This window comes from Lissotriton vulgaris, chromosome 4_1, assembly GCF_964263255.1.
Source record: "Lissotriton vulgaris chromosome 4_1, aLisVul1.2, whole genome shotgun sequence".
Classification (NCBI taxonomy): Eukaryota; Metazoa; Chordata; class Amphibia; order Caudata; family Salamandridae; genus Lissotriton; species Lissotriton vulgaris.
The window spans coordinates 824,970,384-825,042,472 of NC_141691.1; positions in this window are offsets into that span (position 1 = coordinate 824,970,384).

Consider the following 72,089-nt stretch of genomic DNA (forward strand, 5'->3'; position numbering starts at 1 on the left):
TTCTTGGATTTCTTAAGGTCATCGTTGAACCAGGGGGCCTTTTTGCTGTCTTGTTTGGTGTGATGGTTTTTCAAGGGTGCTAATTCGTCGGCGCTGTGAGTGATCCATTTTTTGAATTTGATGGCCGCTTGGTTTGGGTCCGAAGAGAGGGCGGGTGGGTTTTGGTTGAGCGATGTGAGGAGTTGGTCGGTGGTGATTTTGTTCCATTTTCTTCGGGGAATCGGTTGTGGGGGGTTGTGGGTCTAGGTGGTTTTGTAGCTGAAGTGAACACAACTGTGGTCCGTCCAATGAAGAGCTGTGGTGTGATCAAAGGAGATGTGTTAGCTGGAGGTGAAGATTGGGTCGAGCGTATGTCCGGCTACAGGGGTTCAGGTGTCAACAAGTTGTTTGAGGCCGAGATTGGCCAGGTTGTCAAGAAGGGTGGTGGTGTTGCTGTCGTTTTTCTTTTCCAGGTGGAAGTTGAGGTCTCCTAATAGAATGTAGTTCTCGGAGGTGAGGGCATGTGGACTGATGAAGTCAGTGATGTCTTCGCTGAATTGTTTACGGGTTCCTGCAGGCCTGTAGATGAGGGTGCCTCTGAGCGTGGTCCTAGGGTCGGTGTGGATCTGGAAGTGGGAGGTGTTCGGCGGTTTTAAGGATATCGTCGGAGCTGGTCGTGATTTTGATGGTGTTCTTATGAACGATGGCGATGGCTCCTCCTGTTTGGACGGTGCGGTCTTTTCGGATGATCTTATAGTTTTCCGGGATGGCTATGCGATGTCGGGTGTTGATGATGCGTTCATCCATGTTTCAGTAAGGAAGGCGACGTCCGGTGATGTAGTGTCCAGTAGATCCCAGAGTTCAGAGGCGTGTCTGTGGACCGAGCGGGTGTTTAGCAGGATGCACTTCAGGTGGTTGGAGTCGGAGCTGTTTTTGGGGTTAGTGGATTTAGTATGGGTCTAGATGCTGGTAAATTTGCAGGAGTGGCAGGTGAAGGGACCGTGGGTACGTTCTGGGGCAGCTTCGTAGCATTGCGGTGTGCGTCCGGGGTTAAGGGCTAGAAGGGTGGCGGCGTCATACGTTATGCGGGTGGAGTGGGATTTGCGTGGACCAGGGGATCTGGCGCTGGGCGCGGGCCAGGCGCGACGGGCGCAGACGGGCTTACCTTTGGCCCACCTTCGGCACGCATGGGGCGCTCCCGCTGCGCGTGAACGCTGTGCGGAAAGGCATCTGTCATATGCGGATAGTGGAGGGGAGGGGCGAGGGAGGAGCAGCTGGGAGGCGGGTGCGTGGAGGATATCCGGCCAGGGGGGCACAACAACAAGAACAAAAATGGCTGCAAGCCAAACACCGAAGCAGGATTGGGGTAAAGACCCAGTGGGCGCAATGCAAGTGGCACAGGCACAGACGATCTAAACAGGACTATGCAATTCAAATATTCTAAAATCGCGCTCTATGGCAGTCTAGCGCTATGATTGAAATTCAATTGGCACTAATGAGTCAAATGGGTATTTTAGCGGTATAATGCACTTTAGCAGATATTTAATCTAAACAGTTAGACTAGCGCTGGGATATCTTCTAGTGTTCAGGCAGGCAAGAGCGAGTCAAGCGGTGTAGCGCTACGATACCAGATGGTGGATTGAGTGGAGCTGGGAGCAGCGTGAGGGAGCGGCCGCTTCTGATGGGAATCAGGGCGGTCACAGTTTCGCACAGGGGAGAGCGGCAGTTACAATGTTTGTGGGAGGGAGGAGCAGCTGGGAGGCGGGTGCGTGGAGGATATCCAGCCAGGGGGACACAACAACAACAACAAAAATGGCTGGAAGCCAAACACCGAAGCAGGATTGGGGTAAAGACCCAGTGGGCGCAATGCAGGTGGCACAGCAACAGACGATCTAAACAGGACTATGCAATTAAAATATTCTAAAATCGCGCTCTATGGCAGTCTAGCGCTACGATGGAAATTCAATTGGCACTAATGAGTCAAACGGGTATTTTAGCGGTATAATGCACTTTAGCAGGAGTATCAAAGACATGCTGAACCTAATTTTGAAGGAAGTCCGTGAGATGAAGAGAACCCAGAAAATTGAAATTGCCTCTCTTCACCAATGATTAGGGAAAATCGAAGAGACAATGTCATGTTTTCCTATCAAACTCCAGGAGGCGGAAGCCAGACTCTCAGTTCTTGAGGACCAGATGACCACAGTAATTGGGGAAGTTAAAGAGGTGGCCAAAAATAAGAGCTATTTGGAAAACAAACTTGAGGATATTGAAAACCATTCCCAGAGGTCCAATCTCCAGATAGTTAGAGTCCCTGAAGGCATTGAAGGCTCCCAAAGGAGAAAGGAGTTTGTTAAGACCCTTCATTTATTTAAAGCCAATGGTGCTCAAACGTCTATCGCTCAGCAGTAAAAAAACCCAGGTTAGATGGGAGGGGTAAATGTGGCTAGCGTGGTTGGTAAGGGTCTCTCCACATTTCGGGGAGAGGGGTCACAAGGGTTGGAAAGGGAGCATAAGGAAAAAATGAAATCAATTTTTTCAATTTCATTTATGTATTATGCATCAATTTTCTAGATCGAGGCTCTGTCAGATAATGCGTGGGATGCCGTTCTGGTGGTTACATTTGTTTTGTTTTTTTCTTTATTATGGCTAGTAAGGAGATTCTGAAAGTGGTCTCTTTTAACGTCAATGGTCTCAGTAATAAAAAGAAAATGTGGGCAATTGAATTGTGGATTCAAACTGAAAATCCAGCGGTGATTTTATTGCAAGGAACCCATATACCAGTTGCAAAGCTCCCAGACTTTTCCATGTTTAGATCATGGGCAATCTATAAGGGATTTGCTTCATTGTCAGCTTCCCATCAAGGGACGGCAATATTTTTAAATAAAAGTTTTCAGGCGGAGGTTGTTAATTTTGATAAAGATCAGTATGGTCATTGGTGCTGGGTTACCTGCATTGCTGGACAGAGACCGATAACCTTTGCCAGTATATACGCACCAGTAGATGATATCCCAAAGATATATGAGGACCTCTTTCAATCTCTAATTCAAACACCCGGGGAGCTGATTCTGGGGGGAGATTTTAATGTTCTAATGAATCCTAAAATCGACTCTTCAGTACTGGCTAAAAAACAGCTGAAACCCAAAACTTTAAGAACCATACAACATTATTTGGTAACTCTTGATCTACAGGATCCATGGCGCATGGCTTCTCCAACTAAAATTGCTTACTCTTGTTGGTCAGGTAGATTCCTCACCTCATCACGTATTGATTTTTTTTGGTCTCTCGGAGATTAAGTTTTAGTCAACAGAGATTCCTGCATAACGGATTCTCAGACCATGCTATGCTGGTACTTGACCTACAACTAGGGGATCGTGTTAGGACACCTAAAAGATGGACAGTAAATAGGCGATATTTAATAGAAGAGGACTGGGTGGGCTTTATTGAGATAGAGATTAGGGAATTTATTTTACGAAATCACAATTCCGCACCCATAAATGTGATATGGGATACACTTAAAGCTTTTATCCAGGGACTAATTATCGGAAAAGATGCTGAAAGTATAAAGAAAGTGAAGGAAGATAAGCGAAGCCTGGAGCAGAAGGTACAAAGGTCCTATTCTGTATTTCTTAATAGTCCTACTGTGTTCAACCAGTGCCAGCTGGATCAGGCTAAGCGTGATTTCAGTGCAAGATATTACACTCAAAGTGAAACCTTTTTAGAACATTACAGGCAAAAAATATACGAAGAAAGCAAATTTACTGGTAGGTTCCTTGCTGGCAGGCTAGGGAGCAGGCTTCCTCTAATCAGATTAATGCATTAAAATGCCCCTTAACTGCCTCTTGCATGGGTGACCCAGTACAAATGTGTGATATAACGCTACGGCATTATGGGTCTATATATGGTCAACAACAGACTGTCGATATTACATCTCTGAGAGGCTTTCTTCAGAAAAACAGATTACCTACAATTTCAGATATTGAAAAATCAACCATGGCAAGACCTTTTACAAAGGATGAGTTGGACGGGGTTGGTAGGAATCTACCAAATGGTAAGGCCTGCGGCCCGGCTGGTTTCCCGGCTGAATTTCTAAAAGTTTTTTCTAATTCAGTTTCAGACTTTTTTTTACGGTTAGTAAATTCAATGTTAGAAGGTGAGTCCTTTAGACAAGGCAATATAGTTTGTTTTTTTAAAAAGGGAAAAGATAGTGAGGGTTCGAACTCTTATAGTCCGATTACGTAATTAAACGCAGATTATAAAATTGTTACTAAACTTTTATCGATTCGGTTTATTCGACACGCCTCACATTTGATACATTCGGACCTAAAATGGTTTGATCGCTGGAAGGCAGCTTGGTACAAATACACCTTTTTTAACTGAGGCTTTGGACTACTTTGAGACCCAGAGGATACCCGCACTAGTCCTTCTTTTATATGCCGAGAAGGCGTTTGACCTGTTGTTTGGGAGACCCTGTTTATTATTTTACGAAACTTTGGTATTTCTTCTAAGTTCATGGGGTTGATCCAAAATGTATATCTTAATGCTGAAGCCAATGTAATTATCAACACTTCAGTGGCCGATCAGGTTAAAGTAAAATGGGTGACAAGACAGGAATGCCCTTTATCGCCGCTATTATTTGCCTTTTTTATTGAGCCATTGGCGATTGCAATTAGGATTCATGCTGATATTCATCCCTGAATTCCAATTATGTCAAAATTGAAATTATATGCAAACGATATTAAGTCGGAGATAGCGGCTCAGGCAAAAATCTTTCAGATTTTTGAGGCTTTTTAGGTTTTAGGTGGATATATAATCAATAAAAAGAAATTTTAAGTTATTCTGTGTGGTGGAGCGGGCTTGGATTTGCACCGGGATATTCTCTCTTGTGTAAACACCAAACCCAAGAGATATTTGGGTGTTTATTTCTTAGAAAATATAAGTGATTTATATCATTTGAATTTTGTCCCGCTTTTACGAAAAACTCAGGATTTGTTCTCACGCTGGAACTCTCTTCCACTATCTATCTTGGGCCGTGTTGCATTGATTAAAATATATGTTCTTTCTCTTTTTAACTTTCCGTTCTCAGCCATCCCATGTATTTTATTAGGTTCTTTTTTTACCGAATAGAATCTATGTTTACGACTTTTCTTCAGGCAAAAAAATCCCCGCGAATTGCACTTAGCACTTTATACGAAGAGTTGGAACAGGGAGGTTTAGCTCTTCCGAATCTCACGGACTATTACTTTGCTTACTTTGTACAATATATTTCTAGATTTAAGTCTCAACAATAATCAAACCTTTTTATTAATAGTTTTATGAATCTTATGTGTAAGGAAAGCCAGATCCACTCTCCTTTATCAATTTTTAAATCTCCTAAACTGGTTCGGTATAAGTGCCTACAATGGGTTTTTTTTAAACGCCAGGCTCTTATATATATATATTCCATCCCTGTTATCATTTCTTCTAACTCATTATCTAGAATTCTAGTACTGTTAGGGATTAGACAATCCCTAGAACTTACACTAAAGTGGGCCACTGCTTGATTCCGCAAAGTCTCAGATTTTTTTCAGGAATGGAGGATGGTTGAGTATGACGGAAATGTCACAAATGATTGTTAATGATGTTCTTCAACAGAAGGCAATTGCAAGATGGATGAAACATGAAGAATTAGAAATTTCCGCCAGTATGTGGTCAGTAATTAATAAACTTAATTTCAGTGCGCAAAGAGGTGTGAATTGGTGAAGGATGCTTTTCTTTAGTAAATGGCAACTTTACCGAACCCCTCTTTCCCTTTCTAAAATGTATACCAATCAATCGGCGCACTGCTTTCGCTGTATTAATCATTGTTGGACAGGCCACGTGAAGGGCCGCTCCCCCTCTGCCCGACCAGGCCCGAGCCCGGTCCCTCCAGTGTCACACACCACCACTTCACGCTTTCCATCCCCTCCGGGACCCTTGCCTCTGAACATATCGACCTCGTGGGCCCGATCTCTCACTGGCCCGCGCGCCCAGCCTGGGCGCCATCTTGGACACTCCGCCACGAGGCCGCGTGGCCCCCGAACGACCCCAACCCCGGGCCTGGCCAGGCCTCAGACATCCCGGCACCATCATCCACCCAGGAGGTGAGCGGACCACTTGGCAGGTCAATGGGAGAAAGAGGTGTCGATGGTTCTCCCTCGCCAGGTGCCGCTCGCCCACCATCTCCCCGGGCGCTGGCTCCACTCCCCTGCTGGGTGTCTGGACCCCTTCATCCCGGACCCCCCAACCTCCAAGGGCGAGGGTCCGGACATCAAAGAGGATCAGCCCTATAACTGGGGCAGCTCCAGAGCAGGAAGGCAGTTGTATCCTGGAGTCGAGAGACGCAGTGAAGAACTCATCCTTGACGGACTACTGGCGCTGCCGTAGCCCTGCCTTGCGAACCATCGTCCTGCCTGTTGGCGCTGCCGAAACCTTCGTAATCATCATCGTCGTCGGGACCTGCTGGCGTGGCCGCGGACCGTTTGTAACCACCATCTTCATCGGGACCTGCTGGCTCCGCCGCGGACCGTCGCTTCCTTCATCCATCTCGGGACCTGCTGGCTCCGCCGCGGCCCGATCATCTAGAACGCCGAGCTCGAGGATTGAGAGCTATTTTCATCTATTGGTAACAAGACTGTCCCGCTACCCTTTTCCCAATCCAGAGACCAGAATCGAGGGGACCCCTGAGTCCAGACCTCCTTGTATAATTTTACCGTAACTAAAGAATTGCTGATAAAGTATCGTTGAACCTTATCCTGGTGTGGTGTCCGTCTGTGGGGGGGAAGTTACTTGTCTGTACGATCGCTGGAGACGGCTCTCCCCGGAGACCTCTCCCCTTGTCCTCGGCCGACCCTCCCGGTCCGTCTAACATTGGTGGCCAGCGGCGCGATCCGAATCACCGCATAATCGTACAGAGAGTAGCTCACCCCACGACGAAATCACGATGACAACTAAAGAAAGCGGATCCACCGAGAAATTTCAAATGGAGAAATTGAACGAGTACAGCCATCGTGAACTAAAACAATTCTGCATCGAACTAGGTATCGCTACCACCGGTCTAAGTACCAAAGACGATTTTAAGCAGGCCTTAGAGTCCTGGGCAGAAACCGGGGCCGTGGAAACCACTGACCAAAATATCGCAGCAGTAGAAAAAAACACCACGGCACCCGAGGAGCAAAGAACGGGTCTCTCGCAAGACGAGATCCAGGAACGAGAGAAAACACGACTACACAAACTAGAAATGGCCCGGCTTAAAATGGAGATTGAACTAAAACTGGCCGAACAAAAAATAAGCTTAGAGCACCTGCGTCTCCGAGAAGAAAGAGAGGAAAAACAGAGACAAAGGGAGCTTGAGGAAAAGAGGCTGGCGTATGATCATGAGCGCAAACTAGCGGAGATAGACTTACGCAAGCAGAACAGAGAATTAGGGGTGCCCGAGCAACCCCGCGACCCAGGGGCAACAGAGAAAAAGGTACACATCCCCAAGGATGTCGTCCGAGAATACTTCCGAGAGGACGACATCCAGCAATGGTTCAAGGCCTACGAAATCGCTATGACCGCCCACCGGATCGATCGAAGCGATTGGGGAGCCGGTCTCTGGGGGAGATTCCTCAATGAGGGCCGCGATGCCCTGCTACAGCTCCCGGACCATCAGATGACCTCCTATGACCACATGAAAGCTGCCCTCCTCACCCGCTATGGGCTCACACCCGAGATGTACCGTCAGAGGTTCCGAGACTGCACCCGCATCCCGGGTACAACTTGGGTGGACTACGTGAACTATTTTAGCCGAGCCTTCGAGGGCTGGATCAAAGGAAGCAATGTCACAACGTATGAACAACTCTTCAACCTCATGGTGTGGGAGCATCTATCAAACAATTGCTTCATTGAGCTCCGGCAGCACCTCCTCGACAGCAAATTGACTGATCCACGGCAGCTCGCAGCCGAGGCTGACCGGTGGGAAATCACCAGAGTGGGCCGAAATGGATCCTATGAATAGAACCGGAACAACAACGGTCAGCACCGTCCCCGAGGAGGAGGAGGGGGCCAAGGGCGAGGAAGAGACAACGCTCCGGTCGCCCCCACTACCAGCTCCACCCCCCCGGCCAACCGGGGCAGCACCCCAGCGCGACCGGGATACAGAGCCAATGTCACGTGTCACCGGTGCCAACGAGTTGGCCACTATACAAACGACCCAAATTGCCCGCAGTACCAGAGCCCAAGACCCCGCCAAATGGCCGCTGCTGCCCTAGGGGAAGAACAGATCTCCGAGGAGCAGGAAGAATACGAACAAGAGCATCAAGAATGGGAGCCAGCCGCCATGACTTTAGCATGCTTAGGGGGGAAAGACATGGTCCCGCGGGTCCCCCTACCCGCTAACACCCGGAAGTACAGCCAATGGGTGAGCATCAATGGACGCCGGGCCGAAGCCCTCCGTGACACCGGGGCCAGTGTAACAGCCGTCCGCTGTCACCTGGTGACCCCAGAACAGTTCATACCAAACATTCTCTGCCCTGTCCGTTCAGCCGATAACTCAGAAAGTCTGTGTCGGATGGCCTGCGTCCCTTTCGAATGGGGGGGGGTCTCCGGCATGTTGAAAGTAACGGTCCGAGATGATGCTCCCGTAGACTGTCTCCTGGGAAATGACCTTGAAAGCTCGCCCTGGGCAGCCGTAGAACGAAGAGAACACCTGGGGATGTTGGGCGTCCCGGACTGGGCGTGCGTCACCACCCGGTCCATGGCCGCCCGTGCCAATCCCCGACAAGAGGAACCCGAATGGCCGGCACCTCCTCCCCCGGTCGCCCCAGTCGAAGACACCGACCGTGCCGTCCCCCCAGAACCAGCTCAACCTCCGGACCTCGCTGGCCTCGACCAGTGGCATCAAGAAGGGGGACCCACACAGGAACAGTTTCGCCAAGAGCAAAAGACCTGTCCCTCCCTCGAGGGACTCCGCCAACAAGCCCTCGCCCAGAGCGCAGGGGATACCTCCGGAACACATTGGGTCTACTGGGACAATGATCTGCTATACAGTGAACAAAGGATCGCGGAGTTGGGGGCCAGCCGAGTGCTAGTGGTGCCCCTCCGTTTTAGAGACTTCTTGCTAAACCTAGCCCACGATGTCCCCCTGGCGGGACACCTGGGTCAGGATAAAACCTACAGCCGCCTAGTAACCCACTTCTTCTGGCCCAAAATGAGGAATGATGTTCTCCAGCATTGCCGATCTTGCCCCACGTGCCAAGCCAGTGGAAAGAGCGGCCGCAAACTAAAAGCCCCCCTGCAACCATTTCCCGTGGTCACCACCCCGTTCGAGAGGGTCGGGATAGACATTGTGGGGCCCCTGGACCCCCGTACAAAACAAGGACATCGGTTCATCCTAGTACTAGTGGACCACGCCACCCGCTACCCCGAGGCTATTCCCCTGCGAACTGTGACAGCCCCGGTGGTCGGTCGGGCCCTGATGGGGATCTTCTCCCGTGTGGGCTTCCCCAGAGAAGTCGTCAGCGACAGGGGCACAAACTTTATTTCCAAGTATATGAAGTCCCTCTGGCAACAGTGTGTGGTCACCTACCGATTCACGACCCCCTATCACCCTCAAGGAAACGGACTCGTTGAGCGGTTCAACCGCACGCTCAAAGGAATGATTGGGGGGTTGGAAGAGCCCCTCCGTCGCCAGTGGGATGTGCTGCTGCCGTGCCTCCTCTTCGCATATCGAGAGGTCCCCCAGAAGTCCCTCGGCTTCAGCCCGTTTGAGTTGTTGTATGGACACCCCGTACGGGGGCCTCTCAGTCTAGTCAAGGAAGGCTGGGAATTGCCCCCTCTAAAGAACCCCCCGGATGTCTTCAAATACCTCCTGACCCTCCGCAACCAGACCCGACGGTTCAGAGAACTGGCAAAAGCAAACCTGGAGGCCAGTCAAGAGGACATGAAAAAGTGGTATGACCAAAATGCCTCCTCCATCGAATTTGAACCCGGACAACAGGTATGGGTGATGTCCCCCACCGAGCCCTGCGCCCTGCAAGACAAGTGGACGGGGCCCTTCAAAGTAGTCGAACGTAAGGGTCCTGTCACCTATCTCATCGACATGGAATCTTCACGAAACCCCCTCCGAGTCCTCCACGCTAATAGGCTGAAACCCCACTTTGTGCGTTCAGAACTCAGCCTCCTGATGGCCACAGACAATGGAGCCGAAGAAGACTCTGAACCCCTTCCTGACCTCCTACGGACTCGGGAGAAAGATGGTTCCGTGGATGGGGTCCGACTCTCGGGAGCCCTCACCCTGGACCAACCCCAGGAATGTCGGGACCTTCTGTTGCAGTTCACCGACCTGTTTTCCCTCACCCCAGGTGTCACCTCCTGGTGTGTGCACGATGTGGACACGGGGGACAGCCCCCCTATCCGCCACCGGGCCTACCGCGTACCAGATCGGGTACGGGCTTGCATCCAGGAAGAAGTGACCAAAATGCTCACCCTCGGGGTCATTGAGCCCTCAGACAGCCCAGGGGCCAGCCCAGTAGTACTGGTCCCCAAAGCAGCCGCTCCCGGCACCACACCGGAACTCCGGTTCTGCGTCGACTACCGGGGCTTGAATGCGGTCACTAGAACAGACGCACATCCCATCCCCCGAGCAGATGAACTAATCGACCGCATGGGAGCTGCCCGCTACCTCAGCATTTTCGACCTGACGGCGGGCTACTGGCAGATCGGCCTCACACCCCGGGCCCAAGAACGATCTGCATTTTCCACTCCTGATGGCCATTATCATTTCAAGGTCATGCCCTTCGGCATGAAGAATGCCCCCGCAACATTTCAGCGGCTAGTCAACCAGGTCTTGGCCGGGCTCGAAGGATTCAGCGCCGCCTACCTAGACGACATCGCTGTGTACAGCCACCACTGGTCCGACCACCTCCACCACCTCCGAGCGGTGCTACAGGCCCTTCAGCAAGCCGGCCTCACGATCAAGGCCAGCAAATGCCAAATTGGTCAGGGGTCCGTAACCTACCTCGGACACCAGGTGGGAAGCGGCCTGGTGGCCCCCCTGCAGCTTAAGATTGCCGCCATCCAGTCCTGGCAGCCCCCCATCACCCAGACCGAGGTCCGCGCCTTTTTGGGACTCACGGGCTATTACAGACGGTTCGTGAAAGACTATGGTACCATAGTGGGGCCCCTCACGGAGCTCACGTCCAAAAATCAACCCAAGAAGGTCAACTGGACCCCAGATTGTCAAACAGCCTTCGAACAACTGAAGGCCGCCATGTGCTCCGCCCCTGTGCTCCAGGCCCCCGACTACAGCCGGGAATTCGTCGTACAGACGGATGCCTCCGACCACGGCATTGGGGCGGTCCTGTCTCAATTGAACACCGAAGGCCTTGATCAGCCAGTGGCCTTCATCAGCAGGCGACTCCTGCCTCGAGAACAACGATGGAGCACCATCGAGAGGGAGGCCTTCGCCGTGGTGTGGGCCCTCAAAAAACTCCGGCCCTACCTCTTTGGCACACACTTCCGGGTGCAGACCGACCATCGACCCCTGCAGTGGCTGATGCAGATGCGGGGGGAAAACCCAAAGCTACTACGTTGGTCCATCTCCCTACAAGGGATGGACTTCACTGTTGAACACCGGCCTGGGCCAGACCACGCCAACGCAGATGGCCTGTCCCGGTTTTTCCGCCTCGACGAGGAGAGTCCCCAAGAGGATGGGTGACTCTCCCCGCCTTCAGCTGGGGGGGACGCATGTTGGACAGGCCACGTGAAGGGCCGCTCCCCCTCTGCCCGACCAGGCCCGAGCCCGGTCCCTCCAGTGTCACACACCACCACTTCACGCTTTCCGTCCCCTCCGGGACCCTTGCCTCTGAACATATCGACCTCGTGGGCCCGATCTCTCACTGGCCAGCGCGCCCAGCCTGGGCGCCATCTTGGACACTCCGCCACGAGGCCGCGTGGCCCCCGAACGACCCCAACCCTGGGCCTGGCCAGGCCTCAGACATCCCGGCACCATCATCCACCCAGGAGGTGAGCGGACCACTTGGCAGGTCAATGGGAGAAAGAGGTGTCGATGGTTCTCCCTCGCCAGGTGCCGCTCGCCCACCATCTCCCCGGGCGCTGGCTCCACCCCCCTGCTGGGTGTCTGGACCCCTTCATCCCGGACCCCCCAACCTCCAAGGGCGAGGGTCCGGACATCAAAGAGGATCAGCCCTATAACTGGGGCAGCTCCAGAGCAGGAAGGCAGTTGTATCCTGGAGTCGAGAGACGCAGTGAAGAACTCATCCTTGACGGACTACTGGCGCTGCCGTAGCCCTGCCTTGCGAACCATCGTCCTGCCTGTTGGCGCTGCCGAAACCTTCGTAATCATCATCGTCGTCGGGACCTGCTGGCGTGGCCGCGGACCGTTTGTAACCACCATCTTCATCGGGACCTGCTGGCTCCGCCGCGGACCGTCGCTTCCTTCATCCATCTCGGGACCTGCTGGCTCCGCCGCGGCCCGATCATCTAGAACGCCGAGCTCGAGGATTGAGAGCTATTTTCATCTATTGGTAACAAGACTGTCCCGCTACCCTTTTCCCAATCCAGAGACCAGAATCGAGGGGACCCCTGAGTCCAGACCTCCTTGTATAATTTTACCGTAACTAAAGAATTGCTGATAAAGTATCATTGAACCTTATCCTGGTGTGGTGTCCGTCTGTTGGGGGGAAGTTACTTGTCTGTACGATCGCTGGAGACGGCTCTCCCCGGAGACCTCTCCCCTTGTCCTCGGCCGACCCTCCCGGTCCGTCTAACATTCATCCTACAGCCAATTGGTCCCACATTATGTTGCATTGTCCTAGGATTCAGAGGTTCTGGGAGGATATTTTTTGCCACTTGGAATCTGAATGCAGTATTCTATTAGAAGTGAATAATGCGTTAATAATTATAGGTTTTGATCCAGATCTTCTTTTGCCTGATAAGCTTGTTAAATATTTATACATTGCAATGGCAATGGCCAGATCACTTTTGTTGCAAACATGGCGTACTGATCTTATACCCTCTGTACATGAATGGGCTCACGAGATGAAAGTGGTTAAAAAAGGCGAACACACTTACACTTTACGAGCAGGGGGTCTTAAGAAGTTTGAAAAAATTTGGGCAACATACTTTGATTAGGATTTTCTTTTTTTGTGCAGGCTAAGTCCAGGTTTGGGAGTGGCTACTGTTTTATGCTTGTTGTAAAAAGACTTAAATTGTTTCTGTCTGCCATTTTCATTGTTCATGAATTCTCAGTATTCTGTGCTATTTATTGATTGTGTATTTCCAAGATTTTGCCTAAAAAAAATTCTTTTTACGGATGTATGGGTTTTAATGTATTTGTAATTTGGACTTCAATAAAAAAAATAATAATAAAAAAAGGAATTACCACTGAAACAATTATCAGGGAATCCCCAATGAACACTCAAGGTACATGTCCTACCTTTTACCTATAATGCACCCTGCCTATAGGGTTAGCTAGGGTATAACGTAGGGGTGACTGACATGCAGTAAAAGGGGGGTCACAGACGTGGCAACCACTTTCCGTGCCACGTCACAGCGACAGTAAACTGTGCGCACAGTCCCTGCAATGGCAGATGTCTGAGACAGGTTTGAAAGGCTACTTTGGTGGGTGGCGCAAGCAGCACTGCAAGCCCACCAGTAGCATTTAATTTACTGGCCCTGGGTATCTGAGATACCACTTTACAAGGGACTGACAGGTAAATTAAATACACCAAACAGGTGTAGACCAATCTTACCATGTTTACCACAGAGAGCACAATCACTTTACACTGGACAGCAGTGCTAAAGTGCCCAGAGTCTTAAAAGCACCAACACCAGGTAAGAAAAATGTCTAGGAGGATGGCAAAAAGTTTAGGGATGACCCTGCACAAAGAGCCAAGTCCAACACAAACTACATTGGAACTATACCCTAGCACAAATGACAACATGGAAGGTCTCTTCCTGTTACGGTAACTGTTGAGAGCCTTATACAATGACCCATCTCCCGTGGCTGTGCCCCAAACTTAAAAGGTATTGGCAGGAGGTAATCCCTGACATCCACAAAACTTCAACACACATGTAGCGCAAATCCCTGCCTACATGCTCCTAAATAAATATGCCTTTTTTCCAGCATAGGTATAGGTTTATCGCCCTCACACTGTGTGCAGCCAGACAGGTTATCACTGCCAAATGAGGTACAGATTCTGCACCGCCCACTCAAACACATTGCAGACATTCAGAATATTTAATTGAATCCAACTTTCTGTCACTTTAGTTAAAGGGACAGTGGCCCCCTGCCATCTCCCATATTAAGATCAAATACCCAGAGTTTCAATCATGCGCAATGCCCATCTATCAGCCACCTCACTCTTGTGTTACCCCCCCATCCCCATATGTTATTCCTTTTGGTCACATTGAGTGTGAGTGGGGGTAGGTGTTAATTGTTTCTTTTTTTCAGTAAACAGTTTTGAAAAATGCAATATTTCCCATTGGGTGTAGATATTCCATTGCTTACTCCAATGGGTCAGTATCATTGCCATATTGGTTAGTAGAATAATTGTTTCTTTCCTTGCAGTGCTAGGGCTACGCACTTCCAACACAGAGGAAACTAAGAAGTTCCATAAAAAGTCCCGAATCAGAATTGGCAATATCTGAAAAATCAAGCAAGTGTGCTGAGTAGTGCTGTACCGTGGAGATTCTTTATTGTGTGAGCCTGACTCGTGCTGGCTGAAAGCTAGAATCCCACTTTTCAATGCATTTCCTAGACTACTTCCAATTATCCAAGCTCAGTCATCACGTTTACTGTACATTGTCCATGTACCCTTTTGGCCCCATTCACAATGTTATTGCTACTTACTTTTGTAGTGGCCCTGGTTTACTCTTGAATATATGGGGTAATCTTGAGGAGTTTTCTAGGAATACTATTCTCCTCGCAGCACAGTTGTAATGAGTTGGTCCGGCCCATTCATTATTACCATATTGAGTATAAAACATAAAAATGTTTCTCTGACTTATTATTGTAGTACTCTGACTTACTAATAAACTGTAAGACTAAAGGGCATATTTGTTAACGCCACACTCTGACTGTTTCAAAACACAGGGATGCGCTGTATTTACAAGAATGTGTTGCACCCCTGGTTTCCCCTAGCACTGGTGCTACATTTAGCTCCCTAGCGCCAACGCAGGCACCCTTGCACCATGGCACACGGGTGCCAGTGCTGCAGAGAATGATGGTTCATGTTCAGGAAGGTGTCCCTTCCTGCACATAAACAATCAATAATGGAGATGTGTAGCTTCTATGTAGCTTCTATGTGTGCTGCAGAATGCAGCACATATAGAAGTTGCAACTCTTCATTTTCTATTGATTGTTTATATGCAGGGACAACTTCCTGCACATGAACAATTTGCTCTTTCTATATGTGCTGCATAATGCAGCACACATAGAAACAGCAAAAACACGGAGAAATTAATAATTTCTTCTTGGTGCGCCAGGTTAAGAGCAGGTTTCTCCTGGTTTTATTTTTGGCGCTGCCCCATATTTACGCCACCCTTGTAAATAGAAGGCAGCGTCAAAAAGCAATGGGTTTTGAGGCTGAACACCCACTGCAATACCCATTACTTACTACTGTTAACTCAGGAGTAAACCAGGTGTAAAACAATAGGTAGTCAACTCAACCAAATCATTGGGAATTAGTCCCTTATTTTTAGTACACGTTTTATAATTCGTCAGTTTCACATTTTCCTTCTTATACCACTAGTTCAATCTCCCACAATCTCCCACACTAACAGATTTATTTGGCACTAGGCACGTCTATTGCTGGCTTCTGAGGTGCATCCGAGCATGACAGTTTCGTCTGTACATTTCATATATAATTATATTAATTTCCCTTCTTTGTTCTGTGGTTCTCTGCGTTCACAGTGCTCCTGTATTATAAATAAGTGTCATATCTTCATTAAATATTGATCGCAGCGCCTTGCAGCTCTAGCTAATGCATTGTTTGAAAGCTGCTGATTGTCATTTAAAGGCTGATATGTGACATTTGAAACACAGAGGTCTTGCCTGTCATGTCATGTCCCCTTCCTACCCTGACCCCAGGTCTGCCCAGCATCAAGCTATTTTCCCTGCACCAAGGGAAGCTCCTCCATTGCAAGCCTTTGAACTATGTTCACTTAAATTGTGTTCAATATAATATAGATTTTTTTTTCCTTTTGGAGAAACAACATAAAGGCTATATTTGGAATATCTTCTGTGAAGATTGAGGGGAGATCTAAATGGCCACGGGGCACCCCGATCCAACTGGTCTGCTTTGAGGCATTCCAACGTATTATATTTCATGCACTTTGAAAAGACAAAATATTAATTTGCAGTCGATTGTTTTTCACATTATGAGTAATAAATGGAGGTTTGTTGCCAAGCATACACAATCCAAAAAATGCAGCGGTTTGGTTTCTAGAAACCTGCAACAAGGGGGTATTTAAGGCAACTGACATAAAGAGCAAATTTACAGTAATGATTCCCTAGTGAAGTGCTCAATTCTTATAAAAAATAATAGGCGCTTTATTTAGGCTGCATTGCCACGAAGATAACAGCTCACTGAGGAGAATTATTCTGAAAAACTGAGGTAATATTGAGCGAAATACAGAGAGCTAATTTTCTGACAAAATAATTCTGAAAAAGCTAGAACCTCTTAGCTAATATTTTTCGTTTTGCTTTTTCCATAGGCATGGATGTCTGTTTTCATAACTAATGGGTTCCGGCATTTAAAAATTACTCAATAAGGATGTTTATTAATGCATAATGCTGTGCGAAAAATTGGCACATGTAAAATACTAGAATGGTGTGAAGAAATGTATCAGCAGAGGGGAAAGTGAACTCCTAAACCAATCTGTATTTTAAAAAAGTGCATTTATCTTAATTGAAAAGAAGGACTTAATGACCATCAACTTACTTTGCCATCTTTGCAAACCAATTTTGCAGAGAGGATTATTTTGAATATTTTTGAGGGAGATGTTCTAATTGCTTTGATTTCTTGGCACTAATTACATTTTTGACACAAGACAGCAGAGCAAGTGAAGTTTCTGTGCTGTGTTGCATGAAAGAGAGAGAGCAGAACAGCGCCATATTTTCAAAGATATGGTGCAGTTCTAATCACTCCTGGCGCTGGGTCACTTGTGGCTGCTTAGTGCCAACGCAGTTACTTTTCTGTCAGAACGTAAGGGTGCCTGCGCTGCGGACAAGGGGGCATATTACCTACAACTAGCGATAATTTTTGTCTCTAACTTGTTTAGAGACAAAAATTATCGCCGCACATCGGCGATTTTTATCGCAGATAAACCTTGCTATTAACAAGGTTTATCGCAAATGCGATATAAAACGGCCGAAATGCATGAATATCGCTGAAAAGTCAGCGATATTCATGCATTATCGAGCAAATGCTCTTAGCCATGTTATCCACCTCCCATTGGATAACATGGCTAAGAACTGCTCAGGGCAGGTGTTAGCTTTTGGAGATATTCCCGCTTAGCGCGAATATCTCCAAAAGTTGGTAATAGGAGATAGCGATGTTAGCGACTGTTTTCAGTCTCTAACATCTTGGCACGCCCACTTTGCATCTCATTAGTGATAAATATCACTGACATGCAAAGTGGGGCCCAGGATGGTCGCTATCTCCTACTAGCTGTCGCTAACTGGTGTTAGCGACAGCTTGGTAATAGGGAGATAATTTTATCTCCGCTTTCTTGGCTTTTAAAGCCAAAAAAGCAGAGATAAAACCCCTTGATAATATGCCCCAAGATTTTTTTTTTGCAGGAAAGGATACCTTACTGCATAAAAACTATCCTTTGAGGCAGAATGCAGCACACATGCAAAGAAGAAGAAATGAGGAGAAATAATAATATGTTTGCTTGTTTTGCCAGCCTATTGGCGCAAACCCATGTTTACAATTCTTTTGGTTTGTATCAAAATGCATGGGTGAAGGTATTGGAACACTCCATCACCTCCCATGTAACGCCTTCTTGACATAAAGGTAACGCAAGGCAGCACTATATTGCATTACTTATTTTTTTTATTTTATAAAGCCATGCACATTATGATTTGCATAGCATTCTAAATCCCAAAAGGGATTTTACTTCAAGACTGCACAAAATAAGTGATGCAACCCTGGTCCAAAAACTTTGTAAATCTGGGTCCAAGTGTGCACTGAGCACTTCATTTGAGTAGAGAGACAGTCTTAAGTACACTTCAGAGAAGATAAGAAGTACTGAGAATGCCACATTTATGTGCCAACCTGCGGGTTGGGTAAAACCCTGACCACTCTCTAGCCAAAGGAGTAAATGTTTCCATGGTTGACACTACCCATTTTTGCACACGTCCTGCATGTTGTGTGGTGAACTATCCACAGTACTACTCTTTCCCTAAATCTACCATGGCAGAACTTTCCTTTTTCTGGTCAGAGCTCCCATAGTCCATCCATAAGTGTGGCTATGATAACGGGAAAACCTTCTGTTATGGTCACAACAAACCCATTCTGTGGTAGCTTCCCTCCCACTGGGTGTGAGGCCAAGTTCTCTGGCAAGGCAAATGGGATGGAAGGCTAGGTGTGAGCTGCATCAGTCAGTGAAAGATGAGGCATTATATGAAGCTCAGGAAGGGGCTGGGACATCCCTCAGACCGTCCTGCTCAAGGAAGAAAAAACTTCCCCACACCCAAGCCCTTTGTCTACTGTCGGGTAGCAACCCTTATCTCACTACAGGGGAGCCATCCGCAGTCTGATGACACTGGACATTGGCAGCCGCGGCCCGTGGAGGGAGTTCCTTGGGGCAGAGAGGCAGAGTGGGGGAGGGGCAGGGCGGGGGTTGCTAAAAACCAGAATATGGATAATTGGAGGTAAGTAAACAATTTAATAAATAAAATTAATTTCGTAGCGCACCCAGTATTGCAAAATGCGATGCAGGGACCACCCAGAATTCGTGAGCAAAATAACGATGGATTAAACCCAGATCTGTGACTGGGGTGAATGTTTTGCCATTGTGCACACACCGTCCATCAATTGTTGTTTTTGCATTTGTCACCCCGAGTGGGACGGGTATGCTCAGACGTGAGTCCCGTGCTCTCCATGCCACTGGAATCAAGCTGTCCTGGCTGATGATGGCTGATAGCCAGAAACCAGTCCTAGGATGCTTGATCCCGGTCTAGGGAAGACATGCCTTGGCAGTTCGGGCTGGACTGTTCCCATGAGGCACAGGGTCAAGACTGATTTGTTTATGGCCATGTCTTAACTGGGGTGGTGTGGTGAGCAAAATAACGATGGATTAAACCCAGATCTGTGACTGGGGGTGAATGTTTTGCCATTGTGCAACATTCCGTCCATCAATTGTTGTTTTTGCATTTGTCACCCCGAGTGGGACGGGTATGCTCAGATGTGAGTCCCGTGCTCTCCATCCCTCTGGAATCAAGCTGTCCTGGCTGATGATGGCTGATAGCCAGAAACCGGTCCTAGGATGCTTGATTCCGGTCCAGGGAAGACATGGCTTGGCAGTTCGGGCTGGACTGTTCCCATGAGGCACAGGGTCAAGACTGATTTGCATATGGCCATGTCTGAACTGGGGTGGTAAGGTGAGCAAAATAAAGATTGATTAAACCCGGATCTGTGAATGGGGGTGAATGTTTTGCCATTGTGCAACATTCTGTCCATCAATTGTTGTTTTTGCATTTGTCACTCTGAGTGGGATGGGTATGCTCAGACGGGAGCCCTGTGCTCTCTATGCCACTGGAATCAAGCTATCCTGACTGATGACATCTGATAGCCAGAAACCGGTCCTAGGATCCTTGATTCCGGTCCAGGGAAGACATGGCTTGGCAGTTCGGGGTGGACTGTTCCCATGAGGGGTACAGGGTCAAGACTGATTTTCATATGGCCATGTCTGAAATGGGGTGTTATGGTGAGCAAAATAACGATGGATTAAACCCAGATCTGTGACTGGGGGTCAATGTTTTGCCATTGTGCACCATTCCGTCCATCAATTGTTGTTTTTTGAATTTGTCACCCCAAGTGGGACGGGTATGCTCAGATGTGAGTCCCGTGCTCTCGATGCCACTGGAATCAAGCTATCCTGGCTGATGACGGCTGATAGCCATAAACCGGTCCTAGGATGCTTGATTCCAGTCCAGGGAAGACATGGCTTTGCAGTTCCAGCTGGACTGTTCCCATGAAGCACAGAGTCAAGACTGATTTGCATATTTCCATGTCTGAACTGGGGTGGTGTGGTGAGCAAAACACCAATGGATTAAACCCATATCTGTGACTGAGGTGAATGTTTTGCCATTGTGCAACATTCCATCCATAAATTGTTGTTTTTGCATTGGTCACCCTGAGTGGGATGGGTATGCGCAGACGTGAGTCCCGTGCTCTCCATGCCACTCGAATCAATCTATCCTGGCTGATGACGTCTGATAGCCAGAAACCGGTCCTAGGATGCTTGATTCCGGTCCAGGGAAGACATGGCTTGGCAGTTCGGGCTGGACTGTTCCCATGAGGCACAGGGTCAAGACTGATTTGCATATGGCCATGTCTGAACTGGGGTGGTGTGGTGACCAAAATAATGATGGATTAAACCCATATCTGTGACTGGGGGTGAATGTTTTGTCATTATGCAACATTCAGTCCATCAATTGTTGTTTTTGCAAACTAAAATTAAGCTCTACATGTTTGCAGTGCAACCTAGTGTTTTCCTGTAAGATAGCCAGCCTTCCCACAGTAAACAATGATGTTGGAGTGTTTTCACTGACAGGACATGTTAAGTATACATGCCCTACTTTTTAAGTACCGTGCAAACTTCCCTATGAGTATTTAGGGGTTGTCTCAAGGTTGACCTAGACGTATTAAAAGGGTTCATTTTGCCAGGTTAAAATGGTATTTTAACACTCCACAACAGTGCTAATTTAGTGGGTGGCACAATAAGTGCTGAAGCCCACAATTAGCATTCAATTTACAGGATCTGGGTGTAGGTTACATCATTAGTAGGGACTTAGAAACAAATTGTGCCTATTAGGTGTATTCCAATTCTAACATGTTTAGACAAGCACCTTACCACTGGTTAGCAGGAATCAAGTGAGCAGAGTGCTTTGACCATTAAAAATAGGTTCATCAAATGAAGGCACAAAAATCTAGGGTAATACCAAGCAAAATATGGCAATTCCTAACACCCTGTAACCTTATAACTTCTGATTAAGTTAAGCAAATTATCATCCTATTAGAGCAGGCCTTGAGATTGATTCAGTTGTCTCGCCAGCTTCATTAAATTAATAAAATCATGAATCAAAACAAAAAAATATACAAAAATAAGGTGGTTTTAGGTCAACCATATACATCCATTGATGAGTTCAGCCGTCATTTTGCTTCTACCGACTATAGCAACATAGCATGGGTCAATGGTTCTATACAATAAAGCCACCCAACCACCACGCCATGAAACTTCCCAGTCTATTTGGAAAAGGATTCTTACTTGATTTAATTGTTCTACTTCCTAATGAAATAAATTCTCAAGAGAAAATATTTCCATCTCCATTGCAATAACCTTTTCTTTGACAAAATCAGTCATTATTGTTGGATCTGAACCCTCCACCACAAATTGATCTTGGCTTTTTTTACTCTTCTTACTAAACAAAGATATTCCCCTTTAAATAGTGATATCTACTTGTATTCGTTTATCGAAACACACTCATTCACTATACATGAGTGTTGCCTTGTTATAATTCTTACTTTTGCAGTCTTTGGTGATTTCTAGTTAGTAGCATTCTTTGCAAAATCTTTACTTCTCTGCTGTGGTTTGCCTTCTAACAACCTTGATAATAAATCCCATAACTTCCAAAATGCGGACTTAACTTAAAACTGACTTTTCAAGAAGAGCAAAATAGTGGGCATTTATTTCTGCAAGATGACTCAAGCTTCTGATATCACTCACAAATCCTCTCTTGCCTGGAAAAGAACTTCCCACATTCCTGAATAAAGCAATGGGTCTCACTAATTGATTTGTGTTCTATCACCAGATTCATATATGGGTAATACTTTACTTGAGTGAAAAATTCTACATCAGGGAGCGTGAAATATTACTTGAAAAGCTTATTACTTCAGGTAAAATCTCGGAGTGGTCTACAGTTAAATTGTCCTTGGGAAATAAAAAAAATGTTGCCAGATTTTGAAAAGAAGTAAAGGATTGTTTGCAAAATTAGTACAAGAGGAGTGTTTTTACTGGTGGAATTCCCCGGGTTGTGCTCTGAAACTTCTTTTACATCTTTACACGAAGATGCAAGGGCAATCACTACTGTATTACGCACAAAATAAGCTTGTATGATGGCTTTAACATTTCCCTCTGTCAGGCCAAATCTTCATCTTTTTGGAAAACATGCCATTTGGCCTGAGTTTCTGAGATTTGAAGTTGAATTAATTGTATTTGTTCTTGTACTTGATTTATTAATAACAATCCTTATGCATCTCAGAACTACCAGAGGGGGAAACATCCTTTACAATGAAACCTTTACAACGCAGTGCTATAACAACGCAGGTTTTACAACGAAAACCAATACAATGCATTGCACTGGGAGACGCTCTAGGATAGGGAATAGATTTAATTTACTATCCAACACCTTCCCTAGTGTCCACGGGGACTGGAGTTGGAATAGTAAATTAAACTATTCACTATCCAGCACCCCAAAGCGCTATGCGTTGTAAAGGTTTGCGTTGTAAAACTGGTGTTGTAACAGCATGCGTGGTAAAAGCATGCGTTGTGACGTCATACATCCACCAGAGGTAAAGAGAGTTTATGAGAATGTAATAAAGAATCTTATCTGAAAGATGAATGGTCACTGGCTTCCGTCTGCCAGCCTACATTCTGTTGGCCGTAAGTAACATGCGTTTCATACTTCATGCTCTGATGTGCTACTAAAATTCGGTATCAACAAATATAGCAGTATAGTAGAGGAGTGACCTATGTATAGTCTGTCAATGTCAAAAAAAGGGCCGGTTACAGATAGAAGGAATCTTTTTCGAAGTCATGTGACTAATATGTTCTTCATATATCAAGACAAATAGAGCTCGTCTTCGTAGTGTCTGCTAACCTGCCAACAAGGTGAGAAAAAACTGCAGGGCTTTCTTTATACAACCTTCACCCACCAGGGTTGCCCCTTGGTGGCATGCTTCATCTTAGGGTTTCACCCATTCCACGGAGCGGGGTGTGCTACTACCTGCGAAATGATCAGATAGTATATTTATCGTAAAGTGACTTCACACACTCTGCATACTCGAAAAATACTTTTCACCTACTTGATGTTATTGTCTGTAATGCATATAGAAAGCAAATGATTTGCTCCATAGGTCCTCTGGTAGCAAAGCGAGCCTGTAGAATGAATGAATGAATGAATGTTGGATTTATAGAGCGCATGGTTACCCTGGAGCCTCCCAGCGCTGTACCACTGGGGAACCCGTCCTGGCTTTCCCTGTGAGATGGTCCCTTTACTGGGCATCTCCAAGGACACACTTGCATGCAGAAATGTTCTCGGCTTATTAACCTCAGAGTACTGCACTAGGGCCTGAATATTCTGACCAGGAGTGGAATCAGGGAGTGGGTTTCTTGGGCCTGAATATAGCCACTGGGAAGGGCGGCTTGAAGCATGTAGATCTGTGGAAAGAAGGGTCATCATACTCATACATTCTACCTTCTTCCCCCTTTTTTAACCATACCGTCAAAAGGACGGAATAAAGCATAGCTTTCTTACCAGGCAGGGATTTTTAAATTCACTTAATAAACCCATCTAACTCCTATTCTGTCACCATCTAGAGCATACTACTCAGTGCTTCCACGAATTTCACAGGCAGTAGCGTCCCCTGCTCCGTAGTGGAACAGTAGGAACCCCATAATGAAGCATGCCACCATCGGGCAACCCTGGTGGGTGAGGGTTACAGAAAGAAGGCCTTCCACTTTCTTCTCACCCTGTAGGAGATATAGTACACTGTGAAGACAGGCTCTATTGTTCTTGAGATATATGGAACTAGGAGGACGAGCCCCTCTGGGAAAATCCTCTTGTCTCCCCCCTTTTTTTATATGTTCTTCAGCCTACCATTAAAGGCCCTAAGCAAAAGCATACTAGGCAGATTGCGGTATCACATTCGGAGGGTATGCAACCTTTACAATGCAACTTTTACCACGCAGTGCTGTTACAACACATGTATTACAACGAAAACCATTACAACGCATTACACTGGGGGGCGCTCTAGGATAAGGAATAGTTTTAATTTACTATCCAACACCTTCCTTAGTGTCCACGGGGACTGGAGTTGGAATAGTAAATTAAACTATTCACTATCCAGCACCCCCAAGTGTAATGCGTTGTAAAGGTTTTCGTTGTAATACTTGCGTTGTAACAGCATGTGTGGTAAAAGCATGCGTTGTAACATCTTACATCCCATTTGAAGTGACAATGTCTGCTGAGTACACACAGCTTTAAGGTTAAAGTATCATGGTAGAGACAGGACTTAAGCATGGGAAGCCAATAGCAAAGGAGGGCAGGATGCAGATTGAAGGGCTCTCCATTGGGGTCCTGTGCTCAGCCTGCTCCTCATACTAGCATAAAAGATGCCAAACAAAAGTGAACTGTGCAGATAGAAGTGTCAAATTCAAATCAGCCAACACTGCACCAGAGTGTGCGTCTTTGAAGAGAGGGATAGGTGCTGTGGAAAGAGGACCTATGGGAGGAAGGCCAAAGTCAGGTAAGTCGAAGCATGAAAGACCCTCTGTAAGCATCCTCTGGCCAGGCAATTATTAACCATACCTTCAAGCCCTCAGACATAGGTGCATTGTATAGACAGCAGCCTGAGATTCACAGTTACATGCACCTCTATTTTAGATCCATTATTCCAGAGGAAAACTTAACTTCATGCAGAAGTAAATAAGAGTCAAGCATTCAATGGTGTTTGCCAGGAACCTTCCTTCACTTATTTTAGATTCTGCTTACCCTTTTCATACATGTAGACAGGGTTTTTATTATATAAAGTGTACAAGCTAGTTTATGTTTACTATGTGAAAAAGCATGCAAATTGCATTTTGTAATTTATGGGAAATCGACACAGTGTGTTTCTACTTACTAGTTTTATTCAGAAAAGAAGACTATTCCTCTCTCTTTCATTAGAAATGAAAGGTAATCATTAGGCGTTTTGCCCTTTATGTTACATACAGTCTTGCAGCCAAGCATTATATAATACCCTTTCAAAGCTGCTTCTATTTGGAATCAGCAGGAGCTGACCCATTTCAAGCAGTGCCGGGACCTGGCACATTTATGTTATATAAACACGTGATTGAGCTGGAAAACAGACACTGAAAGCAAGTTTAAAAGAAAGCGCTTTCACTTTTGTGAGATAGTTTCAGGCAGCAAATAATGTTTTTTTCTTTGGTTTACTACCTGTGTTACATAACCTAAACTAATAGTCCTTATAAAGAAACAAAAAGTTTGTGTAGACACAGGGCTGAAGACTTAGAGGCTGATTTAGAATTTGGCAGGCAGAGCAAAGTCCGTCGATTAGGCGGAGTACTTTACTCCTGCCATACCGAATGTCCTCCACCCCCCAAATTTAGAGTTGTCATCCAAACATCAGTACAACTCTAAACATTGGCAGGAGTCATCGTCATGGCAGTTCCTCTCAATGTACTATACGTTTGATGGACGGTACTGTTAAAATTACAGCACCGTCCGTCAAACTTTTAACATATTTTTGTTCAATCCCAAAGTGCCATAGGGAAAAGTGGAAATTCAACCCACAGACTCTAAATCGGATGGATGGTCGAATGGACAAACCTCTGTTGGCCTTATTCCATCAAGCAGGTGCTTAATTTGAGCCAGTGGTTTCGGGTGCACAGCACCAACACATAATTTGCATTTATAACAGTCTGCCACATGGTGGCACTGTTTGCCTACTTTAGAGATGAGCACAACAACAGTTGTTTATTAATTTAATATACATAAAGAACTACTAATACCTGCCACCCAAACCATTCTTATAGCTGTGGGGCAGAAGAACACTCTGAATGATCAAACTAGAACTGCCGGCACTGGCAGAGGCAATGTGTGGTGCAAGCTGCAATCGCCTTCTGATGAGGGCGCTGGTACTTATTTTGTTACAAATTAAGCACTGCATTAGGCTGTCAGAGGAGTATGTCAGTGATGGAGACTGAGCAGTCTCCGTTGCTGACATACCTAAGGTTAGCCCATCTTTTAATCAGGTGGGCGGACCTACCATTTGGTGGAGAGGGAACACCATCACCGTTGCAGCAGCCAATCTCTAAATCAGCCCCTTAATCAATCAATCTATCAATCAGGGTTATTATAGGGTTCACCGTTAGGGTCTCAAGGTGCTTGGGAGTGGGATCTGCAGTTCAGTCGAAGAGCCAGTTCAGTCAAAAAGCCAGGTCTTAAAGTCTCATCGGTTCCTTCCTTGTGTACAATAGATTTACTATGCAAGGCCTAGCATTAGAGGGTTGAAAAATCATTTGCATGTAGAAAAAAAATCACATCACTCCCATATCCCCAAAAATTTTAGTTTACTTATGCACTGAAGGAACCTTTATCTCACAGCTCATCTAACCAAGCAAGTCCGATGCTGAGGCCTAACCACCATAATGTACCCTCAAAACCACCCCTGGCACTGTTTTGGAGACTTAATTCATGTTACTGCCTCAAGCCTTGATCTATGTACCGGTTTCTATTCCTTTTTGCCTCCACACTGCCGGATGCAAAAACAACAATTGATGGACAGAATGCAGAACAATGTCATATATTCACCCCAGTACAGAGATCTGGGCCTCAATCCATCAATTTTTCGCTCACCATGCCATTCCAGTTTGAACCAAGCCACATGCAAATCAGTCTTGACCCTGTGCCTCATGGTAACAGTTCAGCCTGAACTGCCAAGACAGGTCCTCCCTGTACTGGAAACAAGCATCCTAGGACCGGTTTCGGGCTTTCAGTCAGGATAATTTGCTTCGAGTGGCATGGAGAGCATGGGACCTACGTCTAGGCATACCCGTCCCACTCGGGTTGACAATGGAAATGGACATGCATGCTAGGAGCAGGGCCCCCAGCTCCCAATTGACGACATTCCTGCAAATAATTTATTTATAGGTTTTTATAAAGCACTACAAAGCACAAAGATTTCTGCCTCCAGCAGTGTGGATAAATGCAAAAACAACAATTAATGGACAGAATGCAGAACAATGTCATACATTCACCCCAGTACAGAGGTCTGGGCCTAAATCCGTTATTCTTTTTGCTTACCATGCCATTCCAGTTTGAACCCAGCCATATACAAATCAGTCTTGACACTGATTTGCATATGGCTGGATTTAGGCCTAGATCTTTGTACTGGGTTGAATGTATGACATTGTTCTGCATTCTGTCCATCAACTGTCCTCCTTAAATTGCATGTTAAGGCTGGAGGGAAAATATTTACCTTGGAGCGGGCTTTGTGGGTGATTTACTGTGACACGTGGCCCGAGTGCGCTGTGTTGAACACCTTCTGAAGTTAATATGCATTAGAAACATTTTGTTGTGTCATTGTATATTAAAGTCACCTAAGCACAAGTATTTGTCAGATAAAAGTCTGTTGGGTCATAAGGTATTTTGTGAACTCTGTAAGGACATTTTCATGTGATCTCGGAGAATGGTAAATAATTATGTTTTGAGAACAGTCATAGAGCTAAGAGTCTGTGATGGCAAAGAGATTTGCAATGAGGATTTTGATAGTGTGCAATGAAAGCATTATGTGCATTAGCTATCTACAGGTCTGTAGAATGCATCCAAATGAAAACTGAACTGTTGTTGGCATTGGGGCATAATGATGGTTTTTGATTAGTAGAAAAATCATCAGTTTGACTCACTTGAAGACAATTCTTAGGTCAAGCCTGGGCAGCACACAGCTGCTCTGGGAGGCATGATGTATTTGAGTATGGACTTGAAGTCCCACCCACTCTCCACCCATATTTTTCATTGGCTTGTGTCATTGGCCTTTGGAAATGCTGGCTTCTGATTCATTAAAAGGCTTGTTATTCCCTCCTTAGTACCGCTTTCATTTGTTACCTCTCATGAGGACTAGCCCTTACACAGTATGTCTTATTTAGTCTGTAAGCACTATTTTCTTTAATGAGTTTCTCCTACTGCAGGCACAACATACTTTCTGCAACATTCAGCGCGCCATGCACGCTTTCACTTTCCAAAAAGCCCGGGAAATGGCGGCCACTTCTTTGAAATTAAATTTGACTCGCCCTTTAAAGAGTTTGAGCTATTGGCATTGTAAATGACAATGCCTTTTATTTTGTGTTAGTTATCAAACAGATACATAAACGGTATTATCATTTACAATGCCAATAGCCTAAACTGTCGCAAATGTGAGACCTTTTGCATTGCAAAGGCTTATTTTTTTTTGGATTCTGAGTGGAATAAATGATCATGGGGTTGCTGGGTAGGCGCATTTTTGAGGATGTGTACCACTGATATTTAATAAACTCAACTATTCTCCAAACATTCACAAACTCCTATCTGACCCATTCCGATGCTCGATTTTCTTAGTTTCGCAGCAACAAGATCTATTCCCCAATGAGAAAGTAAACATAAAAAATCTGTCTTTGACCATGGGCTGCCTTTCAACAGTCCCGAAGCATTACCTGTGGCAGTTACGCACTCGGGAAATGTAAAGTCCTAACATTTCTCACAAATTTCCCAATAGCAAGCCTAGAAACCTGCAGCTGGTGCAGCATTCCAGTCATACATCTAAAAATGCTATAGAAATGCAAAAACAGTATTAGACTGTGTTCAAGTGTTGTTGTCGTTCTAAGCTTGCAGCCAACGCAAAAACTTTCAGAGGCCCTAACTCTTTATCTAATAGATTGGGGGTCTCCAACAGTTGCTCGTGAGCTACTGTAGCTCTTGAGCTAATTCTGAGTAGCTCACCTGTGTGCAAACCAGCCTATTACATTAGAAAGATTTTGCTTGGTTGAATTGATATACATATAAAGAAATTCAAATTATACTGCACTAATAATATTAGAAGCTGTTATTGTGTTTTATTGAACATAAGATGCTCTCAGTACAGAAAAGGTTGGAGACCCCTGTGTAGATTTATGTCCTTTCTTTATGTTGCATTATTTCATTTTCTTTTAGTAGAGATCCTTGTTTTTGTGTAGCACATGCACTCCCCTAACATTGTTTTTGTGCCTCTTCACAGTTCATGCACAGAATATTGAAAACAGAGCACATCTACTCCCAACTGCGCGATGATGGAAAAAGAGATTGGGGTTGTTGAGACTCCTTCATCATGTTCCTTTGCAACTTTGCAGTCTGAGTAATGAGCTCTCCATGCTAAGAAGCCGCCATGCTCCTCTGCAACACTGCAATAATTCCTACTTACTTCATGACAAGAAATTCCCAGACCCCAAACTCCAGCCATCTGGGCAGTTAGTGGGACAATCAATCTACACCCGAGAATCAGTACTTAAAATATTCATGACAGCAAATGCTCTTTGGTGACCGCGGACACAATGACAGCATAATATGATCTATGGCGACTCTACAGTGCTTCCTTGTGGTTAATAAATAGCAGAATTAATGTTGACAGCATACACCACATTGTCTCAAAAGGCAGCAGCTTCTAAGTGAATAAAAGCTTAAAGACCCTCTTTGCAGATCAAACAATACCATTCATTTCAGAAAACTGCATGTTGGACATTGAATAAGTAGCACATATTTTATAGTGGGTGGATTTATATCTGATGCTATACATTTTTCGCTGTGAAAAATATTCGTTGATTACTTCTTCAAGAAAATGCAATATAACATGGTTTGCTGTCTTCTGCACCTTTGCTCAGCCAATCTGAATAGTAGAGTGTAATTTTTCCCTCTGATTTTGCATAAACTGGTTCGCACTTGCAGTAAAGGGACGGAAATTGTGTCAAAGCTAAAAGAAACGCAGACCGAGGATTAGTAATGCTTTGCTCTAGTTTTGCATAACATTGACACAAACCAGCCGTAAAGTGCTGAGGTAGAATTTACGATCCAACGCAAACCAGAATGTGTTTTGCAAACTCCCCCTAAGTAATGTAAAGTTGCCATTCGCTAATTTGTGCTACTTTTCATCAAGGGTGGGGGTTCAACGGCTGATACATGCGCTTTACCACTTAACCACCAGGGGCCTTATTTATGAAGGCCTTGCGCCACCGGTGCGTCACTTTTAACATGGGAAAAAGTGACGCACCGGCGGCGCAAGTCCTTCATAAATAAGGCCCCATGTTTTTTTTCCCCAAATCCCTATCTACACACATTTACAGACAGGGATTCAAACTAAAATCCTGTGCCACTTTGAGGCATGCATAACGAGGAAAAGTGCTTTTATTTCTCCTTATTTGTTCCACCTTTGTATGTGTGCTGCATTGTATACCGCTCATACAAAGTGAGAAATGTCGTAAAAGACTAGTATTTGTACTGGACAGGTCCTCTTTCAGCATAAAAACCTATGCTTTATAGAAGAACACACTCTTTTACCATGGAGCAAGGGTGTGTGAGTTGGCACATAGCAGCCAAAAGTTTGCCAGCGCTGGGAGACAGAAAAAAATTGCCATTTCTTAGTAAATATGGCACGTTTTTTTGTCTGTCCCTTTGAAGCAAGGCAGCCCAGTAGTTTTTGTTGCTGCACTGCCCTGCATCAAATATTAGTTAATCTGGGCTGTAAATCGTGCCCACAGTTTTTAATACAACTTACCTCTGGCTAAATATAGTCTAAAAGCCCTTACGGTAATTACTTCAGTGATTCATTTTGCAAAACCGTTCTAATGTAACTTTTTCTATACATTGACTAAAACTGCCGCCTGGTGCCTGTTGCCAATGTGCACTACACCCAAAAGATTATTGCGGCCTCCTCTGCCTTGCTGAAGATGGGGTGGTATTTTTAGTTGCAGATATATATAGCGCAAACTCGACCCAAAGGTATTGTAGCATTTTCAATGAGAACCAGTTACATTACACAAGGACACACTCCTTCACTCCTTGCACCCCTTCACGTTGTCCTCGTCCACAAGAGGTGCGGGTGGCACTGGTGAAACTGTTGTCTGTTTCTGCCATAGCAGAGGGAATCAGAGTAGGATGGGAAAAAATAAAACGGAGTAGGAGGGGGAGAAAACAGGTCATGATGTGAAAACAAAAAACAAAGGGGCATATTACCAACAACTAGCGATAATTATCGCTATGTTGGTTTAGCGGGGATATTTTTATCGCCGAGCTGCGGCGATTTTTATCGCTTAGGAACCTTGCTATTATCAAGGTTTATCTCCTAAGCGATAAAAATTGGCCGAAATGCATGAATATCGCTGAAAAGTCTGCGATATTCATGCATTACGGAGCTAATGCTCTTAGCCATGTTATCCACCTACCATTGGAAAACATGGCTAAGAAGTGCTCAGGGGCAGGCGTTAGCTTTTGGAGATAATCGCGCTTAGCGCAAATATCTCCAAAAGTTGGTAATAGGAGATAGCGATGTTAGCGACTGTTTCCAGTCGCTAATATCTTGGCACGCCCACTTTGCATGTCATTACTGATAAGTATCACTGACATGCAAAGTGGGGCCCAAGATGGTCGCTATCTCCTACTAGCTGTCGCTAACTGGTGTTAGCGATAGCTAGCTAATAGGGAGATAATATTATCTCCGCTTTCTTGGCTTTTAAATCCAAAAAAACGGGGATACACCTTCTTGATAATATGCCCCAAAGTACTAAAAAGTCATGCAAATCATAGTCAAAACATAAATACACATGTGGAAAGACACAGTGATACAAATAAGTGGGCGCAGAAGCAGGTAAAAAAAAAACTGCCATGCCCAAGTGCACTGTGTGGTGCTGTTCGCACTGATTTTATAGCGTGAAATGTGGTATTGTCATGAAATGGCAGTGAGAGCATTTTTCCACCTATTGGTGGAATTCCACGGAATCTGCAGATGCAAATCTAGTGAGATCTGTCCAGGCCTAATCTGCATAGTCTTCAATGTCTGTTATAGACCTATGCAATTTGGTCATGAACAAGATTTTGGTATAAGGATCATTGCCCTATATTCTCTTTAAAAAAATTGCCTTTATCAACGGCATGCTTGTTTTGTTGACTCTACCAGGACCAATCCAAAAAGCATTAACACTGATCTCAATTAACATTGACAAATATATGGTTCAAGTGGAAGTGTCATTCAAGAGTCATCAGTTCTTGAAGCCCTTTTTAAAGTGCAGGACCATCGAGGTATGCCCTTAGACTGCCTCAAATTATGAATGTTCATGTTTATTATAGTGTTGCTTCGCCTTTGCTGCAAGGTGCAAGGGCGAGGTAAGACTAAAGTGGGATTTATCAAGCCACACAAGTCCATCTTTTGTGGCACTGCATGGCTTGATAAATCTGGAGTAAAGCAATGCAGCACAAATTGCTGCCTTGTGTTACTCTGCCCCAGGGAGGTATTCCATGGGTGGAGTGTGGGTGTTCCCACGCATCCACCCATGGATTTTGGTGCTTTCCCAGATTTACAGCTGTTGCAGGGAAACAGAACTATGCCTGGGATGATAGAACACCAGTATGTAGGGACTGGTTCACTGCTTCCAACCAGTAGCTATTGGCTCAAATACTGACTAGCTCATAGTGCCATACCTACCCATCTAACCTTCCTAGAATGACAGGTAAGTTGGCACCCCATAACGCAACACTCTAGACTCCTAGGGGAACCGCAGTAACAGGTCAGCACCTTTCATTATCTCACTCATACATGTCCATAGTAAACATGAAAAACACAAGGAAAGTTTACAATATGTATTAAAACTATTGTGCTCTATTATGTAGCAGCTGTGCTTCAATTAGAAAACATATGCAACCGAGCAAAGTAATGAGCATTATCCATAAACTATGCACAATGAAAAGCCCTATCATAGTGAATGATATATTTGCCTAAGCCTAACCTCACAGCGTGAGCACAGTGATATATTAGAGATCTCTGGGATTAGAGCCAGATCACATGCCTACCATTTGCCATTAGCTGATCTGCAGCTCAGATTGCACAAATGTGGCTTGATTGAACCAGGATCATTTTTCTGCTAGAAATTTGCCTCTCTCTTTTTAAAATAGCAAGTCTTAAATTATAAGAAATTCCTACCTGGAAACCAGCAGCTGGCTCTCTCTATTACATTTATGTGTTTAAATGTGTTAGTGATCAACCACAGAGAAAAACAGGGCACACTGTTGTTTGACCTTGTTCAGACTGAATACCAGCAGAAGAGCTGAATAACAAAACATGTGCGGCCTATTTCTAAAATAGTAGTGTGGCACAAAAACAAATGTGTTACTTCATAATGGGTGCAAAGCAAAAGCGACCTACAACCTACATTTAGGCTAACATAGGGGAGAACTACAGTTGGCCCAACAAGTAACTCACAACACCCCCCCTTTGGTCGGGACAGTAACTCTGATTAACTAAATGGTAAAGATTTAGGGCCTCATTTATGAGGCTGTGCGTCACTTTTACGCCGCTGGTGCGTCTCAAAAAGTGACGCACCAGTGGCGTAAAAAATGCACCTTGTTGCACCATATTTACAAAGTGACGCATCTAGGTAGATGCGTCACTTTGTAAACCACTGCGCCACATTATACCTGCGCCAGGTATAATGTAGGCAAGGGGGGCGTATTGACGCAAGAAAGGGTCATGGAAGTGACGCAGTGAAATCTATGATACTTCACAGCGCCACTTCTAGGACTAAAATGCGTCAAAATCTTACGCCTGCCTCACAGCAGGCGTAAGACTGACGCAGGCCCTTTCACATGGGACACATTGCTGGAGTTGCGTCACTTTTGTGACACACTCCAGCAATGTGTCACTTTTGCGCCTACAGATACGTCAGAAATACTGACATATCTGTAACTCCCTGCGACATGATACGTCATACTGTAAATATGACACATCATTGGTGGCGCAAGGAGGGCGCAATGAAAAGTGATGCATCGCTGTTTTCACGCAGCGATGCGTCACTTTTCATAAATGAGGCCCTTAAGGTACAAGCTAAACAAGTTCAATGCATTGCTAAGTAGCATGGTATAAAAAAAGAATTATAATTTTAATAAAGAAAATACCATGTCAGTTTTGCAAAGGCAGGCAAATTAAGGTGTTTCAGAGATATCCATGATGTCTCACGCAAGATCCAAAGCCATTGAATCCAGAACTGATTCTGTCTCCACAGAGGATGATTGTTTGGCAGCCCAGTTCACAATCTTCAAAGAACAGACCTGATCCTCTGTATCAGCGGGTGCTGAAAAAGTAACCAGGTAACTCGTATCCGGGTTTTTAGTGCCTGCATCTAGTGATCCATGTGCTGAAGCACTCATTTCTGCTGAAAGAAGTGGCTCATAGCTCGCATTCTGAAGGAACAATAGGCCAAGGGAAATTTTGCTAATGGACTCATCAACAGGTCTATGTCCATGGGAGCTGGCATCAGCAGAGCCAGGCAAATAGCTAGCCAATTGGCAGTGGAACAAGAGTTGTACGCAGGTAAATCAGGCAGGCCGAATGACAACCACCAATGAAGGTCCAGGTCCTGAAACCAGGAGATTCCAAAGAATCGAACCATAAGCTTACGGCAAAGCTGGAGTGGTGGTAGTTTCAGTGGGCTTGCAAACAACACATTTACTGTGGAGGAGCAAAAATAATATCAAAACGCCACATATGAGGAATAACATCAGCGGGAACACCCCAAGTACACTGGAAAAAAGGGAATGGATAAAAGTTGGTATTACTCCAAAGACTTTCTGAAAGAAACTGACTAAGCAAGAATCGATAACTTTAAAAACTTAGCCAGGCCGGCAGTATTCAATGCATTAAAAATGCGATGAACTAATTCACCAAAATGTAATGGGAGTTTGGTGTTCAACAAGGATTATATTTCACAGGATCTTCTTGCAACTTGAAATAAGGTTTCTTGAGCAGATGATAGTGCTACATCATTTTGAAACAATAGTGCTTTGAGTCTGCTTAGCTTGTTGAAATAAGCCGTCAAAGTTTGAATGGAAGACCACAACAAGCTATCCATACCTCCTCTAGTGGGAGGAAAAAGGACTTCGTTACAGTAGGTAACTATCTGGGAAACTGATAAAATAGATGGAATCCCTGCTTTCATTTTATAATAGTCCTGATCACTTAACATTCTATAACTTCCATTTGAAAGGACTGTAATTAGTGGGAGTATTGCAAGCGTTGGTATCTGAAGAATCTCCATTGGTCCAAATGTATCGAAGTGAACTTTACCCCAAAGAATTCCATCAGTTACTGGAACAGCTAAAATGCATATTTTTAGCTTATGTGAAGATGGGTGAGGCCTCAACACATCATCAACCAGTTCTGTAGCAGAGCATTCTGGCAGACAATGCCCATTAATCAGCAAGACAAAACTGTCACAAATCCAGTCCTCAGGAATAGAAAAACCAAGGAAAGTGTTATCCAAACATATATGCAAGGTGGTAACAAGTAAGTGTGTTTCAGCCATGTAAAGAAAACAGATCCGTGTAGGAGGAGTGTCTAAAATGGAAGAATCATCAAAGGAATCCAAAGAAAAATCATCTTGACCCATATAATACCTAGAGGCAGTTCTTTGAAAAACTGTTGCCTCAGATACTGTTCCAGGATAGGAAAACTCCAGAAGAGGTGGATCTGTATAAACAACATCAGCTACAGAAGACGCAGTAGTAAGAATACACCTCACTTCAGTCATGATGTTGGTAGTTTTAGTGAATGCGGGTATTACCTTACAGCATTCTCCCCCCTTTACCCACCTAGCTGGGGGGAAATAGGCTCAGTGGTGCTCACTAGAGGAAATTCCTTTATAGTAGGAAACAGAGTTAGGGCACTATCAAGGACTCCTCATGGACTATAGTTGAGAAATGGGCCACATTTTGTAACTTGACGTGATCAACAGAGACAAAATTATTGTCTTTAGAACCAGGAGGTGGTGGCAAGATTACAGTTCTTGTACCGGGAATACCAAGGGCTGGCACCGGAGCACCGTATGATGGGCCAAACTCCTTCTTTACCACTATGTTCTCTTGCACAAGATCCCACAATTTTGGAATCTAGAGAGAAAGGTCTGGTTTCTTCTTCATTCCTGCAGAGACAGACATCTTCATGTGCTCATTGGATTGGGTCTCACAGAGGTAGATGCTGCTGCTCACAAACAAGTGAATAGTGATAAATAATAAACAATACTGATACTGAAATACAAAACCACTGGTACAGCTGCTTTCAATTCAAAGTAGAGAGTGGTGCCCCCTTCTCTGAGCTGCCGCCAGGTAGAGGTGAGGTATCTTATCCATGCATGACGGGTACGATTACTATCCTTTGAACTGAAAGCAGCTGTACCAGTGGTTTTGTATTTCAGTATCAGTATTGTTTATTATTTATCACTATTCACTTGTTTGTGAGCAGCAGCATCTGCCTAGGCCCTGACTAAATCCTTGAAACTGTATGGGTTGGTATGGCTGAAACATGTTGACCTCTTTTTCATCTGACACATGGAGTTTTAAATCCATACTGCAGGTGCACTGTTTTTAAGCCTGGCAGCAAGAACAACAGTGTAAACAATATTTTTATTCTGTTCAAGAGGTAAGACAGAGGTGGGCATGGGGTAAAAATGCTTATACTTTCGAAATGCTTGTGTCTGTAAAGGCAGGTCAAAGCTGAAGTCTACATAAACAGCTGTTAAGGATATTGTCCATTGTATCCATCAAGGATGGAGGGCTTTTGAATTTAGAACACTGGCTTTTGTGACAGCACCAAGGCTGTCATGGGAGTAACAACAATGATGCATTTCCCTTGAGCAAGAAGCTTCTCTTTAAGAATTACCACCTTCACTGCAGTAAGTTTTTTTTCAGTGAAAGCAACATGCATTTTCGCACTGGAATATAAATGTAATTTATATGCTATTGGCATTGTTTCACCTTCATTAAAAGTGTTTTAGGTAAATCCAATTGCACCCAGTAAAACACAGATAACTAGGTTAGTAGTATTTACACCTGTATATCAGGGATGTGTTGCAAGCAAGTCAGATTGTAAGGCTCAGAGTGTGTCTGTGTGTTCTGACTTCCGACATGAACTGGAAAAAACAGGGTGAATCAATTCAGAAAGTAGTTTAATGAGTTATCAGGAACATATGTTCTGTTAACATTAAGGCACCCTACTAAGGATGTAGTGTGCTTAAAGTATTTGGAGGTTGCAATTGTGCACACTTGTCCAAAAAGTGAGGTGTAAGACTCCCACCCTCATGTATAATTTCACATCCTACAAAAAAGGACACTTAGAAATGCGATATGCAATTTCTTAAAGTTGAACGTATAGGCACATGCAGTGCTAAATACCAAACTTTACTCAATTTAAAAGTAAATCATAAAAGCACATGATGGAAATTTTCTTCATAAGAACATAAAACATTTAAGAAGATAAAATGACAAAATACATTTTTGTAAATAGGTAAAAAAAAGTGGCAGCACCCCCCATTAATGCAGAACTACAGTCCAAGCAGTCTTAAGGCGTCCGTAATTTCTGTCTTTGCAACCCTTTGCTTGGATGAAACAGAAATTGGGGGCTTCAAGGAAGCTGAATTGAATTAGAGGCTTGGGAGCCCTTGAATTGGTGATACGCCAAGTGGATAAGAATTTCAAGGTTAATGTTTAAAGCTGTGTTCTTTGGATTCAGGGCAGCTATGATGCCCTACCTGAGAGGTCTGGACTCCACATTTGTTCCACTCAGGCCTCAACTTTGTTCTGCACAGGGGCAACAATGCTGGGCAAATACATGCAACATGCTCCAGAGATTCATCTGATTTGCCACAACCTCTACCTGCAACTCCGTACATGCAGTGAATCCTACAATTATACGATCCACTCTGGCCAAGTGAGTGTTTAACTCATCGTCTGTGAGGTAGATATCGTCTACGCAGGACAATGCGCCCAGAACATCATGTAGAATTGACACTTTGCTGGCTACAAACACTTGTGGACTGTTCTTATATCCTATTGCCAGATAGGTAAAGTGACACTGAAAGCCAAGGGCCAAGAAGGCTGTTCAATCTCTGCTTTCATGCACTAGATTTTGGCAGAAAACAAATGCTGGAAATATCTAAGGTTGTTTTGTATGTTTTACGGACAAGGTTATTAATCAATGCCGAATTGTGTGCATTTTGTATAGCACAAATTAAGTTTATGACTATATACATTTCTGTAGTCCAAGACTATCCAATGTGAATTATCCGGTTTCAAAACAGGCCAAAAGGGATTATTCAGCTTAGAAACACAGGATTCAATTACTCTCTGGTACTTCAATTGGGAGAGTATTTTTCTAAGAGGTGCTTAAGCATCTCATTTAATATCGTGTATCGTGGTTGCACTTGCGGGATTTGCTGAATGGCTATGACATGATAAGGAGAGTCCTTATCCCAGCCAACATGATTGTGGTATGAAGCCAGGCCTTGTGCAAAAGGCTATTCTGCTGCATATGCTAGTTTGATTTTATCAGGGACAAGAGCATAAAATGAAGGTGTTATTACATCTTCACCATGGGAGGTTGTTTGTTCAAAGAGTGGGGGCTAATCGACCACCGCTAAAGGATGTACTAAGACAAAGTTAAATTTTACCAGAATATTACTTTAATTGTGCGCTGTATGTCACCCTCAGTTTGTATATCCAAGTCATATAACCTCTCTGGAGGGGCTATTTGCCTGTCTGGGGTTACAACTGTAAACTGCTCTTTGCTGCCAGAAACTCCAGTGAACTCTTGCACACTATAGTGACTTCTGCCACGCTGCTGAGGAGAGTCACCGCACAACTGCTGTTCAGGAGCAAAGTTCTCAGTATCTGTAACATATTTTGCAGTTACAGCTGCAACTTTCTTTTTCTGAAATGGTGCTTTATATTGAGGACACTTTTCCATCTTTTTTATCTTCTCGTCGAATTAGTGTCTCCCTTTTCAGTTTCACGTACTCTTATTGTCTGTGCACAGGTCACCCTCTTTTCTTGTACTGCTTTTCAGATGAGTCCTCTAAGGAACAGAATAATGTATTTCAGAAATCTGATACCTGTCTGAAGCCTTGATTTTAGTGCCATCATGAAAACTGTAGTACCTCTTAGAGGGCTTCTGGGGTAGAGAACCTACACAAGGTTTACCTTTCTGTGGTGATTTAGATGTAGCCCATTGTTAATTTTGTTAAAGTCAATGTCAACATGAATAATGATACTTTTACATACAAAAAAGAAGTTGAATATTTATTGACAAATTCACCCGTTAAAGTCCCTTACTGACAGGTCAGGTGGGATGGCACGTATCCAACAGACAAATGTTCAAACAGAAAGGCCCAGATCAATCCCACAGATAAGCGCAGTGACACACTAACGGTCCAGGGTGATTGCCACAATAAAGCACACATGGACAGAGGGGTACATGCATTCCAAAAAACACCAAAAAGTCAGATGCATTATTAAGTTAGGAAAACATAGCCTATAAGGATACAGCACACACAGTACACACATTATTCACACTCTCCTCATGTCGGACGTTTGGCCAGATTACCCACTGGCTGCATTGTGTTCATGAAAAGTCGAAGACCACCTGGATACCTCATCAAATACATTAATATATGACTCCAAAGAAAGAGGTTTACATTCCTTACTCTGCTTAGAGCAGGCATTGCTTCTGTCCTCTGAGAGTGCTGGCTCTCACCCTATGAGACTAGAAATATGTCTGGTAGTTGCAGAATGGAAAAATAAGTCAGGCACCATTACAGTGCTTGATAGGTTTTCAGGGGTTGCTCTAAAAGTGTCTCCTGTTTGAATTCATTAAAAATATCCACAACTGCCATCTGTGAGGATATATTAAGGCAAGATGTTTGGTACCAAACACCTTAGGAATCAGTGAAGCGACCATGGAGCTAGAAACCCTATCTTGACAATTATCCAGCCCATGCTCTCTTTATTGCCTCCCTGTGAACTTACAACATCTCAGAATAGACAGGACATTGTATGATAATATCTGCTCATTCTTAGACACCCCCACTTAGGATATAGCCTGCCTTAGGGCTAAAGGCCTGAAGTAGGGTTGACTTACCTCTAGCTTACGCAGTGTATGGGTGGCCTGGCACAAATGGTTTTATGCCATGTCTACTCATCAAATTTCTCTGCACCAAGACACACAGCCTGAAATGGTAGAGTGCACAGCCTTGGAGAGGGGTCCCTGTGGTGGCAAAACCAGCGCTGCCGCCCCAAAGGACCCTCTTAAGTACCCATGCCCTAAGTACCAGGGGTACCATTTACTAGGTATTTTCAGGGGTAACTGAAGTTGTGCCAATTGTGGTTCAGGTTTTGGGAAAGAGACCTGGCACTGGGGACCTGGTTAGCAGGGACCCAGTGCACTTACAGTTCGAAATCACATCAGATATCAGGCCCAAATAACCATGCCAAGAGAGCACTTACCTCAAAGTTCACCTTTCAGAACCTGCTTTTTTCAATTTGAAAATTGATTTGGTTTATTTTCGGGAAACTATTTCCAATTAAAATGGCTTCTGGTGGAAGTGAAGATCAGGATCCACAACTTGATGAAGACAGTTCTTTGGTGGAGGAGCACTTGTGAAAGTGGCAATCAGTTGCTTGGGACTTTTTTACTATCCCCTCTGGGGATAAGAAAATGTGGTTGCTAAGCATGTTAAGTGCTAAATATGTGAGAAGACCCTCTCCAGGTGTACGCCCAAGAAGTAATCATGTGGCATACCAAGTATGCTGTGTCATTTTATTCATTTATTTTATTTAATCAGTGTTTTCTATAGTGCAAACTTGACCCCATAGGATCTTTGAGTACTTCACAGTGCAGGACATGATTGCTTTATCTTTAGTACAATACTCTGGATAGCATTTAACATATTAAAGTCCAAATCAAAGTTGTCACAGCCACTTCAATCAATAAACAATACTTTAGCACATTCACAGAATGCAAAGTCTCGAGGAACCATATCATCAAGGTAAGCAAGAACCGATATTAAATAGGTGAAATTGGATCTTAGCAAAAATCTCTTGTGTCTCTAAACGAGAGTTTTTAGGCGAATCTTAGGTGGTTGTTCTGTATTGGTTACAGTAGGAATTTGCTAAAAAGAAAGATTTTGGTTTCTTTCTTGAATCTTGCAGGGATGGGTAACCTTCTGGTGCTGGAAGGTAGCGAATTCCATATTCTCTGTGCTGCACCTGTCATAAAAAGAAAATCTGGAAAATTGGTGGCTTCAGCACTAGCACTCCCGGATTGTCTGTTTGCCCTTGAAATCTCCAATTTTGGAGCTAGATATCTTGGTGAGTTGAAGTGCAGCGCTTTGTGTGTTATTCACACCAATTTGAGCTGAATTCTGGCTTCATGAGGTAAGGAGAGATGTGGTCAATTGTTTTTTTAACCTGTTATAAGCCTTGTTTTTGCTCTTAGGCAGGTTTGTAGAGGAGCTGTTGCAATTTTGGAGAGCATAGATAGTATTGTGCATCTTTATCCAATCCTTGGAATTACTAATGCCTGAACTGCCATTTTAAAGTCTGCTGCTTTAATGAATGCTTTTGATTTCTTAATATAGCTCATTTGAAATCGTGCATTTCTAGTCAATGTGTTGATGTGTGATTGCATGTTTAAGCTCTGGTCTAGATTGATTCCTAGAGATTTGGTTGATTCTATAATGTTCGGGGTGCAGTTGAGTGCGGTGATCAAGTTGGTCCATTTTTTTGTAATGGACGGGCTTTTGGAGTGGGATATGAGGAGGAATTCAGTTTTTTAAGCGTTTAGTTTAAGCTGAATACTGGTTAACCATAGCATCATCTCCCTTAATGTCTTGTTCATTGTTATGATCTCCTCCAAAGCAGAAATCTTAATGTAAATCTGAGTGTCATCAGCGTACATGTGAAAAAAGATGTTGGCACGGCGGAGTATATCTGTTAGTGGTTCCACATATAAGTTGAATAGTGAAGGGGAGAGGGCAGAGCCTTGTGGAACCCCTATCTGAAAGGGGGAGGATGCTGACAGGTTTTTATTCACCAGAATTCTTTGTGATCTCTTCCTCAAGTAGGACTTGAACCATTCAAGAAAGTTCCAGAAAAACCCATCCTTTTCTCCAGAGGTTCTAGCAACATATTGTGGTTAACTGTGCCGAACGCCGACTATAAATCAAGAAGGATTAACGGAAATGCTTTGTTTTGGTCCAGAGCTAGTAATGCATTGTCTACTATGTGCAGTATTGCCGTTTCTGTACTATGATTTGGTCTAAATCCCGATTGGCAATAGTCTAGTAGTTTAAATTTAGAGATGGGCTGGCTTAGTTGTTGATAAACACATTTTTCTATCACTTTTGCTAATAGGGGAATGTTGGATACTGACAGAAAATTGCTAGGTTCAGCTGGATTCTCTTTCGTTTTTTTATGATGGGAATGACTTGGCCCATCTTTAGACAATTTGGGAAGGATCCTTGAGACAGGGAAGCATTGACTATCAATGTCCAACTAGGGATGACGCGTGTTTCACTGTTGAGCAGCAATTGATTTGTAGCCCTGTGAGAGGTTTATGAGAATCCAGGATGGTGTCTTGATTCGAGGTGGTTGGCGCTATTCGCTTCAGGTTATCATATTTAATTTTTTGTAACAGGGCCTGACTTCTCTTAAGGAGTTTATTGGGGCTGAGCTGATTACATTTACATCATTCGTAGGATTGCCGTAGTCTCTTGTAAGTAAGACTCAACACAAATTTTATTTAACAAGACTTAGACTTGGTACCCTGCATTATATAGTTGCGTTTCCAAGTAGGGAAAAGTGGTCGTACAAATTCCCTAACTGCCCATGCGATGGAAAAACTCCACAGACTACTTTGCATTTCTCATTGTTCTGTAATTTCTATACTGAGATCAGGAAAAAAAATGAAAACCAATATTCCTGACTAATAGACTTTATAAGTACAAATATGCTTTTTCCTATCTATGCAAACTTGAAAATGTAAAAACTGTGTATTCTGTAATCTCTTTTATACAAAGGGCAATTAAGATTAGAAATGAACTGTCTTATCTAGATGTCTTACTATATGAAGATAATAATGATTGAATTTATTGATATTTTAAAGATCTATATATTATACCGCTCCGCTTATTTGGAATTTTAAGAATGCGTATTTTTTATTTGATTATGAGAAAGAAATGAATTTCTTAATACTGCATAGGTTTGAAGTATTTTTTTAATATTTAAATGATTAGTGTATTTGTCAGATGCTCTTATGGCTGTAAATTGCTGACTTGACTTGACTTGAATGGGTATGTCAGTGGATGTATGGGTATGTATGGGTATGTGAGTGGGTATGCACATTTTTGTATGGGTGAGTTTGTGTGTGTGTGAGTGGCTATATGGGTGGATGAGTGCGTTTGTGAGTGACTGTATGGGTAAGTGAGTGAATGTCTGGATGGGTGTATGGATGAGTGAGAGTATGTGTTGGTAGCTGTATGGGTGAGTGAGTGGGTGTGTCAGTTAGTGTATTGGTGAGTGAATGGGTTTGTGAGTTGCTGTATGGGTTACTGTGTTTATATGTTGGTAGCTGTATGGGTAAGTGAATGGGTGTGTGAGTGCCTATATGGGTGAGTCAATGAGTGTGTCAGCATCTGTATGAGCGGTTGAATGTGTGTGTGAGTCACTAGCTGTATGGGTAAGGGACTGGCTGTGTTAGTACCTGTATGTGTGACTGAGTGGGTGTATGAGTGACTGGGTGAGTGAATGGATGTGTTTGTAGCTGTGTGGGTGAGGGATTGAGTATGTCACTAGTTACATGGGAGAGTGACTGATATGTTAGTGATTGTTTGGATGACTGAGTGTATGTATGAGTGGTTGTATGGGTGAATGAATGTATGAGTTAGTACCTGTCTGAGTGAGTGAATGGGTGTGTGAGTATCTGTAAGGGTAAGTGAGTACATGTGGTAGTACATATTTTCATGTGTTGATTAAGCTACTTAGTTTGAGATTGACTGTTTCAGTGATTTAGTAGATGTGTGAGTGACTGAATGGGTGAGTGACTGGGCATATGAGTGGCTCTGTCAGTGTGCGTGTGGATGTCTCGGTGGCTCTATGTCACTATACCTTGGTGTATATCTTGCCAATGTTAGTTTGCGGAACTACAATGGAAGAAGTAATTAAGCAATTACTTTATTCCAATAGATGGTGTCATTCATCTGTTTAAAAACATAAATATAAGTTAATATTACTTTTTGCAAAATTCGAATACATACGTTTGCAATTAATAAGTTCACACTATAAACCAAACAGTAGACATTCCATATGCAGTAATAGTATTTTACATTATAGTAAAGCATTTTCTTTCCCTTTTTTACTGTTCTCTAAGTTTGTACTTGTACATAATAATCAATGTAACATAAAGTTTCATCCTTGAACAGTGGAAACAAATCATAAAGATTGTAAAAAAAACACCTTTTATCAGGTGAGCACCTGCTGTCTTTTCTAAATTAAATTTTGCCGCCTTTTCCATCACTTGTCAATAAAATGTCATCAGGTGAAGGTGAGGGTTCAGTTGGCACACCCTGTTGAACACAGTTCATTGGATGAGCAACCCCAGCAAAGCAGCAATGAATTGCATGGGAGTTTTTCACCATCCAGTCCAGGTACAACAAAGTAGTGGCAATGCATGTGAAGTGCTATTTATGCATGAAAGTTTTCTCTATAGACATGTGAAACACATTTTTGAGTCTCAGCAACAGCGCTCAACATCCTGTGATTCTGGGCAAATCACTTAACCTCCACGTGCCTAAAAAACGTAATGTTTCCTCAAGTAATGCAACTGGTGCTCATGTAAAGTGCTCTGATACCCGATGTCTTGGGTATAGTTTGCGCTATATAAAAGTAAAAGTATATAACATTATGGTAAATATTTATTTCCCATTTTTTACTTTTCTCAAGTCAAGTCAAGAAATACTTTATTTCAGCCTAACATGGCCATAAAAGCACAGTAAAAAAATCGAATACAACACAATTCAAGCATTTTATACGTTGGTAAAGACCATATACATTATAATATTGTTTAAAATTTCCTCCAGGTTTAAACATTTAGAAAACTATATAAAAGTGTACATTAGTGACACATAAGATGATTTAAAATCAGACTTATAAAACAATCTATCACAGTGATGGGGTAGGGTGAGTTAATTTGGCAAGGCCTGTCTTTAAAATAGCTTGGCGTGCGTACCCCATTGAAAACAGATTGCGAGAAACTGAGTGCGTAATGGGTGTTCTAGTATCGTATTTTAACATCCTTAAAGCCTGTGCGCAATGAATTGTTCCGAGGTTTCTACAACACTGCAGTAACCATTGGAGTCCTGCTTTCTTGTAAGCCAGGCAGCAGAATAGTACATGTTGGACCATCTCGGGTATATTGTTACATATTGGGCAGATCTCAGCTGAAGTGACCCCCCAATTTTTTGTAAAAGCATGTAGGGGGAGTGTGCTGTGCCTAAATGGAAGATATAGCTTTTTGGCAAGGACTAGGCTGTATGTCGTCCAAGTTTTACTTCCAAAAAGGTTGCTGTCAATTCGCCAGTTGTTGAACTCCCCTGTAATATTATGATATTGTATTCCTTATAGTTCTTTAACAGGGCCTTCCTAGATGTTGTCGGGCAACTGTCTTCTGCACTGGCCCATAAGTCACCCATTCCCATAGCATTTAGAGAGTTTTTAATATAGATCAACTATGGAAGTGTATTTGCTGCCCGTACGTGTACCACTTCCCTCACTTCCTCTCTGTAAGCAGATAGTTCTGGGTACTCCACAGGCAACGCCAATATAAGAAGGGTTTAAGGGCGGCCTCTACTGCAATCGGGCCAACTCCATGGTCCATTTGAAGCGGCGTGAGCAGGGAACTTTTAGGAAGACCCAAGAGTTGTCAAGCATAGGAATTTGCAATCTTAGGAAGATGATCAGATGGCCAATGGCCCCAGATTTTCACCCCATACAAAGCAGTCCCTTTGGCTTGCGCCTTATAATTTCTAACACCTGTCCATTCGTTTTATATGTACACCGCCTCTGTATCTTTGCTAACCCCACCCATTGTCTAGGCCAATTTTAAGCTTGCCTTCTTTATTTGTACACCCCACTCCATTTTCTCGACTGAAACTTTATCTAACATGTCTCAGTCTAACTGGGGATTGGGTTGTTTAGAGTACCCTGCATTAAAAGCCATATATTTAGTTTTCTGAGTATTTATCTCCAGGCCCATACTTTTGCAAAAAGAGTTCAAAGTGTCTAGAGCCCTCTGTATTCCCATAGGGGACTTTGACAGCAGTAGAGTATCATCAGCTGGCTGGTATCTTGCGGTTTGCCAACCTTGGGTCATCTATATCCCTCCCTGCTGTCAAAGCCTCCACTAGACCGTTGATAAATAAACAAAAGAGGGGCGGGCCAATACTCACCCTTGTCTTGCGCCTCTATAGGTATGCGATCAGTAAGCTCTCCATTGTTTCCATACCTAAGTTGGGAAAAATTATGTTCATGAAGTCCTTTCAAATGGTGGCAGAGATTCGGGGGCACCCAGGTCTAGTAAGATAGCCCATAATTTCTCCCTTGGTACTAAATCGAATGCTGATTTTAAGTCCACAAAGATCATATAGAGGCTGCCCCCTCCAAGATCACAGTCTTCCAGTGCAGTAATTGCAACCTGAAGATTTGGTCGAAAGTGGACATATTGCTCTAAAACCAGCCTGATATGGACTGAGAATGGTATGTTCCTCCGTCACGGAGGCTGATGGAGAGTTAAGCCCTTTTTACTGATCAGGATGATGTACGCACCAACCAAGTCCTGGGGATCGCCATTCCCTGGAAAATACCCTTAAATAGAACCCATAGGTACGGGCCCAGCTGCTGGGTTCAGTGCGAAAAAGATCACTCTGGATCTTATCTAGACTTTCGGCCTTTGCAGGAATTACCCAGCTTAAAGCATCCGTTATCTCTTTTAGGGAAATATCTATGGTGTCTGAGCAAGATAACTGGGAGTTGGGAACATTAATATAACTTGCTTCTCATCACCCTCTACCTTAGAGTATAAAGACTGAAAGTGGGCCTTCTAAACTTATGCCCCTAGGTTTGGTTCTATAGCAGATTTTACCTCTGTGGAACCAGTGTTTACTAGATTCCAGAAAGTCCTCATATCCCTAGTACTTAATGCATTTCACAGGCTCTCTCATTTTTCCTCGTCTCAATTTCTTTTTGCCAGTTTAACAATATGTTGTAGACTAGTGGCTTAGCTTTTATTTGCAACTTGTCATTAGATTTAATGGCTAGGACAAGAGTTTGCTTGGCCTTGCAGCAATTGCCATCATACTAGGGGTGCTTGATTACCCCCTTTTCCTTTGATCGTGTATTAGGGACAAAAATATTGGCCAGAGTCATTACTACACCTTAATGGTTTTCTGCAATTTCAATAAATGAACTGGATAGGTCAACAGTCTCACTCAATTATTTAGCAACGTTCTGAAATGGGATAATGGTTTGATAGAGGGTAGCTAGCTTTCTTGGGATTGACAGAGTGAACCCCATCTTACTCTATTCCTACAACTAGTTTGGGTTAGCCAGTGGCACGTAAAGAATGGCCCTTAGAAACGTCCCCGGTGTGAGGCAGAACCATTTCAAGAATCAGGGCATTATGATCACTATCGTGTTTGGGCTCAATCTTAAAATCTATAACCTGATGCCATGTTTTGGTGTCCACCAGTATATAATCCAGGATAGGCAACCCCGTCTATTAAATGTGAAATTTGCTGCTGAGTCAGATTTAGATCGCCCATTACTCACCCTGTGGGAATGATTCAATGATAGGGTATTCATTTGGATTACCAGTGGTGTCCAAGCCCGAGTTGCCAGGGCATTGGGCTCTGGAATGGCCCAGTGCAAGTCCTCTTCACTTGGATTAACCGCATCCAAATCTTACAAAGGTTCATACAGTGTCGCAGTGGAGCTGATAGCTCTTCTCTACTCTATCTTGAATAGCTCAATCATAGAAGGCAAGCTCCCAACAGAATGGAAAGCTGCCCAGATTATGCCCATTAGCAAAAACACCAAACTGCCCCCTACATGATCTCTAACTATAGATTAATTTCACTCCTCCCTCTTCACAGCAAATTGTTGGAAAAACACATTAATACTCACCTCTCTATATTCATTGAATCCTCCAACTGCCTGGATCACTCACATTCAGGTTTCCGTCCTAGGTACAGCACAGAATCAGCCCTGGTCAATGTCATAGATGACATCAGAATGCATGTGGACGCTGGCCGAGCAGTAATCCTCATACTGCTTGACCTGTCCACAGCGTTCAACACCATCTCACACCAGATTCTACAGGAAATAATACAAACCATAGGTATTCAGGAAACAGCTCTAAACTGGCTGACGGACTCTCTCAAGGGGAGAACCCAGATGGTAAACCTTGGTCCCCTTAAACCTAGGACTACCATAATATCCAAGGGCGTACCTCAGTTTTCCTGCCTCAGCCCCTTATTATTCAAAGTCTATGTCGCCCCTTTAGCAGCACTTCTAACAAAAATAGGATTTACCCCCATTTCCTATGCGGACGACACTCAACTCCTCCTTACCTTCGACAAAAACACCCCTAATATCGAAAACACCTTTGCAGAGGGCCTGAAAACAATACCATCTTGGAGGAGTAGCAACTTCCTGCAGTTATACCCAGATAAAACAGAAATAATGTTATAAAAAAATGCAACAACCAGCTGATGACCCAGCTGGTGGCCAGAGGAACTAGGTCCTACACCTTCCCCAAAAACAGTGGTCAAGAACCTCAGAGTCCTCATAGACAGTAAACTAAACCTGGATGAGCACATAATCTCAACCAAACAGGCCTGCTTCCATGCACTCAGCCTGCTCCGGAAAGTCTTCCACTTCCTCCCCTCTCCCACATGCAAAACGCTGGTACACGCCCTGGTACTCAGCCGACTAGATTTCAGCAATGCCCTGCTGATCTCTGCTAAGGAAACCTCCCTGAGAAGTCTACAAGTGGTACAGAACACAGCAGCCCGCCTAGTAACTAGTGCTCTCCACTGTACTCCCTCACTCCCCCTTCTCCACAAACTACACTGGTTACCCATAATGAAAATAATTCAAATTTAAACATGCTGTCTGGTGTTCAAAGGCCTTTATCAGATAGGACCAGCATATCTGGCGGATAAGCTGTTCAGACACACCCTTTCACGCACCATTCTCTCAAAAGGGAAAGCTCTTCTCACCATTCCTCGCATAAAACAAACCAGACTAGGAGGCAACGCATTCTCCTACCTAGCCCCTCAAATCTGGAACCAACTACCCTTGGACATCCGACAATGCACTAACTATCTGACCTTCAGGAAAAAACTCAAAACATCAGTTTTCTAGCTCCTAGTTCATACCACTTCATGTCGTCAGCGCGGAGATACCCCAACCGGGGTGATTCAAGCGCTCTATAAATGATATAAATAAAATAAATACTGACAATTAAAATTGCCGGCCACTATTACCAAATAATTATCAAGGATGATAGGCAAAAAGGATGACAAAGAATCAAGAGTAGCAGACTCTTGACTATAACCTACTGGACGAGTGTAGACAATAATCACAGCTATCTTGACCCTGGCAGGAAAAGTCAGAATAACACAAAGAATATCACTAGAGAATGTCCCTACCTGTTTTGCTGAGCACCCTAAACGTATTGCAATCCAGGTGCTGGTCTTCCCCTTCCCCCAAATGAGGCTTCTTTGCTGAAAGTTGCATAACCTTGTCTGTGGGTGACCTCCCTGGCACAGGTTTCCTGGAACATGCAAATATCATTGTGTTGTATAAATTCTCCCCACGGGTTGTCTAGTTTGGAAGAGAGACTTGTAATGTTCCAGGATAAAACTTGAAGCTTAGGTAACTCATTCAATGATGACTGGGGCCTCTAGATTTCTTACCTGAGGGCCTTGAACTAGTCCCATTAGTAAGATGATCAACTACTGGGGTTGCCAATATTGGGTTCAACGGATGTTGGCCTTCATCCGCCTGCACGGGCAAACCTTCTTTTATACAAAAATTTGAATTTCCCCGTAATTCCTCACTTTGAACTCCTCTCACTCCCTCGACCTCGTCCGCCACTTGGTCCATGAGGGCAAGATTACCAGTATGGGCTTGTGTTTGAGCCATGATTGATAGTTCATTTATATCAGTATGGGCTTGTGTTTGGGCCATGATTGATAGTTCATTTACATCTCATCAATTGACTAGGGAGTTACTCATGGTGCATCTGGTGGAGGATATCCTCATATTTGGCCAGTGCAGTGATCAGCTTTTATACTTGTACACCACAAATGGTGTACTGTATAAAGATTCACCCTTTAACAGTTGGGAAAAATAATCACATATATTGTAGAAAAAAAACTACAGACTATATATAAGTGTCATTATGTATTGCACTTACTACAATCACTTAATCAGTTGTTTCATCTACAGTTACTACACTAATCTAAAGAAACATATGTTAAACATGAGTCTTTTCATATTTCAACTGGTTCAACAATACTAATAGATATAAGGCACACTTCAATTTTGGCGATCCAAAACATCACCCCTGGTAAACCTGTTAAAATCTAGTTTGCGACATCAACATTATCGGCGCCATCTTGCCCCTTTTAGGCTCGTATGCACGCGTAAGCGGCAGCCATTTTGAATGCCATGGCCACTCTGCCCACTGCGGCTAGCCAGCGCGTCTCTCCCCCTGACCTCGTAAGCATCCCCCGCACACTGACAGCCCCTCGCTCTCACATGCTTGGGCCATAAACCTCCCCTTCAGCGCAACCCTGCCTCGGAGCCACATCCCGTTCCCAGCTAGACACCTCCCTCCATCCCTTTCATGATCTCGTATCCTTTGATAAACCCCCCTTTCCTCTGTGCCCGATTGTCTTACTCGTTCCCAGGCCACCACCTGGCCCTGTGGATGTAGTTTATTGCCCCCATACAGTAGGAAGCTTCTCTCATCAAAGGATCCACAACTGATCAAAGCCCCCACCCCATGAGATCCGATCAGCTACACACATTCCGGGAACTGGCGGAATATCCAGCTGCGCGACAGTCATCACCTGTTGAGACCGGGGTGGGGACTTCTACTGTAAATGTGTATGGGAACGGGCATGAAGCGGGGATTCCGAGGATGTCTTTTCCGTACTTCAAAGTGTTTACAGGAATGTGTTACTGTAATAAAGATCATAAACCAGAGTATAAGAGGCCAGGCCTCAGAGATGCGGCTAGAGCACCTCGAGAAGATACCCTGTTGTCTGATTTGACGTGTTCTGCTCCGTCGGAATAAACTCCTGTTTCCTGCCTTCCAGTCTCCAGCGCCTGCCTCTTTTGATTGATAATCCTGAATGGTATGAGAGGCGACTAACGCCGGGCAAATACTTAAAGGTTCGTGGTCGAAATCGGCCCTACCATTTACAATTGGCGGCCCAAACGTGGGGTCCATCAGCGACACATGGATCCAGTGGGAGAGGTCCCAACGACAGAGTGAACAACTGCAACGATCGGGAAGTGCACCTGCCCGATAGACCCTCGTCTGACAGCCGATCATCCGAACTTCACCGGTTCCGAGCAGACCTCTCTCGAGTGATCTACGGTCCTGACTGGGAACCATCAGGAGTGCCACAACGGTTACGGAGAATGGAGGACGATCGGGCGCTGGAAGCGGAAGACGAGAAACTGTCCATGCGGTCCGGGTAAGGTCGTGTAGCACGACAAAATTGCGAAACGATTATTTGATTGTTTGAAAAAAATACTAGTATTGCTCATTGATTGTTTGTTCTTTGAGATATTCTCTGCCTGCAAACGGGGAAGAATAGAAATATTCTCTCTTCCTTTGCAGATAGTGAAGGGTAGGTAACGCTGACTTTTGTCCCCCATTGTAATCTGTTGTGCCTATCTCTCTCCCCACTGATTGATTGATTGACCGAACATTGACTGTTCGAAGTTGGTTCTTTGTGGTATTCTCTGTTTGCAAATAACGTAAAATAGAAATATTCTGTCTAGTCTTTGCAAGTAGTGAAGGATAGGTAGTGCGGACCTTTGTCCCCCATTGTAACCTGTCATGCCTATCTTCCCTCCAGTGATTGGTAGTTGGTTCAGCCCGGACCGCTTATTAGAGATGAACCATTCAGCTCCACTGGAAGGCACCCCTAATAAGGACATGTTCATGAAGCATGGACCAGTCGCTATAGCCTATAGCAAGCTGTGACATAAATATACAAAAAAGGATCGGGAAAGTCAGTGGTCACTGATAGGATCCTTCGATAGTGATAAAATAAATGTGCTGGAAACAGCCCTTCGAAACAACAAGACTACGCCCACTATGCTTGATAGTCTCGCTATGTGGCGCAAAGAAGCAGAACAACGGAAAAAGAGAAATGAAGCCAGATTAGAGAAAGAGCTACGAAAAGCAGCTCACTTAGCTGCCAGAAAATTAGAGGAAGAGATTAAGGAAAGACAGGAGGCTAAGCAAAAGCAAGAGTCCGAAACATCTAGCCAGTGTCCAGTTAGAACACCCTCTACACTTTACCCCGAGTTACCCTCGAAGCAGCGAACGAACGATGACCTACTACTAGGTCCTCCGATCATCTATATGCCCCCTCCATATGCCCCTTCCCAACCCATAGTACAGCTCCCGCAGCCCCCAAACCCAGGTGAAAATGATACCAGGGCCTCGGTCTTCACGGCCTCCGCGCCGGCTGAGCCTCTTGCACCTGATGCAACACAGAGGGCAAACTCAGATAACCCCGAGGCCCGGAAGAAAGATCCCGCTAGAGTGAGCAGGTTGAGCAAGGATGAACGGGCGGGGATTGATAAGATAGTAAGGACACTGGTGGAACGAAAGGAGAGCGAAGAATATGTAACGGATATGTACAATTCATATGCCGATATCCACAGACGACACTTTGTCGTACGATTTTGTTACCATATCCTAAATGCTTACGAGGATCGATACCAAGACAAAGGTCCTGAGAATCTAACAACTTTGTATAGAAAAGTTGACATTGGGGATGAAGGCGAGTGTGACGTAACGGACCTCTTCACGCGTACGCTTGAAGTTTTCCGACACCTCACCGAACAGAGGTTAGAAGCCAAACCCACAACCCCTGTAGCGACCGAACCTCTAACAGAACAAGCCAGTGCAATGATGCCTATAAGGGAGGCCGCTCCCTACTGGGTTCCCCCACGTGGTCAGGGAACACATGATGATGTTAACCATCAAGATGCGAGAGGGAGGGTAGTGTACAATTGGGTCTACCAACCATGGGATCGACAAGATATCCTGATGTTCTGAAAATCCCTACCCGATTTACGGAAAAACCCCACGGCCTTCTACACCGAATTAGGCACAGCCCTAGGTTCAACGATTATGACCCTAGCTGACATCGATTTGTTCTTCGGGTTATGTCTGCCAGCTGATGTGTGGAAGCAAATCCGGAAAGTCGACCACCTTGAGCTGTTCAGACATACCTGGTCACAACTCGATGGCATAGACAGACAATAACCCCGCCAGACCCACCTCCTACCTCCGGAAACGCACAGCTGCCACCCTGACTGTGGCCCTAGCTGTCATCAACGTCTTGGGCCTTGTATGCATCGAAGGCCTCGGGACACAGCTGGTAGGCCACAGCGCTTGCCGAATCACCAGGACTTTGGACTCGACTGATCCACCCTCTTTTGTCACTTCTCCAAATATGTACTTTGTGTGTGGTACAAAAGCTTACACCTGGCTCCCCAAAGGCTGGGGGGGTACCTGTTACATTGCCTTCATTCTTCCACCGACCTATGTGGCTCCAGCAAACCACCACCGACAAAAACGAGCAAAGGACATTGAACAAGCTGACTCTACCGGAGCACAGTTCCTGGACGCTATGAAGGGACTTGTTCCACTCTGGGGCCCGATGGCGAACAGCCGTGCCATCCGACATTTGACCCAGGCAGTTGAAACAACAATGAACATTACAGCTAGCATCCTCACAAACAATACAGCCGAGCTTCAGGCGGTCCGCTTGGTGGCTCTTCAGAACCGCCTTGTCTTAGATGTGGTTCTAGCGGATCGCGGAGGAGCATGCCGCATCATTGGGTCCAGCTGTTGCACCTATATAGCAGACAATTCACCCTCAGTGTACAAAGCCATTGAGCACCTCCACAGACTTTCCTCAGAAGTTCACCAGGAACAAGAAGAATGGCCGCTTAGGGGTTGGTTCTGGATTACTGTGAAGAACTGGGGGTGGAGGTTATTTATGATCAGACTGATACTGATTGCTGTAATATGTGGATTCTGCCTGGGTATCCAATGCTTGCCACCTCTGTGTTCACTATTTGCAAACTGTATCTGCCCTAAGACTTTGGACTTCGAAAAGGAACGCATGAAAGCATTGTACGATGTCGAGGTTAGGAATATAATGGGGATAGATATCGACTAACAAGCTGGCTAGATATGTTGAAAAGGGAGGACTGTTAAAATCTAGTTTGCGACATCAACATTATCGGCGCCATCTTGTCCCTTTTAGGCTCATATGCGCGCGTAAGCGGCAGCCATTTTGAATGCCATGGCCTCTCTGCCCACTGCCGCTAGCCAGCGCGTCTCTCCCCCTGACCTCGTAAGCATCCCCCGCACGCTGACAGCCCCCGCTCTCACATGCTTGGGCCATAAACCTCCCCTTCAGCGCAACCCTGCCTCGGAGCCACATTCCGTTCCCAGCTAGACACCTCCCTCCATCCCTTTCATGATCTCGTATCCTTTGATAAACCCCCCTTTCCTCTGTGCCCGATTGTCCTACTCGTTCCCAGGCCACCACCTGGCCCTGCGGATGTAGTTTATTGCCCCCATACAGTAGGAAGCTTCTCTCATCAAAGAACCCACAACTGATCAAAGCCCCCACCCCATGAGATCCGATCAGCTACACACATTCCGGGAACTGGCGGAATATCCAGCTGCGCGACAGTCATCACCTGTTGAGACCGGGGTGGGGACTTCTACTGTAAATGTGTATGGGAACGGGCATGAAGCGAAGATTCCGAGGATGTCTTTTCCGTACTTCAAAGTGTTTACAGGAATGTGTTACTGTAATAAAGATCATAAACCAGTGTATAAGAGGCCAGGCCTCAGAGATGCGGCTAGAGCACCTCGAGAAGATACCCTGTTGTCTGATTTGACGTGTTCTGCTCCGTCGGAATAAACTCCTGTTTCCTGCCTTCCAGTCTCCAGCGCCTGCCTCTTTTGATTGATAATCCTGAATGGTATGAGAGGCGGCTAACGCCGGGCAAATACTTAAAGGTTCTTGGTCGAAATCGGCCCTACCTTTTACAAACCGACGATGTCCTAAAAACTGATGATCCACACAGAAAAAAATACCATACACCACTAAGTTTTTGTCTCAGAAACACTTGTTAGAACATTGGTTGAAGGAACAAGAAGTAAGAATTTGGAAGGTTAAAAGGCAGTATTTGTTTGAATTTAAGGTTGGTGGCATTGCATTCCGTTCATCCAGTTTCACTGTGTAAACAGACAGGATAGTGTTTAGATGTTACATTAAGTCCGTTGTGTAAGATTATAGCCATAGTAGTATACTTTCTTCCAGAAATTGATATTTCTTCTGCTTTAAAGTTTGTAATTTCGGTGTCCAATCTATGTCCATCTGCTCTGCATTGCTGTAGCATTAATATAGGATATTTTCCACTTCTTCGAATATGCAATGAATTTGTTCAGTTCATACTTTGGTTAGCCATGTTATTGTTGTTGTTGATTTCAAGTTCATATTTTGCTTAGCCATTTCATTAATCTGACAAAAGATACAGTTTTGGAATGCAATAGTGTTAAGTATAGAAATCATTCAGAATTTATATTAGTGGTAGGAATTACTGGCAGAATATCGATGTCAAAAATATCGACTTCAAACATATCCGAGGCGTAATATCAATGTCAAGAATAACCAAATCCTATCTACATTATGGTAAGTACAAAACTATTGAGAAAAAAAATCGTGTTGTCAAAAATATCGTTGTTAAAAAATCGTTTTTTTAAAATGTATAAAAATAATGTAAAATACAATAATTAATACATATATTTAAAATAAACATAGTTAAAAACATTTGTAAAATACAAACATATACATATCAAATATATTATATGAATACTTACTCAATAATATTTACAATTGATTATTATAGCTTATAAATTCGTAAAAAACATTTTTCTAAAACAGTAAATATTGGAGTGCGTAGGGGTAAAAATTACTATTTCCACTCCAGAGAGTGCAAAAGTAGGGAAAGTGTTGGATAGCGTAGAGGTAAAAATTACTATTCCAACTCCAGAGAGTGAAACAGCAGGGAAAGTGTTGGATAGGGACGGGGTTAAAATTACTATTCCAACTCTAAAGGATGCAACAGTAGGGAAAGTGTTGGAGGGCTTAGGGGTTAACATTACTATTCCAACTCCAGAGGGTGCAACAGTAGGGAAAGTGTTGGATAGTGGAAGGTTTAAAAGTACTTTTCCAACTCCATAGAGGGCAACAGTATAGAAAGTGTTGGATGGTGTAGAGGTTAAAATTACTATTCCAACTCCAGAGAGTGCAAAAGTAGGGAAAGTGTTGGATAGCGTAGAGTTAAAAATTACTATTCCAACACCAGAGAGAGAGAAACAGCAGGGAAAGTGTTGGATAGGGTCGGGGTTAAAATTACTATTCCAACTCCAGAGGGTGCAACAGTAGGGAAAATGTTGGATAGTGTAGGGGTTAAAATTACTTTTCCAACTCCAGAGAGGGCAACAGTAGAAAAAGTGTTGGATAGCGTAGGGGTTAAAATTACTATTCCAACTCCAGAGGGTACAACAGTAGGGAAAGTGTTAGGTAGTGTAGGGGTTTAAATAACTATTCCAAATCCAGAGGGTGCAACAGTAGGGAAAGTGTTGGATAGCGTAGGGGTTAAAATTACTATTCCAACTCAAGAGAGTGCCACAGTAGGAAGTGTTGGATAGCATAGGGGTTAAAATAACGTACTAATAATTAAAATATATATATTTTAAATAAATAATAGTTCTATGTTTCCAGTAACATTGTTTCTGTATCTTTAATGTTGAATTGCTTTATAAAGGACTCCTTTTTGGATAGTTTTTTAGAATCAGAGGCCTAGCAGTGGAACCTTCTTTCTAAACAGCACCTAACATCTAATACTCCCACTATATCCAAAGGACCCTTAATCGGTAGAGAGGTTGTTGAATAAATTATTAACATTGAATACTAAATGTGGTGGTGCACCTTTGCTGTTGTAATTAATAATCCTTTTTGGATAGTATGTATCCAACATATTTAATTTCACAACATCTCTACTTTCTGGGTCGAGCTGTACAGGGTACAGAATTTCTGGAAAATACTTTAGTACTCTATATTGTGTACCTGCTAGGCCTAGATGTACCCAAACAGTTCCCCTTGACTTTGAGAGCAAACTGGCTGAGCTCAATTGGTCACAGCACTCATAGGGGCCTATCTCTCTATGGGAAAGAATTTTCAAGCTGAAGCTGTGCCATTTTTTGGATAGAGTATTTTCTGCAGAAATCTCCTCCCACATCTCTGTTTTCTCTGATTTTGTAAATATATGAAGTAAAGTACAGCGCAACAATGATGGAGCTTTCTTTCTGTAAGAAAGTGCATTTCCATATTTGCATTCCACATTTTGAGAATGACAGGGTTTTAGTCGTAGTAGTAGGTACTTTATTCGGTTAAAATTATTAACCATAAAAGCATACAAAATACAAAATTCATTTACATTACAATAACAATAAAATGTTAAGTAAAAAAGACATCAGTTTTCCTTACAATACAGAGTTGGTAGGAGTGATATCCTTGTCCTATCAGAGTAACATATCTGGGCCAGGGGGTAGGTTCTAGTAATTATAGGGGGGTAACTGCTGGTAACTAGTTGATACAGGACCCCTCCTGCCCCCCCGGCGGTATCCCTCTACGCTCCACCTTGTGATTGGCGAATATGCAGTTCTTGGGTAAAAATCGGACAGTTCAAGTGTTGATATAGGCCCATCTCCTCTTTGTGACACCCAGCTTCATAGATAAGGGACGACCAGGTTATCCCGGAAGTTAACAATGACCAGGTCTCCCGCTGTGTTCTTTGGACGGGAGCCTATCCACCCCACCCTTCTGACATTTAGGATTGTCCCGTTAATGCTGGATGGAAACGGTCTATTCTTTGACAGCCAAAACTGAACTTTGTTTTTGAGGTCCTGGTGACCTTCAATTTTCCCGGTAGCGAGCGCAGGCACTCCCGAGAGGACAATAAACAAAGAAGGGGGTTCCCCGAGGATTGCTTAGTGATATGGCAGGAGATAGGGGGGAAGAAACCAGTGAAAAGAAAAGGAGAGTACCCTGCCTCAGGATAAATAGGCCCTAGTTAGAGGGTCCAAAAGATATACATGAAGGGGTGATTAACCTAGAGCTTGACACTAAACATCACAATTAAATGGTCAAATTAAATAGGCTAAACAATTCATGATGAAAAATATATATTTTTATTATTTTTTTGTTTTCTGATCACACAGATAAAAAAGATTTTTTCATTATTTTAGTATGTCAATAGTGCATATATACCATAAATAAAACAGACAATTATATAAGGACAATAGACATAGGGGAAATTTGTCCCACCCAGTAACAGCCAATATTTTACAGACACCATATCATTCACACTCACTCCCCACTCTAACTAAGCGAATATCATACATCATTCATTCTATCATTCAGTTTTTCTACTCCTTGCAAATGCAACACAACGATGGTTCCTGTGCTGAATATGTCAAGATGTTATTCCAGATAGATGGTTTTGACTATAGGTCCTGATGTAAAGTGGACCGTAGCTGTGTTTCTGGAGACATACGCCGACGCGCGTTTCGGTGACAAGCCAAAGCGGCAGCACCTTCGTCAGGGCAAGGGGCAGTTTACTGGGGCGGACACAATAATAAAATTTGAGGTATCTGGAGCTGGGTACTTGATACCCTCAACAGAAGATTTAGTACTTCATATTCATCATAACTGGATGCTGCGAAGTGAGAAACACTCGACGTTCGACAATATCGATATAGAACTGCATAAATCACAGCCTCAAAGCTAGTATAATGGCCACGACTTACTTATTATTATTTGTCCGGACGTTGTGCATTCAAATACTGCAAAAATCAATGCTCGGCTATTAACATCTCTGATTAACCTGTTTCAAAATCTGATAAATTGTAGCACTGAAATAGTGATGAAAAGATAGAAAGCACTTTCAGCTGGGCTATGTTGCGAACGGGGTGCATTCCCCTTACAAATAAAGGTCCATTCAAGCATCCCTCATTTCACAACAGCGGGGGAAAGACCGTGTCCGGCTCCAACACGTAGGGTGCTGCCTCTGGGGGTAAATTTATAGATCTGTTACTCACGGCTAGCCCCTCAGAACATTTGCCTACTTTTGATCACCCAGCTCTGGGAACAGAGCTAAGGGCCATTGTCAGTTCATTGGCTACCTCCTTGTTTTTAAGAACTGATAGTACAGGATCAGATGGGTTATTCTGGGCAATTTTGCTGTGTGCAGTGGTGTCAGACAATTTTGGGGCAGCTATTCTCTGTGATTGGTTGTTTGACTTAGTTGGCTTGGTATTGTTGTCTATTGTTGAGAGTTTTTCCCCAATTCTCTCTAACCTTTCAATTAGCGGGGATAACAGGGTTTTTACCAATTCTTCAAAGTAGGCCAACAGAATAGATGGTAAAAGGGATGCAGGGGTTTCCAGTATTTGACCTACTTTGGGGGTCTCGGGGGTGGTGGTGGCAGTAACCAAAGAGGGGTTTAAGTTTATTTTTCGGTATTTCGATGGTTCCCCTTGTGATTCATACCTTTACGTTTTGTGCTCTGGGTAGGAACCTGAGGATGTGCTAACCCCTGAGTGGTAATTTTATCTGTTGTTACGACTGGAATTTCCAGTGAACTTTTATTAAGTTGAAGCAAGTTCCTAAACTGAGGGCTTCCAATACCCGTAGGGCATGTTGTTAAACTGGATTGTTCAATTCCCTGTTCTATGGGAATATACCTAGTTTTGCAAATGGCATTTAATTCCCTCTGTAATAATGAGTTTGGCGAGTCGATTAAGATCGGAGGGGACCTTTTGCTACATATGGTGTCTTTAGGGAGGCTATGTTCAATTGACTCAAAAGCCGATGTTACCCTAGTTATATATAAGTCCAGTGTCCCCTTAAGTGGGCCTCCTTGAGAGGCAGATTGTTTGGCTGACCCTTTAGAGGTCATGGTGCGACAAGCTAATGACCCAAGTAAACACACCTTGTATGGAACCAATGGGTATCTAGGTGGACTAAGGGGCTACGGAAAAGATAAACAGGAACATTCGTTGGTAGGCTCTGGAGGTTGGTCTCTAATTAAGCATACCTTAGTTCATGTCTTTAGTCCCAAGAGACCAACCAAGAAGAGTGTCCCGACCCGACCTCCTCTGGCCTCTGAGGGCCACAGAGGGCCCGCCCTTTGCCCGGGCTTAGCCCGGCGCCGCCCCGCGCACATCCCGCGATGCGGTCAGGCAAACACCAATTTATCCGTCTGTTAATTGGAGGGAGGGGCGGGCTGACTCCTGCTGCCCGCTGTCCTCTGGGTTCCGCAGTCAGTTTCAATCCCCCAAGTCTGAGTGTCTCCCGTGGAGATGGAGGCACGAGAGGTCAATGAAAGCACCCGGTGAGTGGAGGGAGGGGCGGGCTGACTCCTGCTGCCCCGCTGTCCTCTGGGCTCCGCAGTCCATTTCAATCCCCCAAGTCCGAATGTCTCCTGCGGAGCGGGAGGCACCAGAGGTCAATGAAAGCACCCGGTGAGTGGAGGGAGGGGTGGGGCTGACTCCTGCTGCCCCGCTGTCCTCTGGGCTCCGCAGTCTGTTTCAATCCCCCAAGTCCGAGTGTCTCCTGCGGAGCGGGAGGCACGAGAGGTCAATGAAAGCACCCGGTGAGTGGAGGGAGGGGCGGGCTGACTCCTCCAGGGTTTTAGTCATAAATATACTAAGAGGCCTCTGTTCTTCTCAGGTTGTATGAGTTTTTGGTGATTTCCGTGTCAGTGTATGTCTGAATGCAGGACCGATTGTGGGAATCCAATTTGACATCTTGTGTAAAATTTTCCTTTGGATCTGTATTTTCAACGGCAGTACTTCCCACATCTGTGTTTGAAAGTGCGGAAATTGTTGTCTCAAACCTTTTTCACTACTGTCTTTTGAGATGGCACTTGGCACATACTGTTCTATGAAAGACAGGACTGACTCATCACTGTTTCAAATTTTGATGCATCTTTTATCCATGATAGCATATGAATATGAGGAGCACCTCTTGGTTGGTACTCTGTATGGCAAACAAAATCAGTTACTTTGCCAAGAGGAGGATTTGTTTTGTTGCAAATGAAATATAGCATGGATTGGAACCTTTGGCTAAAACATGAAATTAATAAAACGAATTTCGTTCTGTGCCCTGCATAGCAAAATACGATGCAGGGCACAGAACGAAATTCATTTTCTTAATTTAATTGGTTACTTACCTGCAATCATCCATATTCCGGTGTTTATCACCCCCCACCTAGCCCCTCCCCCGCCCCGCCTGCCTGCCCCACTGGAACTACCTCCACGGACTGCGGCTGGTATATATCAGTGTGCTACTCTATACATCAGAATAAACATAGGTGTGTTAGCAAATGCATCACTGTCTGCCTGGGTGTGTAGGTGTATGGATATGTGTGTGCCTGAGTGTGTCAGTATGTGACTGAATGTGTTAGCTTGTCCATCAGTGTGAGCCTTAATGTGTCAGTGTATGCTTTAGGGTATGTGTAGCTGTGTCACTATATGAATCACAGTCTACTTGGGTGTCTTAGTGTATGCATAAATGTATGTCTAGCTGTGTCAGTGTGTGCTTATGTGTGTGCATGGGTATGTCAGTGTATGCTAAAGGGTCTATTTGGGCATGTTAGTGTATGTATCTGTGAGTGCCTGGGCATCTTGATATATGGGTCAGTGTGTGACTGAGCGTGTTAATGTGTGCATCAGTATGTGCCTGGGTGTGTCAGTGTACATATTAGTATGTGTGGTTGAATCACTACATACATCAGAGTGTACCTGGGTGTGTTAGTGTATGCATCAGTATGTTTCAGGGTATGCCAGTGTATAGCTAAGTTTGTAACTGGGTATCTGATTTTATACATGAGTGGGTGCCTGTGTTTCTCAGTGTATGCATCAACCAGTCCTTGGGTGTGTGAGAGTATGCAAAAGTGTCTTCCTGTATGTCTTACTGTATACATTAGTTTTTAATGGATGTCTTAGTGTACGTATGAGTGTGTGCTTCAGTGTGCTAGAATATGCATCATGTGTGCTTGGGACTGCTACTATATGCATTAGAGTATATGTGGATGTGTCAGTGTATGCATCAGTGAATGTCTTTCTATCTGTGGCCTACCTTAGGGGTGAAGTATACGTAATAAAAGTGACTTTATGACTTAACAAGGGATTTTAATTGTCCACTCAACTTAGCAGTAACATTGCACACATAGACTCTGCAGTAGCATCCACAAAACATCTTAATGGGCTACTTGTCTGCATTGGTGAATAGGAGTATCGATACTTCAATACATATCTTAATAACTGCATTGGTCTTTTTCCGAGTGTGTCATTAGATGTGTAAATGACTATGTTGCTATACGACTAGCTGTCTTAGTATCTCTATTGATATCTAGTTAACTGGATGCATGATTACTTACTGGTTGATTTAGTGAGTGTTGGGGTTTATACATGCAACTGGCTCTATCACTGCAGGATACATAACCTAATCTTTGGACATATGACAAAATGTGAAAGTACCTCTGTCTATGTCTGACTGGCTGGCTGGTTGTCTCTATACTTTGGTAAATATGTATGTAAATTACAGTCCAAGTTGGTCACTGGGGTCTCATTTACAATATTGTGCTGTAGGGCAGCTCTGCCTATGGTGAAATAAAAGGGTATGAATATGCTGTATCTAGCAGCTACATCACAGTCTTATCCTCTTTCCCTGCGCTGGCGCTCAATTGGCTGCCCTGCATCAACACAGACCCACATGAGTCATGATGCAAGGGTGTCTGCATTGTAGAAATGATTGTTTTTGTGCAGAAAGGGACACCTTTCTGCGCAAAACAACCAATGGGGCAATTTCCTCTTCTAATGTATGCTGCTGAGTGCAGCACACATAGAAAGAGGAGTAAACGAGGAGACATAATGTTATTTCTCCTTGTTGCGCCTCGCCTATGCCTCCCCTGGGGAGGTACAGGCTTTGACACATTACCAGGTTTGCAACTGGTAAATCTGAGAATGTTTCAAAAGCCATGTGTGTTACACAGGAACACCCACTGTAACGCCCATGAAATACCTCCCCATCGTAGTGTGAGGCAACGCAGCGACTTGCGCTGCATTGCCTTACTCCATATCTACAAGGCCATGATAAGCCACACAGGATGGTTTTACGTGGCATTGTAGATATAGCAAAGCCCTATGCGCCACCAGAACGTCATTAAAGGTGACGTTCTAGTGGTGCACAGGACTTGTAAATGAGCCCCAGGATGTTTAGCTCGGCACGAGTTTGAAAGTGCACGTGTTTGAAAGTGCACGTGACTCACTGACAGTACATGGCTTACCTCATAAAGACATAACACTCTACCCTATGGCCTATATACACCTGTTTTAGGGGTGATATATATCTAGTAGGAGAAAAGATTAAGCCTTTCCAAGTGGTTATCAATGCCGAAGTTAACCTGGCATTGATACTGCACACATAGTCTCTGCAATAGCAGGCCCAAGGCATGTTTAACGGCTACTTGTCTAGATGGCTGACTAGGAGTGGCAACACTTCTGTACAAATCTAAATAAGGGTATCCGTCCCTTCCTTGATGTGTTACTACATGGGCAACTAACTATAAGCTATATGACTAGTTGTCTTAGTTTATCTGTAGGCCTCAATATATGTATGTAACGGACTGTATATATTACTTACTATCTCTATTACAGAGTGTTGGGGTTTATAATAATATGTACAATTGGCTCTGCTACTGCTGGACACTGCTGGATACATAAATGCTGTATAGACATGTGACTGAATGTGTAGGTGCCTTTGTCTGACTGACTAGGTGAGTGACTCTGCCTTTGTAAATACGTTTGTGAGTTGTGGGTGGTCAACCAGAAGTTTAGCTTGGTAAATGTATCTGGAAGTTCTCATCCGACTTACTAAAATTTCTAAGTGCATGGCTTACCTATTAAACACATAGCACCCTGCTCTATGCCTCATGCCCGACCTACACCCTACTTTAGGACTAATCTGTAGCAAAAGGAAAGTTTAAAGCTTGGCAAGGAGTTTTAAATGCCAGCTCGGCCTGGCACTAAAACTGCACACTGAGGCTCTGCAGTAGCAGGCTCAACACATATTTGTAAGACTACTTGTCTGCATGGGTGATTAAGAGTATCACTACTACTTCAGTACATATCTAAATAGGTGTGTCAGTCCCTCGCTGAATGTGTCAATGGGTGTGTCAGTGGGTGTATAAATGAATATGTTCCTATATGACTTGTTGTCTTAGTATCTCAATGGGGCTCTATATGTGTATGTAACTGGCTGTATGGATTGCTTACTGGCTCTAATAGTGACCGATTGGGTATACAACTGTGTGTACAACTGGCTCTGTTACTGCTGCATACATAAGTGCTGTATGGGCATTTGACTAAATTTGTAAGTGCCTCTGTCTCTCTCTTAGTGGCTAGGTGAATGCCTCTGGTTTTATTAATATATATGTAAGTTGCACTCTGGGTGCAACACTGTATATTTTCATTTCAATAAGAATTTGCTTAAACCTCACTGGCAAGGGAGTTAGTAGAAGGGTTAATTATACCATTGTTGAATGCATTTTAGAAAACCTATTTTAATAATAGTATAAAATTCATGAAATTTGCATTTGCCTGAATTGTACTAAGCCACACTCGCAATTTACGACGGCCATGTTCAGAGATGGGTACTGCGTGTGCAACAACTTGATGCCATTTTGGTAGGTAGTCTAGTCTTTTGTCCAGGCTCTGTATTTATTGACCCTTCGGACACGGATGTGAAGTTAGCTTACGCTGCACTGAGCAAGGGAGTTAGTAGAAGGGTGATTATACTGTTTTTAGATTTGTTGAATGCCTTTTAGAAAACCTATTTTAACATTTGTCTAAAATATATGAAATTTGCCTGAATTTTACTTAGCCTCACTTGCACTTTACCACAGCTGTGTTTAGAGCCGGGTACTAGGCATGCCACAACTAGTCCCATTTTGTTAGGTGGTCTAGTCTTTCGTCCAGGTTTTGTACTTGATGAAACTTCAGAAGCTCCACTGTCCTGCCAAAGTCAAGCCAGTCTACACCCAACCATGCCAGGAACGAACAATGCGCTAGGACCCCAGGTCATATACCCCCCTAATGTACACAAGTGAGCAATTGATGCAGTGTAAAACAGGTAGGCTCTCGCCATTCGGTATTGTTAATTGAGGTGAGGGGTTGGAGAATATACATTGCAGTCACAGCAATTTTGCATGCCAGATGGAACAGCTTTCAGCAGCACACACTACTGACCCATTGACCCATTGACCCTGCCATTACTGGACTTAAATGTACTTTACTTAACACTTGCCCTCTTGTTAAACACAAACTTGTTTTTTTTTACCATGTTAATACTTATACTCCCGATATTGCCTTTTTAACTGAAACCTGGGCAAATGAGACCTCAAATTCAAATTTAGGTGATGCAATAGCAACAGGCTATGCGAACACTAGACTACACCGGGTAAGTGGGCGGCCTTTGAGCACAGCCACTGCATCACAAAATGTGATGCAGGGTGCGCTACGAAATTTGTTTTATTAATTAAATTGTTTACTTACCTTCAATTATCCATACTCCGGTTTTTAGCACCCTCCACCCTGCCCCTCCCCGCCCCGCCTCTCCGTCCCACCGAAACTCCCTCCACGGGCCGTGGCTGTTTTAGCAGTAGTCTATCGTAACAACCTTGAAGTTGCCTGTGAACCCGCTACCATAGCAGACAGTTAAACCATGCTCTTTAAATGCACGTTAACCAACAACCTTACCTTTCATGGTCTTTTGATCTACAGACCGCCTGCCTGAAAGACAATTTTTAGAAGCATTAGGGGACTTTCTGGAGCTAAGCATGCAGTACCGTACTTTCACAGTTTTAGCAATTTTAATTTCCATCTGGAAAATATCAAAGATCAGGTACAACTGCTGGACATTTTCAGTACTTTTATTCTTATTTAGGAGATGAACTCCGCCACACCTGTGGTGTTGCCACACGCTTGATGGCATTTTCTCAAGTAACTATATAGCTAGAAGCTATTCTTTCATGTAGCTGGTCAGATCATAATGCTGTTGATTTTAGTTTAAAGCCCCTGCTCCAAATTCTGGTAGCTATAAATCTGTGCAAGGCAAGAAGGTCCAATTCTGAATAAAATTAATAAAGCTCAGCTGACCAATATGTTAGACAGGTCCCAGCCCTTAGCTACTGTCAACATAGCTAAAGCAGCTGATAACTGCTCTGAATGGATTATGGCAGCAGTTGTTAAGTTGGCAAGTTGTTATTTGGCCAGTACTTAGATGTAAATGTAAATGTGGCGTATTTGTATAGGGCAAACAGTGACCCGGAGGCATCCCGGCGCTTGTACTCCTACCACAAGGGAACCCCTCCTGGCTTTTCCTTGTGGGGTGTCCACCCCTGGCCATCCCATGGTGAAACCAGGCATCCCTTGTGTATCAGGGGGCCTTTGTGGAGACTAAGCAAGCTATTGCCCAGAGTTGCAGCGTGGGACCCATACTTAGAATCGGCACTGAGGCGAGAATATCCGGTCAGAGGAATTTAGGCCCAAAACCCACCGAGGCGGGAATCGAACCCTGGTCCCTGGCCAGCGTTCTGCATCAAGGTCTGCCGCTCTAAGCATTGAGCCACACTTCTCCCTTCTAGCACCTACCTAGGGCTATGGGTGGTAGCCCCACCCTGTATTTGTAAACTTCCTGGTCGGACATTATCATTCTGCATTCAGAGGTGACTTTTCCTAATTCCATTTAGGAAATCGCAAAACCTAACTTGCAGAACCCTTATTGGAAATGCAAATCCATAGAAGTCACTATTAGTGAAATCCACAGCTACGTACATCTAATTTTGTGATTCCCTGACAGCAGATTCTACAGATTTACACTTTGGAAACCGCAAATCCTGAGTTTTGTACCTATGGCCCATAATGCCTCAAACAATAGCTACATCGCAAAATACATAGAAGGACACTTTAATCTACTTGGCACTTTACGAAGTCTACTTTTTTTCCTGTGTTCCCTCCCGGCTCTGAGAAAAATTCAAACTGCTGTGGAGGTGGGTCCCAAAGGACCAATACAAATGGAGTGGGGGCGCCAGGACTCAGCTGCTCCCCGGTCCACCTCACATAGAGATGCCAGTTACCTGTCCAAGATGGAAAAGTGGTAAACTGCCTTTATCAAGGATAGTTTGACATGTGTTTCAAGGGTGGGGAACCTGTGGCACCGTTCAGCTTTTCTTTGAGGTTTTGATGTCTTGGCACAGCACCGCGGGATCAAATGGGTCTTCTAAGATCCTATATTATATTTTATAAGCACACAGAAAATATGAGTAGTTAAAGTCTTATAAAAGAAGAACATCAGATCCTACAAAGCCCATTGAGGCCCACAGCGGTGCAGCAAGCCAAAGAAAACCCCAAAGTGGGAAGAAGTGACGTCACTCGATCTTTTTTGCACAGTGTAGGCTAGGACTGTGCGGCTGCTGGCATGCCTCATTTCATAGAACAATCAAGCAAGTACGAGATATTTCATCCCCCATGGGTGTGCCGTTCAAAATGAACGGGCTGTCATCACTGCAAGGGTAGGAAATGTCCTGCAAAACGTTAGTGAATAACCACAAACTTTCATATTTGTGGTTGATCACTGTCTCTTGCTGGGATCACTCTTTAGTGTCACATTTCTCACGCCTAACGGGAAACAATGGGGCAGATCAACAAGAAAGTGCTGCAGCGCGGCAACGCAAGCCCTTTGTCTGCGCCTCGCTGCTGCACTTTCAGAGCACAGGAATGTCGCATTCCCTGTGCTCTCCCAGTGCTGGCGCAGAAACAGCTGCCATGCTCAGGCGCAGGCACCCTTGCACAATAGTGCAAGGATGCCTGCTCCAAGGGCCCCTTTCAGCACAAAAGCAATCACTGTAGGCATTTTCCTCTTTCAATGCGTGCTGCAGAATGGAGAACACATTGAAAGAGGAAAAAACTAGGGGGCATATTATCAAGGGGGTTTACCTCTGCTTTTTTTGGCTTTAAAAGCCAAGAAAGCGGAGATAAAATGATCTCCCTATTACCTAGCTGTCGCTAACACCAGTTAGCGAAAGCTAGTAGGAGATAGCGACCATCTTGGGCCCCACTTTGCATGTCAGAGAAATTTATCACTAATGACATGCAAAGTGGGTGTGCCAAGATGTTAGCGACTGGAAACAGTCGCTAACATCGCTATCTCCTATTACCAACTTTTGGAGATATTCGCACTAAGCGCGAATATCTCCAAAAGCTAACGCCTGCCCTGAGCAGTTGTTAGCCATGTTATCCAATGGGAGGTGGATAACATGGCTAAGAGCATTAGCTCGGTAATGCATGAATATCGTGGACTTTTCAGCGATATTCATGCATTGCGGCCGATTTTTATCGCATTTGCGATGAACCTTGGTAATACCAAGGTTTATCTGCGATAAAAATCGCCGCAGGTCGGAGATAATCTTTTGTCTCTAACCAAGCAATAGCGATAATTATCGCTATTGCTTAGTAATATGCCCCTAGGAGAAATGAAAACATTTCTCCTCGTTTTGCTTGGCTACGCCACCCCTATGGTGGCGCAGCAAACTGACGCATTTCCAGGTTTACGATTTCTCATAAATCTGGAAATGCATCAGTGGACATGGGTGTTGCGTGTGAACACCCACAGCAACACCCTTGTTCCGCCCCTAACATGCAAAGTGCTGCGTGAACAGGGGCGATATTTACAAGCACAGGTTAAGTCACACGGGGTGACTTTACCTGTGCTTGTAAATATCCCTTAGCAGGCTGCGCCACCAGTGCGTCACGCAACGTGATGCACCGGTGGCGCATCGGGTTTGTAAATCTGCCTCATAGTACTGACATTTCTCCCCTTTTACGTGTCCACTTTGCGCTTCAAAAAATTCCACTTATGACATTTTGAAGCTCATATGTATTACACTCAAGGGCGCAAAAATCTTTTCGAAGAGGGTCTAAAGTTTACATTCATAATTGCAGCATTTCACCATATACACTTTAAAGTTGTTTGGCTAGTCAAAATTGAAAAAAGCAAAAGTGTATTGAGAATTGTCAGAGGCGTGCAAACCATGCATTAGCATGTCAATGTGGACGTCATCACAGTGGAAGACACAATAAGGATTGTAATTTCGTTTTCTGTGCTTGATTTGTGATTGTTGGTAAGCGGAACAGCCATTCAAGCACTTCAAAGTTTTTTCTCCCTGGAAATGCAATTAATTGATGGATAAAGGGAAGCTGTTTACGTGGCATTTAAGCAATCACATACCAGTTCAAATGCAGAGTGCAAAGAGGGATGCTAATCACATGACAATTAGCACTGACACTTGTCCAGAAGAGTCGTGTTTCAGAAATGTGTTTTTATTTTCAGGAAGGTTTAAAGAAACGTGCCATGCATTCTGTTGAAACCGCTGGGAGTCACGGCCCTCTTGCGCCATCTGTGTGAGGTAAATGATATATATTTTCAATGTTTTTAATGACATTCAGAAATGAACACTGGCAAACACGCACATGCATCCATCTTTCTCACATACATACATACGAACAGGCATTCATTGAATCAAAAAAGACATGGTGAGAATTAAGGACACAGTAGGTGATTACATCGTTGAAATTCTGCATATTAAATTGTCCACAGAGTACGAGGCGCAACTAAAGCCAAATTTCGGGGAGGAGGGGGGATGAAGGGGTGGGGAGGCCTCTAACATTTTTTGGGGGGGGGGGGGCTGAATCTTGAAGCAATATGCAGAATGGGGGGTCTAAGAAGGGGTGAAAACACAATAAAGCCTCGTTAGCAAGTAAATGGTCTATTGAAGTTGACCTCACATGCACCTCAGTGACCCTGTTCCACCCTCTATTTCGGCATTATCCATGGTGTTTCTGGATGATACCGATCCACACTGAAACTGTTGTTCTAAATGTTTTCACCTGTTTTTTCCCACAGTTATCCTGGGATTGAAACAGCCTGCTTCTTTTTATAATGCCCTTTGTTTACCTCCTATAAATCCTGTAAAGCATTCTGATACCCTCACAGGTCTGGTTTGTGCTCTATCAAACTCTAAATAAATAAATACAAAATAAATAAAGACCTGTGAAGTGCTTGGGTGCGGGTGTGTGTGTGCCTGGGAAGCTGTCTCAGTCCAGGCTACCACACACAGGGGGGCTGAAGCAATTTGAGCCCAATGGGCGTTGCATCCCTGCAGTGTACATCATTGCGTTATTCAAAAGAGCGAAATTAAAAACACATAAAAATAATGATGCAGTGTGTTGCTGCCTATAAAAGAGTTTTATGTATCTTTATTGTTTTTATTTGTGTGCATAGAGCTACGATTTAGTCAGCTATACTCTTCCCTGAACAGAGTAAGGTGTGAAATTCAGCATTTATTTGACAGTATCTGAGTTCTACAAAAGCATTTTATCAGGTTCATTTCAATACTTAAGAGACTCTGGGGCTTAATTGTTAGCCCTTTGTGTCACCATCATGTTACTTTTTGTGACACTGCGGCGATGTAAAAAAGGCCCCACATTTTGCCATATTTACAAAGTGACGCATCTAAGCAGATGCATCACTTTGCAAAGCCCTGCTCTACATTATACATGCCTTAAGTATAATGTATGCAAGATTTCATGCAACACCTCTTGGGCGCTATTGCGTAAAAACCATACGCCTGCCTCATAGCATGCATTTTACACATTGCTGGAGCTCCGTCTGTTTTCAGACACACCCCAGCAATGCACCACTTTTGCCCCTACAGATACATCAGGAATACTGATGTATTTGTAAGTCCTTGCGACATGGAGCACCATACAGTAAATACGGTGCATCCATGGTGTCGCAAGGAGGGCACACTGAAAAGTGATGTATCGCTGTTTTCATGCAGCAATGCAACACTTTTCATAAATAAGGCTCTCTATCTTTTTAAGTGTTTTTACAATCGTAAAACGTATCGAAATATTGGGCCTCATTTATGAAAAGTGTTTCATCGCATTTTCTCCTCAGTTGTATTACCATGACAATTCAATAGGTCTCTAAAATTTTAAACAATGAATTTGCAAAGTGAGGTTTAGACTCTGCATTGACAAGTCTCCTATTGATGTCTAACATTTCAAAAATAAACTAAGTATCGAGGACTCGTAAGGTAGTTACTTAAACTTTCTGACACTGAATGCATGAAACTTACATCTCTAGATAAAATCTAGGTTAGGTGTTGTCCCCTTCCTTTTTATCTGAATGATTTAGAAGTGATACCTGCTGAGTGTTGGGTATGTTTTTGTGGTAAACTATCAGTATGCACATTTTCTATTGATTTAGGGGCATACGTGTCAAGCCCTTCTCCTGTTCGCAAATGGGCCGATTCTCAGAATCAGCCCATTTGCGAATGGGAAAAGGCCATTTGGGATGTATCATCCCAAAAGGGTATCGCAAATTAGAGAATTGCAAAACTTGCAATTCTCTATTTTGCAATTGCATTTAAGGAATCGCAAATTGCGATTCCT